This window comes from Siphateles boraxobius, unplaced genomic scaffold, assembly GCF_051911475.1.
Source record: "Siphateles boraxobius isolate OS27281-9 unplaced genomic scaffold, OSU_SipBor_1 25, whole genome shotgun sequence".
Taxonomy (NCBI): domain Eukaryota; kingdom Metazoa; phylum Chordata; class Actinopteri; order Cypriniformes; family Leuciscidae; genus Siphateles; species Siphateles boraxobius.
Genome location: NW_027508866.1, coordinates 2,428,896 through 2,489,843, shown reverse-complemented (window position 1 = coordinate 2,489,843; position 60,948 = coordinate 2,428,896). Strand labels below are relative to the sequence as shown.

The following is a 60,948-nucleotide window of genomic DNA, read 5'->3' as shown; positions in this document are numbered from 1 at the left end:
AGTCAAGTCTGTTCCTTGAAACAAGACGATTCATCTTTTACAAATAACACAGCAGCTTATGACATGTCAAAAAAGCTTGTTTCATCTGAGATATGACTCAAAACAAGATATTTTTAAGACAGTTTCACTTAACAAGATATTCAAGATGCACTGTCTAAAAACAAGCTCCTCTAGCTCACTTAAATCTTGGTCTTTAGGTGATTTTGTCTTATATTAAGTGTGATGAGATATTTTGACTAGAAATTAGAAAAATATACTTGGCAAGATTTTGAGTTTTTGCAGTGTAGTACTTGACGTCACGTTCTGCAGCATCAGAGGCTGATGCTTTGGCAAAATTGAACTTTTTTTGCAGGTCTGTAGATGCTGTAGTGGGATTCAAAGCATTTTAAATCGCTGTTAACTGAATTAACGTGGCTCTTTTGCAGAAACGCTAAGCACGGGTATACTTGTTGTTCTGTGGAGTTTCTTTGAACAACTTTTCATTGACTTTTTGCAGCATCGGCTTAGAGCAAGCGCAACAAGCACGCCCTGGTAACAGCCTCCCTAGGTGGGAGGCTGATGCCTTTTAGTTCAAAGTCAAGCCTACGGCATAGCCTATATGCGGCTGTTTACATTTAGAGCCCGCCATTTCTGTTCCATGTGTTTTTCTCCAATTACACAGCCATTTTGGTTATATGGACAAAACAAACGTATCAATGATGTTTTTCGATGACTAGATTAATTTAAAGTTCATGACTCTTTCCCACCTGTTTTGTGTGCAGTCTGCCTCTCTGCTTTCGTACGCAAAGCCTTCGTCGTAGGTCCAGTGCAAAAGCAAGAAGTGGCCTTTTCCCCTTAGGCCACTGGGCCTCTTGCGCACAGTGCTTTGTGTAATTTCAGCCTGAAAGGGCACATGCACGGGCAGGCAAGAATGATTCACTGACAGTCTGACGCACACAAAAACCCACCACAGCTATGCGAAGTTTGTCCGTTCTATGCTAACTCAGATCTTGCGGTCATTATTGCTTTGAACAAACCATCCTTGAATTTGTCGAACATCCAACTTAAATATAGCCCATTAAAGACGACCCAGGTGGGACTTGAACTCACAATCTCCAGCTCCGGAGGCTGATGCCTTATCCATTAGGCCACTGGGCCTTGTCTGGAGTACTTTTTCCTTTGATCAGTAATTTGGCTTCAAGGGGTTTCTAACGCTCAAACAACTACACTTTCGTATCTCGACGCCAGGTCGTGTTCCGTCTTTGAGATGGGCTTCACTGAATTTGTGGCGCCCTCCCGAAAGACTTAATGTAAAAGAGGCTCGTTGGTCTAGGGGTATGAATCTCGCTTTGGGTGCGAGAGGTCCCGGGTTCAAATCCCGGACGAGCCCGGGGATTTCAGACCAAGCAGCGAGAGCAACAAGGTTGGATCCTTCCTTTTGCAGCACTGAGCCAAACTCAAAACTGTCATGTTTTTGAAACCCTTACTACTGCTTGTGTTCATCTGTACTACAACATAGCCAAGATTCAGCCAGATGACAAGCGCTTATTTCCTTGCACAGAACGAACTCAGAATCGCTGCCTGCCAGGGAGTGTGGCTCCCTAACGACAAACGCTTTCTATTAAAACTAGTGCCTTCCCATTCTGTAAGAGGCCAGCATTCAGTGACTCTACAAGTGTACGCAAGTAGCCTAATCTATTGTCAGTCAGGCTCGTTGGTCTAGGGGTATGATTCTCGCTTCGGGTGCTAGAGATCCCGGCTTCAAATCCCGGACGAGCCCTCTCACCTTTAGTATGAGTTCAAGGGTTCTCTGACTCTGTATGCAATTGCATGTGATACCACAGGATTTTTTTTTTCTTTTTTTAAGCTGGGTGATAAAACAAATTGTGCTCTTCTTGGTGTATGAAAGGCATTGTTTTCCCTTAGAAGTTGACAGATAAGAAAGCTTATTCTGACGGAGAAGAAAGCTCATTCAGAAGCTCAAGCCCGCTTGAATGAGTCAGTCAGAAACTAGACTTGCTGAAGTTCTCTCTGGAGCTGAGACTCAGTGAGTTGCCCAAAAATCACCCGAAGGGCAATCTGATTATGGAGGAGTTAGCCATGTTGTCCACCCCACCTCTCAGCCCCCGCCAAAGCATTTACTTTTCTTTATCAACAACTTCATAGTCTGGCCATTTACTGCAACCCACATAGTACTTGACGTCACGTTCTGCAGCATCAGAGGCTGATGCTTTGGCAAAATTGAACTTTTTTCGCAGGTCTGTAGATGCTGTAGTGGGATTCAAAGCATTTTAAATCGCTCTTAACTGAATTACCGTGGCTCTTTTGCAGAAACGCTAAGCACGGGTATACTTGTTGTTCTGTGGAGTTTCTTTGAACAACTTTTCATTGACTTTTTGCAGCATCGGCTTAGAGCAAGCGCAACAAGCACGCCCTAGTAACAGCCTCTCTAGGTGGGAGGCTGATGCCTTTTAGTTCAAAGTCAAGCCTACGGCATAGCCTATATGCGGCTGTTTACATTTAGAGCCCGCCATTTCTGTTCCATGTGTTTTTCTCCAATTACACAGCCATTTTGGTTATATGGACAAAACAAACGTATCAATGATGTTTTTCGATGACTAGATTAATTTAAAGTTCATGACTCTTTCCCACCTGTTTTGTGTGTAGTCTGCCTCTCTGCTTTCGTACGCAAAGCCTTCGTCGTAGGTCCAGTGCAAAAGCAAGAAGTGGCCTTTTCCCGGACAAGCGCTTATTTCCTTGCACAGAACGAACTCAGAATCGCTGCCTGCCAGGGAGTGTGGCTCCCTAACGACAAACGCTTTCTATTAAAACTAGTGCCTTCCCATTCTGTAAGAGGCCAGCATTCAGTGACTCTACAAGTGTACGCAAGTAGCCGAATCTATTGTCAGTCAGGCTCGTTGGTCTAGGGGTATGATTCTCGCTTCGGGTGCTAGAGATCCCGGCTTCAAATCCCGGACGAGCCCTCTCACCTTTAGTATGAGTTCAAGGGTTCTCTGACTCTGTATGCAATTGCATGTGATACCACAGGATTTTTTTTTCTTTTTTTAAGCTGGGTGATAAAACAAATTGTGCTCTTCTTGGTGTATGAAAGGCATTGTTTTCCCTTAGAAGTTGACAGAGAAGAAAGCTCATTCTGACGGAGAAGAAAGCTCATTCAGAAGCTCAAGCCCGCTTGAATGAGTCAGTCAGAAACTAGACTTGCTGAAGTTCTCTCTGGAGCTGAGACTCAGTGAGTTGCCCAAAAATCACCCGAAGGGCAATCTGATTATGGAGGAGTTAGCCATGTTGTCCTCCCCACCTCTCAGCCCCCGCCAAAGCATTTACTTTTCTTTATCAACAACTTCATAGTCTGGCCATTTACTGCAACCCACATACACTGGAAAAAAGGCCACTCCAAAAATAAGCAAAAAAAAATTAATACAAGATATTTTTGCTTGTAATAAGCAAAAAAATCTGCCAATGGAACAAGTGAAAATTCTCTTGGTAAGATTTCTTGAAATAAGACATTATATTTAAGCCTTAAAAGATATGAGTGATCTTGAAATTAGCTGGGAAAACTCATTTTTAGCTATATTTTACTAGTATTGTGATGTTTTATGTCTCATAATAAGCTTGTCATGCTCAAAAATAGTATTTTCCCCTCAAAAGTAGCATTTTCTTTTGTCATCCTGTTTGTTTCAAGTGTATTTAACTAATTTTTAGTTCTATAATTGTTACACTGTTCTAGATTTAAGTCACCACCAACTTGAAATAAGATTGGAAATGGGCATTTTGAGACAAAATGCCTTGAAGTTAGTATTCCTGACTCATATTAGGCAGTGCTTTTTTGCCATAATAAGCCATAATTTACCATCCTGTCATCATCTCAAGTGTATTTACCTTATTGTAAGCTCAACAAAAGTAATACTGTTCTAGATTCAAGACATTTTACCTACTAGATTCAAGACATTAACTACTGTTTACTAGACCGAAAAAGTGAAAAATAGACTTGCATTTAACTATTTTTTTTTGTTTTGTTTTTTAAACAGCAAAAAGTCCCAGAGGACTGCATAAAAGGGAAACAGCTTAATTTTTCTCAACATTTTGGCTCACAGTATTTATGGAACTGCATTATGAAAACATAGTAGAACATTTTATAGATTATAAATGTAAGATCCCTTTACCCTACTCCCACACCTAAACATACCCATTTTATAGACAATATTAAAAGGATAAAACATAATGAACATAATGTGTAGGGAAATGGCAGTTTTATTAACAATAAAGCATCTAAATATAGTTTGAGCCACTAATCCTACCCCTACACCTAACCATTTCTTAAAACTATGTAACTAATGTTACAATTATTAAGAAAAACAACAGACATAACGTTACACGTTTAATCGCAATAATTTATTTAGTGAGAAAATGTCAAAACCAGTACCAAAAGTCGTTCACAGGACGATGTGTCGCAGTCCTCTCTGGCAGTAGGCTATATAATATATTTGTATGAGGTAACGTTACAGAGCAGAATTTAATTTATTAATCCATGAAAACACTAATCCGGTTTCGGTTCGCTGTTCGCTCTCTGAAGGCGCGCGCGATTCTCCTTTTCAAATGTAGTACACCAATTAAACACGGCATGTCGCTATCTGTGACGAAACATGCGAGAGCCAATGAGCGTCTAATATCAGTGCCGTAAAACGTGTCGTAACGCTTCGGGCGCAATTTTTGAATTTGAATTCACCACGAGCGGGGATTTGGCGTTTACGGTCTCTGCTGAGAGAAATTATGAAGATCACTGGATGAAGGGCTGAATTTGGATCTGTTTCTTGCAAACAACACATGGATTCTAAAGATTTGGATTACACCAAGCTAATAAAATTAATGTCTTTTGTGAATTTATGTTGTGTTTTAGTGTATTATGGGTCTATAGGAGAAAAACGCCTTTTGTGTTTCACGATATATATGAGTTTTACATGACAAAAGTATGCAAATGTGTATGGTATTACTCGAAATATATAAAACTCATATAAAATTCATATATAAATCATTTAAATTTCTTATATTGAATTATATGCTAGTCAAATTAAAGTCATATAGAATTCATACACATTTTGTGTCATTTGTTTATGTGTTTCGTACAGATTTCATGTTTCGATGATCAACATCTGATTCACTTATATGCAGTTGGCAGATTCTTAAAGGGATACTCCACTTTAAAAAGAAAATTCTTTCATCATATACTCACCCTCATGTTGTTTTAATCCTTAATGAATTTCTTTCTTCTGCTGAACAGAAAGGAAGATATTTAGAAGAATATCAGTAACCAGACAGTTTCTGGTCTCATTGACTTTCATAGTAGGAAAAAAATATACTATGAAAGTGAATGAGACCAGAAACTGTCTGGTTACTGATATTCTTCTAAATATCTTCCTTTCTGTTCAGCAGAAGAAAGAAATTCATTAAGGATTAAAACAACATGAGGGTGAGTATATGATGAAAATTTTCATTTTAAAGTGGAGTATCCCTTTAAATTGTACAGTGCAGATGCCGGTTAGAGGATTACTGTCAGAATATCACTGATCTTTATGAAGACTGTTAATTTTTCTACAGGATTTGAAAGAGCAGTTGAAAAGCAATGATATTGTAAGATCGTGTATTAATTGTGAACTGTCTGGGCCTGTTGTTTGTGAACAAAATAATAACATATTATTGCAAATGAACAAAGCTGAGTCAAATATGTTTCTAGAACAGTGATTAAAATTGGCTGGAATATGTTTTTGTATATATGACATGAACTCTGGTGGTGATGCACTCTAAAAACATTTAATATGATTTACTCATTTTTTTGGTGAAACATTTTTAAACTTAGAATATTGATTAGATTTTTAAGCAGTGAAAGCAATTACTTACACTGTATTAACTGAGTAAATGTTAGTAAAACAAATTAAATAGATCTGAGTAACTGCATTTGGTACATTCACAAATAAACATGAGTAGAAATAATTACGGGGAAACATTTAAAAACAAATATTTATGAGTAATATAAACTGTGTTTATATGGCAGTAATATTAACTTTTTTATTTCCTCTAAACCTTTGTAAAAATATTCCATACAACCACCGGTATAACTACATGACATTGGCCTTTATTGTCGATTAGTAGCCTAACATTACAGCAAAACAGCATATATTTTATACTATTTTTAACACGTATGCAATATTGCCTACATCTAAACTCATGTAAGAAACATTTCGAAGTAAAAATTAAACATTTAGGCCTAAACATTAAAGTAATTCAAGTGTAATCAACCGGTCTGTTATCCAGTATCCAACGGATCAGCGCTGGTTCGCGTGCCGGAGATGGACTCGCCTCTGCGGGGGAACCTCTAACTTTACACCGCCGTCCTGCGTCACTCACAGCCGAAAGATGCTGCGACGCGACTGACTCCTCAACCTGCCAATAAACAAACAGTGCACAGTTCTGAGGACATTTTATCATCCAAATTAGTTATATTCATTATCTTTAAGAATATAGTCGTGTGTTTTATATGCAAGGCCTTACAATCACGCGAAAAGGCAGGCGCGAGTCGACACTCGTTTGAGGTGAGTAACATTGCGTCTCTGTATTAACATTGAGTCTCTGTATGTTCCTTCGCATTAAATAAAATTATTTAAAGCACATTAATGATTATACAGATAAAATAAAACATACACACCTGAATTCCACAGAGGAAATGCACCAATTATGCGAGGCTGAGGAGAGGAGAACTGTTCTGCACTGGAGAGAGTTCAAACAGCGCGCGCGCCGCTCACTCGACTCAACCGTCGAGTTGTCGTGACGTCAGAGGGTGGGGGAGGGGTGCGTTGTTGTAATCATAGATATCTATGGTTGTAATCATAGACAGTAAAATATGAGTAAACTTAATCAATTTCTTATGCTTGTTAAATATTAATAATATTGATTTTATTTAAGTAATATTTGTGGTTCTTGAAACAGATTAGTTTAATTATCCATTCTCAAATATTGTGATGGAAATTTCACAAATATATTAGCTCAGTGTATTTTAAATAAATAATTGGTTAGTCAAATACTAAATTATTTTAGTGAAAAACTTCAAACTTAAATATAACTGTAAATTTCAGACAAAATTTATTGTTGGAGTTTTAGTCAATTATTTCGGTAGGCTATGTTCAACTCAAACTATCAAGTAAATGATATTCAGAGATTTTAGTTAATAAAGTTAATTATTACTGTGATATTTACTAAGCCACTGAATTATTTTTTAGAGTGATACGCATAAGAATCACTTCAACATTTAGGAAAGTTTTATGTTTGTAGGTTAAGAATAGAACTGTTGTATACCATAGTAGTACTGTGATAAAGTTTAGAGAAATTGTCACAAATGAAAATTAAATCTGGTGATGCAGGATTTAAAATGAAAAATATTGATATGTGAAATATCCAACTGTATATTGTAGAACACATTCTAATAAAATATTTTTGTAATTAAAATGTGTGCTTGTGTGTGTAGTTTAAATGTTTAAAACATTATGTGGTTTTTGCAGCGTATATGTCCCTTACAATATTCTGTTGGAACATATAAGAATCACAGGAGTTTTTAGCAAATCTTTTCCATATGGGGAGTAACATTAAACCATTAATAAATGCGACTGAAAATTTAATTGATAAGACAATTTAATGCAATAGAGTCAAACCCACGATTTTAATATGCATAAGTTAAATAGGAATACATACAAATTTGTACGTCGGTAAAGTTGTTTATACGTAAATAAATTACATTTTTTTTGCTGTCAATATATGTCATTGTGAGTTGTTGTGAGTTGGGCATGTTGACCTGCAGTTTTCAATAAAGCAGATTTGTTGTCTCAATTCAAGTCAAGTCTGTTCCTTGAAACAAGACGATTCATCTTTTACAAATAACACAGCAGCTTATGACATGTCAAAAAAGCTTGTTTCATCTGAGATATGACTCAAAACAAGATATTTTTAAGACAGTTTCACTTAACAAGATATTCAAGATGCACTGTCTAAAAACAAGCTCCTCTAGCTCACTTAAATCTTGGTCTTTAGGTGATTTTGTCTTATATTAAGTGTGATGAGATATTTTGACTAGAAATTAGAAAAATATACTTGGCAAGATTTTGAGTTTTTGCAGTGTAGTACTTGACGTCACGTTCTGCAGCATCAGAGGCTGATGCTTTGGCAAAATTGAACTTTTTTTGCAGGTCTGTAGATGCTGTAGTGGGATTCAAAGCATTTTAAATCGCTGTTAACTGAATTAACGTGGCTCTTTTGCAGAAACGCTAAGCACGGGTATACTTGTTGTTCTGTGGAGTTTCTTTGAACAACTTTTCATTGACTTTTTGCAGCATCGGCTTAGAGCAAGCGCAACAAGCACGCCCTGGTAACAGCCTCCCTAGGTGGGAGGCTGATGCCTTTTAGTTCAAAGTCAAGCCTACGGCATAGCCTATATGCGGCTGTTTACATTTAGAGCCCGCCATTTCTGTTCCATGTGTTTTTCTCCAATTACACAGCCATTTTGGTTATATGGACAAAACAAACGTATCAATGATGTTTTTCGATGACTAGATTAATTTAAAGTTCATGACTCTTTCCCACCTGTTTTGTGTGCAGTCTGCCTCTCTGCTTTCGTACGCAAAGCCTTCGTCGTAGGTCCAGTGCAAAAGCAAGAAGTGGCCTTTTCCCCTTAGGCCACTGGGCCTCTTGCGCACAGTGCTTTGTGTAATTTCAGCCTGAAAGGGCACATGCACGGGCAGGCAAGAATGATTCACTGACAGTCTGACGCACACAAAAACCCACCACAGCTATGCGAAGTTTGTCCGTTCTATGCTAACTCAGATCTTGCGGTCATTATTGCTTTGAACAAACCATCCTTGAATTTGTCGAACATCCAACTTAAATATAGCCCATTAAAGACGACCCAGGTGGGACTTGAACTCACAATCTCCAGCTCCGGAGGCTGATGCCTTATCCATTAGGCCACTGGGCCTTGTCTGGAGTACTTTTTCCTTTGATCAGTAATTTGGCTTCAAGGGGTTTCTAACGCTCAAACAACTACACTTTCGTATCTCGACGCCAGGTCGTGTTCCGTCTTTGAGATGGGCTTCACTGAATTTGTGGCGCCCTCCAGAAAGACTTAATGTAAAAGAGGCTCGTTGGTCTAGGGGTATGAATCTCGCTTTGGGTGCGAGAGGTCCCGGGTTCAAATCCCGGACGAGCCCGGGGATTTCAGACCAAGCAGCGAGAGCAACAAGGTTGGATCCTTCCTTTTGCAGCACTGAGCCAAACTCAAAACTGTCATGTTTTTGAAACCCTTACTACTGCTTGTGTTCATCTGTACTACAACATAGCCAAGATTCAGCCAGATGACAAGCGCTTATTTCCTTGCACAGAACGAACTCAGAATCGCTGCCTGCCAGGGAGTGTGGCTCCCTAACGACAAACGCTTTCTATTAAAACTAGTGCCTTCCCATTCTGTAAGAGGCCAGCATTCAGTGACTCTACAAGTGTACGCAAGTAGCCTAATCTATTGTCAGTCAGGCTCGTTGGTCTAGGGGTATGATTCTCGCTTCGGGTGCTAGAGATCCCGGCTTCAAATCCCGGACGAGCCCTCTCACCTTTAGTATGAGTTCAAGGGTTCTCTGACTCTGTATGCAATTGCATGTGATACCACAGGATTTTTTTTTCTTTTTTTAAGCTGGGTGATAAAACAAATTGTGCTCTTCTTGGTGTATGAAAGGCATTGTTTTCCCTTAGAAGTTGACAGATAAGAAAGCTTATTCTGACGGAGAAGAAAGCTCATTCAGAAGCTCAAGCCCGCTTGAATGAGTCAGTCAGAAACTAGACTTGCTGAAGTTCTCTCTGGAGCTGAGACTCAGTGAGTTGCCCAAAAATCACCCGAAGGGCAATCTGATTATGGAGGAGTTAGCCATGTTGTCCACCCCACCTCTCAGCCCCCGCCAAAGCATTTACTTTTCTTTATCAACAACTTCATAGTCTGGCCATTTACTGCAACCCACATAGTACTTGACGTCACGTTCTGCAGCATCAGAGGCTGATGCTTTGGCAAAATTGAACTTTTTTCGCAGGTCTGTAGATGCTGTAGTGGGATTCAAAGCATTTTAAATCGCTCTTAACTGAATTACCGTGGCTCTTTTGCAGAAACGCTAAGCACGGGTATACTTGTTGTTCTGTGGAGTTTCTTTGAACAACTTTTCATTGACTTTTTGCAGCATCGGCTTAGAGCAAGCGCAACAAGCACGCCCTAGTAACAGCCTCTCTAGGTGGGAGGCTGATGCCTTTTAGTTCAAAGTCAAGCCTACGGCATAGCCTATATGCGGCTGTTTACATTTAGAGCCCGCCATTTCTGTTCCATGTGTTTTTCTCCAATTACACAGCCATTTTGGTTATATGGACAAAACAAACGTAACAATGATGTTTTTCGATGACTAGATTAATTTAAAGTTCATGACTCTTTCCCACCTGTTTTGTGTGTAGTCTGCCTCTCTGCTTTCGTACGCAAAGCCTTCGTCGTAGGTCCAGTGCAAAAGCAAGAAGTGGCCTTTTCCCGGACAAGCGCTTATTTCCTTGCACAGAACGAACTCAGAATCGCTGCCTGCCAGGGAGTGTGGCTCCCTAACGACAAACGCTTTCTATTAAAACTAGTGCCTTCCCATTCTGTAAGAGGCCAGCATTCAGTGACTCTACAAGTGTACGCAAGTAGCCGAATCTATTGTCAGTCAGGCTCGTTGGTCTAGGGGTATGATTCTCGCTTCGGGTGCTAGAGATCCCGGCTTCAAATCCCGGACGAGCCCTCTCACCTTTAGTATGAGTTCAAGGGTTCTCTGACTCTGTATGCAATTGCATGTGATACCACAGGATTTTTTTTTCTTTTTTTAAGCTGGGTGATAAAACAAATTGTGCTCTTCTTGGTGTATGAAAGGCATTGTTTTCCCTTAGAAGTTGACAGAGAAGAAAGCTCATTCTGACGGAGAAGAAAGCTCATTCAGAAGCTCAAGCCCGCTTGAATGAGTCAGTCAGAAACTAGACTTGCTGAAGTTCTCTCTGGAGCTGAGACTCAGTGAGTTGCCCAAAAATCACCCGAAGGGCAATCTGATTATGGAGGAGTTAGCCATGTTGTCCTCCCCACCTCTCAGCCCCCGCCAAAGCATTTACTTTTCTTTATCAACAACTTCATAGTCTGGCCATTTACTGCAACCCACATAGTACTTGACGTCACGTTCTGCAGCATCAGAGGCTGATGCTTTGGCAAAATTGAACTTTTTTCGCAGGTCTGTAGATGCTGTAGTGGGATTCAAAGCATTTTAAATCGCTCTTAACTGAATTACCGTGGCTCTTTTGCAGAAACGCTAAGCACGGGTATACTTGTTGTTCTGTGGAGTTTCTTTGAACAACTTTTCTTTGACTTTTTGCAGCATCGGCTTAGAGCAAGCGCAACAAGCACACCCTAGTAACAGCCTCCCTAGGTGGGAGGCTGATGCCTTTTAGTTCAAAGTCAAGCCTACGGCATAGCCTATATGCGGCTGTTTGCATTTAGAGCCCGCCATTTATGTTCAATGTGTTTTTCTCCAATTACACAGCCATTTTGGTTATATGGTCAAAACAAACGTATCAATGATGTTTTTCGATGACTAGATTAATTTAAAGTTCATGACTCTTTCCCACCTGTTTTGTGTGTAGTCTGCCTCTCTGCTTTCGTACGCAAAGCCTTCGTCGTAGGTCCAGTGCAAAAGCAAGAAGTGGCCTTTTCCCCTTAGGCCACTGGGCCTCTTGCGCACAGTGCTTTGTGTAATTTCAGCCTGAAAGGGCACATGCACGGGCAGGCAAGAATGATTCACTGACAGTCTGACGCACACAAAACCCCACCACAGCTATCCGAAGTTTGTCCGTTCTATGCTAACTCAGATCTTGCGGTCATTATTGCTTTGAACAAACCATCCTTGAATTTGTCGAACATCCAACTTAAATATAACCCATTAAAGACGACCCAGGTGGGACTTGAACTCACAATCTCCAGCTCCGGAGGCTGATGCCTTATCCATTAGGCCACTGGGCCTTGTCTGGAGCTCTTTTTCATTTGATCAGTAATTTGGCTTCAAGGGGTTTCTAACGCTCAAACAACTACACTTTCGTATCTCGACGCCAGGTCGTGTTCCGTCTTTGAGATGGGCTTCACTGAATTTGTGGCGCCCTCCCGAAAGACTTAATGTAAAAGAGGCTCGTTGGTCTAGGGGTATGATTCTCGCTTTGGGTGCGAGAGGTCCCGGGTTCAAATCCCGGACGAGCCCGGGGATTTCAGACCAAGCAGCGAGAGCAACAAGGTTGGATCCTTCCTTTTGCAGCACTGAGCCAAACTCAAAACTGTCATGTTTTTGAAACCCTTACTACTGCTTTTGTTCATCTGTACTACAACATAGCCAAGATTCAGCCAGATGACAAGCGCTTATTTCCTTGCACAGAACGAACTCAGAATCGCTGCCTGCCAGGGAGTGTGGCTCCCTAACGACAAACGCTTTCTATTAAAACTAGTGCCTTCCCATTCTGTAAGAGGCCAGCATTCAGTGACTCTACAAGTGTACGCAAGTAGCCGAATCTATTGTCAGTCAGGCTCGTTGGTCTAGGGGTATGATTCTTGCTTCGGGTGCTAGAGATCCCGGCTTCAAATCCCGGACGAGCCCTCTCACCTTTAGTATGAGTTCAAGGGTTCTCTGATTCTGTATGCAATTGCATGTGATACCACAGGATTTTTTTTTCTTTTTTTAAGCTGGGTGATAAAACAAATTGTGCTCTTCTTGGTGTATGAAAGGCATTGTTTTCCCTTAGAAGTTGACAGAGAAGAAAGCTCATTCTGACAGAGAAGAAAGCTCATTCAGAAGCTCAAACCCGCTTGAATGAGTCAGTCAGAAACCAGACTTGCTGAAGTTCTATCTGGAGCTGAGACTCAGTGAGTTGCCCAAAAATCACCCGAAGGGCAATCTGATTATGGAGGAGTTAGCCATGTTGTCCTCCCCACCTCTCAGCCCCCGCCAAAGCATTTACTTTTCTTTATCAACAACTTCATAGTCTGGCCATTTACTGCAACCCACATAGTACTTGACGTCACGTTCTGCAGCATCAGAGGCTGATGCTTTGGCAAAATTGAACTTTTTTCGCAGGTCTGTAGATGCTGTAGTGGGATTCAAAGCATTTTAAATCGCTCTTAACTGAATTACCGTGGCTCTTTTGCAGAAACGCCAAGCACGGGTATACTTGTTGTTCTGTGGAGTTTCTTTGAACAACTTTTCATTGACTTTTTGCAGCATCGGCTTAGAGCAAGCGCAACAAGCACGCCCTAGTAACAGCCTCCCTAGGTGGGAGGCTGATGCCTTTTAGTTCAAAGTCAAGCCTACGGCATAGCCTATATGCGGCTGTTTACATTTAGAGCCCGCCATTTCTGTTCCATGTGTTTTTCTCCAATTACACAGCCATTTTGGTTATATGGACAAAACAAATGTATCAATGATGTTTTTCGATGACTAGATTAATTTAAAGTTCATGACTCTTTCCCACCTGTTTTGTGTGTAGTCTGCCTCTCTGCTTTCGTACACAAAGCCTTCGTTGTAGGACCAGTGCAAAAGCAAGAAGTGGCCTTTCCCCTTAGGCCACTGGGCCTCTTGCGCACAGTGCTTTGTGCAATTTCAGCCTGAAAGGGCACATGCACGGGCAGGCAAGAATGATTCACTGACAGTCTGACGCACACAAAAACCCACCACAGCTATCCGAAGTTTGTCCGTTCTATGCTAACTCAGATCTTGCGGTCATTATTGCTTTGAACAAACCATCCTTGAATTTGTCGAACATCCAACTTAAATATAGCCCATTAAAGACGACCCAGGTGGGACTTGAACTCACAATCTCCAGCTCTGGAGGCTGATGCCTTATCCATTAGGCCACTGGGCCTTGTCTGGAGTTCTTTTTCCTTTGATCAGTAATTTGGCTTCAAGGGGTTTCTAACGCTCAAACAGCTACACTTTCGTATCTCGACGCCAGGTCGTGTTCCGTCTTTGAGATGGGCTTCACTGAATTTGTGGCGCCCTCCTGAAAGACTTAATGTAAAAGAGGCTCGTTGGTCTAGGGGTATGATTCTCGCTTTGGGTGCGAGAGGTCCCGGGTTCAAATCCCGGACGAGCCCGGGGATTTCAGACCAAGCAGCTAGAGCAACAAGGTTGGATCCTTCCTTTTGCAGCACTGAGACAAACTCAAAACTGTCATGTTTTTGAAACCCTTACTACTGCTTGTGTTCATCTGTACTACAACATAGCCAAGATTCAGCCAGATGACAAGCGCTTATTTCCTTGCACAGAACGAACTCAGAATCGCTGCCTGCCAGGGAGTGTGGCTCCCTAACGACAAACGCTTTCTATTAAAACTAGTGCCTTCCCATTCTGTAAGAGGCCAGCATTCAGTGACTTTACAAGTGTACGCAAGTAGCCGAGTCTATTGTCAGTCAGGCTCGTTGGTCTAGGGGTATGATTCTCGCTTCGGGTGCGAGAGGTCCCGGGTTCAAATCCCGGACGAGCCCAGCAGTTTCAGAACAAGCAGCCAGTCAGATGACAAGCGTTTATTTCCTGCACAGAATGTACTCTGAATCGCTGCCGGCCAGAGAGTACGGGTCCCTAACGACAAACGCTCTTATTAAAACTAGTCCCTGCTCATTCTGTTTGAGGCCAGCGTTCGGTGACTGTACAAGTGTACGCAAGTAGCCCCATCCAGCGTCAGGCAGGCTCGTTGGTCTAGTGGTATGATTCTCGCTTCGGGTGCTAGAGATCCCGGCTTCAAATCCCGGACGAGCCCTCTCACCTTTAGTATGAGTTCAAGGGTTCTCTGACTCTGTATGCAATTGCATGTGATACCACAGGATATTTTTTTTCTTTTTTTAAGCTGGGTGATAAAACAAATTGTGCTCTTCTTGGTGTATGAAAGGCATTGTTTTCCCTTAGAAGTTGACAGAGAAGAAAGCTCATTCTGACGGAGAAGAAAGCTCATTCAGAAGCTGAAGCCCGCTTGAATGAGTCAGTCAGAAACTAGACTTGCTGAAGTTCTCTCTGGAGCTGAGACTCAGTGAGTTGCCCAAAAATCACCCGAAGGGCAATCTGATTATGGAGGAGTTAGCCATGTTGTCCTCCCCACCTCTCAGCCCCCGCCAAAGCATTTACTTTTCTTTATCAACAACTTCATAGTCTGGCCATTTACTGCAACCCACATAGTACTTGACGTCACGTTCTGCAGCATCAGAGGCTGATGCTTTGGCAAAATTGAACTTTTTTCGCAGGTCTGTAGATGCTGTAGTGGGATTCAAAGCATTTTAAATCGCTCTTAACTGAATTACCGTGGCTCTTTTGCAGAAACGCTAAGCACAGGTATACTTGTTGTTCTGTGGAGTTTCTTTGAACAACTTTTCATTGACTTTTTGCAGCATCGGCTTAGAGCAAGCGCAACAAGCACGCCCTAGTAACAGCCTCCCTAGGTGGAGGGCTGATGCCTTTTAGTTCAAAGTCAAGCCTACGGCATCATCCTTGAATTTGTCGAACATCCAACTTAAATATAGCCCATTAAAGACGACCCAGGTGGGACTTGAACGCACAATCTCCAGCTCCGGAGGCTGATGCCTTATCCATTAGGCCACTGGGCCTTGTCTGGAGATCTTTTTCCTTTGATCAGTAATTTGGCTTCAAGGGGTTTCTAACGCTCAAACAGCTACACTTTCGTATCTCGACGCCAGGTCGTGTTCCGTCTTTGAGATGGGCTTCACTGAATTTGTGGCGCCCTCCCGAAAGACTTAATGTAAAAGAGGCTCGTTGGTCTAGGGGTATGATTCTCGCTTTGGGTGCGAGAGGTCCCGGGTTCAAATCCCGGACGAGCCCGGGGATTTCAGACCAAGCAGCTAGAGCAACAAGGTTGGATCCTTCCTTTTGCAGCACTGAGCCAAACTCAAAACTGTCATGTTTTTGAAACCCTTACTACTGCTTGTGTTCATCTGTACTACAACATAGCCAAGATTCAGCCAGATGACAAGCGCTTATTTCCTTGCACAGAACGAACTCAGAATCGCTGCCTGCCAGGGAGTGTGGCTCCCTAACGACAAACGCTTTCTATTAAAACTAGTGCCTTCCCAGTCTGTAAGAGGCCAGCATTCAGTGACTCTACAAGTGTACGCAAGTAGCCCCATCCAGCGGCAGGCAGGCTCGTTGGTCTAGTGGTATGATTCTCGCTTCGGGTGCTAGAGATCCCGGCTTCAAATCCCGGACGAGCCCTCTCACCTTTAGTATGAGTTCAAGGGTTCTCTGACTCTGTATGCAATTGCATGTGATACCACAGGATTTTTTTTTTTCTTTTTTTAAGCTGGGTGATAAAACAAATTGTGCTCTTCTTGGTGTATGAAAGGCATTGTTTTCCCTTAGAAGTTGACAGAGAAGAAAGCTCATTCTGACGGAGAAGAAAGCTCATTCAGAAGCTCAAGCCCGCTTGAATGAGTCAGTCAGAAACTAGACTTGCTGAAGTTCTCTCTGGAGCTGAGACTCAGTGAGTTGCCCAAAAATCACCCGAAGGGCAATCTGATTATGGAGGAGTTAGCCATGTTGCCCTCCCCACCTCTCAGCCCCCGCCAAAGCATTTACTTTTCTTTATCAACAACTTCATAGTCTGGCCATTTACTGCAACCCACATAGTACTTGACGTCACTTTCTGCAGCATCAGAGGCTGATGCTTTGGCAAAATTGAACTTTTTTCGCAGGTCTGTAGATGCTGTAGTGGGATTCAAAGCATTTTAAATCGCTCTTAACTGAATTACCGTGGCTCTTTTGCAGAAACGCTAACCACGGGTATACTTGTTGTTCTGTGGAGTTTCTTTGAACAACTTTTCATTGACTTTTTGCAGCATCGGCTTAGAGCAAGCGCAACAAGCACGCCCTAGTAACAGCCTCCCTAGGTGGGAGGCTGATGCCTTTTATTTCAAAGTCAAGCCTACGGCATAGCCTATATGCAGCTGTTTACATTTAGAGCCCGCCATTTCTGTTCCATGTATTTTTCTCCAATTACACAGCCATTTTGGTTATATGGACAAAACAAACGTATCAATGATGTTTTTCGATGACTATATTAATTTAAAGTTCATGACTCTTTCCCACCTGTTTTGTGTGTAGTCTGCCTCTTTGCTTTCGTACGCAAAGCCTTCGTCGTAGGTCCAGTGCAAAAGCAAGAAGTGGCTTTTTCCCGGACAAGCGCTTATTTCCTTGCACAGAACGAACTCAGAATCGCTGCCTGCCAGGGAGTGTGGCTCCCTAACGACAAACGCTTTCTATTAAAACTAGTGCCTTCCCATTCTGTAAGAGGCCAGCATTCAGTGACTCTACAAGTGTACGCAAGTAGCCGAATCTATTGTCAGTCAGGCTCGTTGGTCAAGGGGTATGATTCTCGCTTCGGCTGCTAGAGATCCCGGCTTCAAATCCCGGACGAGCCCTCTCACCTTTAGTATGAGATCAAGGGTTCTCTGACTCTGTATGCAATTGCATGTGATACCACAGGATTTTTTTTTCTTTTTTTAAGCTGGGTGATAAAACAAATTGTGCTCTTCTTGGTGTATGAAAGGCATTGTTTTCCCTTAGAAGTTGACAGAGAAGAAAGCTCATTCTGACGGAGAAGAAAGGTCATTCAGAAGCTCAAGCCCGCTTGAATGAGTCAGTAAAAAACTAGACTTGCTGAAGTTCTCTCTGGAGCTGAGACTCAGTGAGTTGCCCAAAAATCACCCGAAGGGCAATCTGATTATGGAGGAGTTAGCCATGTTGCCCTCCCCACCTCTCAGCCCCCGCCAAAGCATTTACTTTTCTTTATCAACAACTTCATAGTCTGGCCATTTACTGCAACCCACATAGTACTTGACGTCACGTTCTGCAGCATCAGAGGCTGATGCTTTGGCAAAATTGAACTTTTTTCGCAGGTCTGTAGATGCTGTAGTGGGATTCAAAGCATTTTAAATCGCTCTTAACTGAATTACCGTGGCTCTTTTGCAGAAACGCTAAGCACGGGTATACTTGTTGTTCTGTGGAGTTTCTTTGAACAACTTTTCATTGACTTTTTGCAGCATCGGCTTAGAGCAAGCGCAACAAGCACGCCCTAGTAACAGCCTCCCTAGGTGGGAGGCTGATGCCTTTTAGTTCAAAGTCAAGCCTACGGCATAGCCTATATGCAGCTGTTTACATTTAGAGCCCGCCATTTCTGTTCCATGTATTTTTCTCCAATTACACAGCCATTTTGGTTATATGGACAAAACAAACGTATCAATGATGTTTTTCGATGACTAGATTAATTTAAAGTTCATGACTCTTTCCCACCTGTTTTGTATGTAGTCTGCCTCTTTGCTTTCGTACGCAAAGCCTTCGTCGTAGGTCCAGTGCAAAAGCAAGAAGTGGCTTTTTCCCGGACAAGCGCTTATTTCCTTGCACAGAACGAACTCAGAATCGCTGCCTGCCAGGGAGTGTGGCTCCCTAACGACAAACGCTTTCTATTAAAACTAGTGCCTTCCCATTCTGTAAGAGGCCAGCATTCAGTGACTCTACAAGTGTACGCAAGTAGCCGAATCTATTGTCAGTCAGGCTCGTTTGTCTAGGGGTATGATTCTCGCTTCGGCTGCTAGAGATCCCGGCTTCAAATCCCGGACGAGCCCTCTCACCTTTAGTATGAGATCAAGGGTTCTCTGACTCTGTATGCAATTGCATGTGATACCACAGGATTTATTTTTCTTTTTTTAAGCTGGGTGATAAAACAAATTGTGCTCTTCTTGGTGTATGAAAGGCATTGTTTTCCCTTAGAAGTTGACAGAGAAGAAAGCTCATTCTGACGGAGAAGAAAGCTCATTAAGAAGCTCAAGCCCGCTTGAATGAGTCAGTCAAAAACTAGACTTGCTGAAGTTCTCTCTGGAGCTGAGACTCAGTGAGTTGCCCAAAAATCACCCGAAGGGCAATCTGATTATGGAGGAGTTAGCCATGTTGTCCTCCCCACCTCTCAGCCCCCGCCAAAGCATTTACTTTTCTTTATCAACAACTTCATAGTCTGGCCATTTACTGCAACCCACATAGTACTTGACGTCACGTTCTGCAGCATCAGAGGCTGATGCTTTGGCAAAATTGCAAAAGCAAGAAGTGGCCTTTTCCCCTTAGGCCACTGGGCCTCTTGCGCACAGTGCTTTGTGTAATTTAAGCCGGAAAGGGCACATGCACGGGCAGGCAAGAATGATTCACTGACAGTCTGACGCACACAAAACCCCACCACAGCTATCCGAAGTTTGTCCGTTCTATGCTAACTCAGATCTTGCGGTCATTATTGCTTTGAACAAACCATCCTTGAATTTGTCGAACATCCAACTTAAATATAGCCCATTAAAGACGACCCAGGTGGGACTTGAACTCACAATATCCAGCTCCGGAGGCTGATGCCTTATCCATTAGGCCACTGGGCCTTGTCTGGAGATCTTTTTCCTTTGATCAGTAATATGGCTTCAAGGGGTTTCTAACGCTCAAACAGCTACACTTTCGTATCTCGACGCCAGGTCGTGTTCCGTCTTTGAGATGGGCTTCACTGAATTTGTGCCGCCCTCCTGAAAGACTTAATGTAAAAGAGGCTTGTTGGTCTAGGGGTATGATTCTCGCTTTGGGTGCGAGAGGACCTGGGTTCAAATCCCGGACGAGCCCGGGGATTCCAGACCAAGCAGCGAGAGCAACAAGGTTGGATCCTTCCTTTTGCAGCACTGAGCCAAACTCAAAACTGTCATGTTTTTGAAACCCTTTCTACTGCTTGTGTTCATCTGTACTACAACATAGCCAAGATTCAGCCAGATGACAAGCGCTTATTTCCTTGCACAGAACGAACTCAGAATCGCTGCCTGCCAGGGAGTGTGGCTCCCTAACGACAAACGCTTTCTATTAAAACTAGTGCCTTCCCATTCTGTAAGAGGCCAGCATTCAGTGACTCTACAAGTGTACGCAAGTAGCCGAATCTATTGTCAGTCAGGCTCGTTGGTCTAGGGGTATGATTCTCGCTTCGGGTGCTAGAGATCCCGGCTTCAAATCCCGGACGAGCCCTCTCACCTTTAGTATGAGTTCAAGGGTTCTCTGACTCTGTATGCAATTGCATGTGATACCACAGGTTTTTTTTTTTCTTTTTTTAAGCTGGGTGATAAAACAAATTGTGCTCTTCTTGGTGTATGAAAGGCATTGTTTTCCCTTAGAAGTTGACAGAGAAGAAAGCTCATTCTGACGGAGAAGAAAGCTCATTCAGAAGCTCAAGCCCGCTTGAATGAGTCAGTCAGAAACTAGACTTGCTGAAGTTCTCTCTGGAGCTGAGACTCAGTGAGTTGCCCAAAAATCACCCGAAGGGCAATCTGATTATGGAGGAGTTAGCCATGTTGTCCTCCCCACCTCTCAGCCCCCGCCAAAGCATTTACTTTTCTTTATCAACAACTTCATAGTCTGGCCATTTACTGCAACCCACATAGTACTTGACGTCACGTTCTGCAGCATCAGAGGCTGATGCTTTGGCAAAATTGAACTTTTTTCGCAGGTCTGTAGATGCTGTAGTGGGATTCAAAGCATTTTAAATCGCTCTTAACTGAATTACCGTGGCTCTTTTGCAGAAACGCTAAGCACGGGTATACTTGTTGTTCTGTGGAGTTTCTTTGAACAACTTTTCATTGACTTTTTGCAGCATCGGCTTAGAGCAAGCGCAACAAGCACGCCCTAGTAACAGCCTCCCTAGGTGGGAGGCTGATGCCTTTTAGTTCAAAGTCAAGCCTACGGCATAGGCTATATACGGCTGTTTACATTTAGAGCCCGCCATTTCTGTTCCATGTGTTTTTCTCCAATTACACAGCCATTTTGGTTATATGGACAAAACAAACGTATCAATGATGTTTTTCGATGACTAGATTAATTTAAAGTTCATGACTCTTTCCCACCTGTTTTGTGTGTAGTCTGCCTCTCTGCTTTCTTACGCAAAGCCTTCGTCGTAGGTCCAGTGCAAAAGCAAGTAGTGGCCTTTTCCCCTTAGGCCACTGGGCCTCTTGCGCACAGTGCTTTGTGTAATTTCAGCCTGAAAGGGCACATGCACGGGCAGGCAAGAATGATTCACTGACAGTCTGACGCACACAAAAACCCACCACAGCTATCCGAAGTTTGTCCGTTCTATGCTAACTCAGATCTTGCGGTCATTATTGCTTTGAACAAACCATCCTTGAATTTGTCGAACATCCAACTTAAACATAGCCCATTAAAGACGACCCAGGTGGTACTTGAACTCACAATCTCCAGCTCCGGAGGCTGATGCCTTATCCATTAGGCCACTGGGCCTTGTCTGGAGTTCTTTTTCCTTTGATCAGTAATTTGGCTTCAAGGGGTTTCTAACGCTCAAACAGCTACACTTTCGTATCTCGACGCCAGGTCGTGTTCCGTCTTTGAGATGGGCTTCACTGAATTTGTGGCGCCGTCCCGAAAGACTTAATGTAAAAGAGGCTCGTTTGGTCTAGGGGTATGATTCTCGCTTTGGGTGCGAGAAGTCCCGGGTTCAAATCCCGGACGAGCCCGGGGATTTCAGAGCAAGCAGCGAGAGCAACAAGGTTGGATCCTTCCTTTTGCAGCACTGAGCCAAACTCAAAACTGTCATGTTTTTGAAACCCTTACTACTGCTTGTGTTAATCTGTACTACAACATAGCCAAGATTCAGCCAATGACAAGCGCTTATTTCCTTGCACAGAACGAACCCAGAATCGCTGCCTGCCAGGGAGTGTGGCTCCCTAACGACAAACGCTTTCTATTAAAACTAGTGCCTTCCCATTCTGTAAGAGGCCAGCATTCAGTGTGAAGGGTTGGTCAAAATCCCCTTGCCTCTTCAAATACATCTATAATCATATCCTTTTGAATGCTTATATACTTCCTTTATAAAAATCAATAATCAAATATATTCATTATCACATAATAATTTTTATATTCTTTGTGCTTGTGAAATTATATTGTCTTAAATGCATGTGATGTAATTAACCAGTTTCTTTTAGGTGCATTCCAATCTTACTTTGAGATTGCACGCAGTACACGCAGGACACGAAGGCCACGTAACCCACAAGGCCGTTTGTCTCTTTCTCTGGTATCAGTAGAGGGTCCTAAAGGCAGCGTGGACACATATGATTCTTCGCTGGACATATGGTCAAGCTATATTGAGCGTTACTATATCGAACTTTAATTGTTGTATTAAAATGTATTCTTTCCAGTATATTTCCTTCCTTCGGAGTAAATGCCAGTGATTTTCTCCCAAATGAGTGAATGTTTTAGCATTATGTTTTGGTATACTTAACTGATAATAAGGAGCTCAGACTCTCTTCAGCCTTGATGGGAGCTGTTATTTGCTAGTGTCTGTTATGTGTGTGTGTGTGTGCGTATGACATTCTATGTAGGTTCTGGACGTTCGGACCAGACACCCCGGCGCCCTTCTCTAACCTGCGAGGCCACCACAGACCTAAATCTAATGAGTGGACGACAACTATCTTGACTAATGGCGATAGGCACCCCTATCTCCTCACATGTGTTAAATTGTTTAGGCTCTTAATGTTTCTTAGCCAATGAGAATCATTCAACCTGTAAGCAATGACGTAGCTTAGACCTTGGAAATGGTATAACTGCTGTGATCTTTGTAACTGTAAGGGGGGCGGCCTACGAACTCCTGTGCGAGTATTGAAGCTGACTTCTGCTGATGAAACTGCAAACTATCTTCAATAAATATTTTCTCTAATTTTTTATAATTCTGACACTGGGTCTTCATTCATCATATCTGGTTCTGGGTCTTTAACTGTACACCCCTTACAAGTGACTCTACAAGGGTACGCAAGTAGCCGAATCTATTGTCAGTCAGGCTCGTTGGTCTAGGGGTATGATTCTCGCTTCGGGTGCGAGAGGTCCCGGGTTCAAATCCCGGACGAGCCCAGCAGTTTCAGAACAAGCAGCCAGTCAGATGACAAGCATTTATTTCCTGCACAGAACGTACTCTGAATCGCTGCCTGCCAGAGAGTACGGCTCCTTAACGACAAACGCTCTTATTAAAACTAGTCCCTGTTCATTCTGTTTGAGGCCAGCGTTCGGTGACTGTACAAGTGTACGCAAGTAGCCCCATCCAGCGTCAGGCAGGCTCGTTGGTCTAGGGGTATGATTCTCGCTTCGGGTGCTAGAGATCCTGGCTTCAAATCCCGGATTTCAGTTTATAGTCTGGCCATCTACTGCAACCCACATAGTACTTGACGTCACGTTCTGCAGCATCAGAGGCTGATGCTTTGGCAAAATTGAACTATTTCGCAGGTCTGTAGATGCTGTAGTGGGATTCAAAGCATTTTAAATCGCTCTTAACTGAATTACCGTGGCTCTTTTGCAGAAACGCTAAGCACGGGTATACTTGTTGTTCTGTGGAGTTTCTTTGAACAACTTTTCATTGACTTTTTGCAGCATCGGCTTAGAGCAAGCGCAACAAGCACGCCCTAGTAACAGCCTCCCTAGGTGGGAGGCTGATGCCTTTTAGTTCAAAGTCAAGCCTACGGCATAGCCTATATGCGGCTGTTTACATTTAGAGCCCGCCGTTAGGCCACTGGGCCTTGTCTGGAGTTCTTTTTCCTTTGATCAGTAATTTGGCTTCAAGGGGTTTCTAACGCTCAAACAACTACACTTTCGTATCTCGACGCCAGGTCGTGTTCCGTCTTTGAGATGGGCTTCACTGAATTTGTGGCGCCCTCCCGAAAGACTTAATGTAAAAGAGGCTCGTTGGTCTAGGGGTATGAATCTCGCTTTGGGTGCGAGAGGTCCCGGGTTCAGCTACGAGACTTGGCCCACAAAGCTTATGTCAAGCAGAAGACTGTGTCCAAAAACACTGTAAAAAACCACACCATCTTCCCTGTCTCCGAACACTATTCAGAGCTGACTCTAGAGGGCGCCCCACAACACCACAGACCTTTGTACAGAGAGTCAAGACAGTTCCAAGCCAGCAGAGGGCAGTACAACCGCAATGGTTCTCGACCGAAGCACCAGAGCGGACGCTCTGAAAGATTCTGGGACCGGCAACACCCATCCAACAACCCAAGGGGTGGAGCCACCTGGGAAGCCAGCCGGCGACCCAGAAAAAGCCGATCCCCATTGTCCGGAGCATCAAGCCCAGAAAGCCAGCATCGGAACCCCTCTCAACATGCCACTGGTAAGCCCAAGTCTGAGCCCACATCAGATCAAAACAGTGCAGCCACGTCAGAGAGGGCAGAGATCCTGAAGGTGCTGAAAGAGCTTCTTTACAGAAAACTCGCAAGAAAGACAAACCACACATCTTATGTCTGAAACTGAAACTGAAACCAACGCCCGGTCTGTCTACCAACTGACTGAGCCAAGCACCCCGAACACTGCTCCTCAGCCAAAGACCACAGAGCTAACTGTCATATCACAAGGTGACAGCATCACCCAAGCTCCACAGCTGACAGCTGCACACCCTGAATGAGACAGCACACTTCCTCATATCAGGTACCACTATCCCAAGGTACCAGAAAATGCTGTTTTGGCTATCTACACCCGCAGACAGCCACACAAACCCGGTCCTAACCACCCATTGATCGTCACACCTGCCCCAATGACAACATTCCTGGGCAACCTGGTCGAAAAGGGGGTGGGCCGGTAACTCCTCCTGAACATCACGTTGGAAAAGCAAGTGAGCAGGGAACACACAGCATCACATCTTACGGTGATCTCATCTCACCTTTTCAAAAAGACTCCAATTTCAAGCTAAGAGACAAGATCGAACTCTTACACCTCAAACTTGTGAACTGAACGTGCAGTCATACAGCCAAAATGACATCAGGCTTGAACAGTTAGCTCACATTCACCTGACAATTGATTGTATGAGTCTGATCCACCCAATGCACACCTAAAAAATGAACACTCAGCCATCAGTGTCTCACTATTCAATGCTCGCATTAAGACACACCAGACCTTCCTTCTGCCAGCAAGCGCACCCGTTTTCCTTTAAACACGTACCCATCAACCATGGTTACGGCCAAAGGTGTCTGCGCTTTGAACCTGAACTGGAACCACCGGTGTCTGACCCATTACTTCCTGGTCCTTCCGGACCCGCCCCATGATGTCTACATTGAAGTAGACATCCTGACTCACCTCAAGGCTCATGTGGACATCATTAATGAGGTAGTGTGGGCCCCATTGACTTTACAGCCCCCTGTTGTTCCAACCAACACTGAGAACCTCCTGTCAGGTCAGACCATTCCAGAGGTTGGCACCCTAATCAACGAACAGGACACTTCGATACCAGCTTACACCAAAGGGGTCGCCGTCCAGCTCAACATGCATTGTGGTCAAACCCTAAACCACACGCTGGGCTTCTTTCAACCTTCACCCGAATGTGTTGAACTTGGACTCACGCTGGAAGCCACACCCCTTACTGAAGTGTCATCGCGTGTAGTCTACATCCTTTTCAACAACTGCGTGGCGATGGACACCACCATTCCAAAAGTCTATCGGGTGGGATGGCTAGTGAGCCATGACTTCCATGACTTTGAACTCACACTACCAATCATTGGGCCCATCCCATCTTCAATGATACCCGAAGGGAGCACAAACCACACAGTGTTCACAGCACCCTTCAAACTCATCTCCGTCACTTCGGTCATGCCAATGGACAAAGACCAGGTATGCAGAACAGCACTGACAGAGGACCAACACCTTGCAGTATACACAGTCTCCAGACAGCTTGCTTGCAGGACTGACGACACTGCTGCACCTCTGCCTGCCAACACGACAGACGACACACCAACATAGGAGCCGTTCCCAGGATTTGAGTCTCAAGTTCAGCAAATTCTAAAAGACGCTGACGCAATTAAAAATGATGCAGATCTACAAAGACTCAGACAAGTCCTTTACAAGTTCAAAGCATCCTTTGCCAAAGACTCTTTAGATTGTGGTCTCACCGAACTCCACACTGTGCGCATCCCAACGCACCCTAATGCTCCTCCCACTTTTGTCAGGCAGTACAAGATCCCCATCGCTTCACACGAACCGGTGCGAGAGATCATCGTATCCAGGCTTGAAAAAGGTGTCATCCGTCCATGCAACAGCACCCATTCTGCCCCCATCTGGCCCGTCCTCAAACCAAACGGCAAGTGGCGACCCACCAATGACTGCAGGAAACTGAATCAACAGGTGCCACTGTCCCGATGGCCCATGACCCAGCTGGAGCAAGGAATACCCAGAATCAGAGGAGCCACAATCTTCTCAACACTTGATGTGGCCTCTGGATTCTGGACCATACCTGTGCATCCTGAAGACCAGCACTAGCTAGCATTCACGTTCGCAACCGATAAGTCACTTTCACCAGGTACCCGTTAGGCTATGCCAACTCACCTACTGAGTTCAACATCTTCCTGAACAAAGCATGCCCAGATGCCAGAATGAGAGGTAACCTTATCTACGTTGATGATGCTCTCATGAAAAGCACAACAGTGGCTGACCACCTGAAAGAGATAGACTGTTTTGAACCAATTATCCACTGCCGGCGCCAAGAACGCCCTCCACAAAGGACAGTGGTGTCGAACCAAAGTCAACTATGTGGCCCCACTCATCGGATCACAAGGCATCGAACCGCAGTCCAGCCGTATTCAAGCTGTTCAAAACATCAAGCCACCCACCAACATCTCAAGCTACAAGCTTTCTATGGGTGCGCAATTACTCACGGCAGCTCAGCAAAAGCTACTCAGACATTGCGAAACCTCTAACTGCCCTTCTGAAAACTGACTGCCCATTTGTATGGACAGAAATTAAAGACAATACCTTGAATGAGCTAAAACGACACTTATGCACAGCTACATGTCTGGCTTACTCTGACCCACAAAAAGAGTTCTATCTAGAAGCTGGGTTCTCCAACCACTGTCTCAGTGCTGGCCTGTACCAAAGGCATGATCAAGACAAAGGAGTCGTTACATATGCCAGCAAGACACTTCTCTCACCAGAAACTAAATTCTCAGACTGTGAAAAAGCTCTGCTCTGCACTGTATGGGCCATCCAGAGATTCTCCAACTACATTGGAGCCCATTGGAGCCAGTGCATCCGAGATGGCGTGGTCACCAATTCATGCATAACCACATGGTTAATGGCCCTCCAGGGGTGCAATGTTGAGGCACGTTATGCTCAAAATCACAAGTCTGCGCTAGGCCACGGCCTGGCAGCCTGCCAAAACTGCTCTGATAACACACCAGCTGCGACGGTGGATGTAGAAAAACCCCAACAACAACAACTGACCTGTCACAGGTACTTTAAAGAGAATGCGTGTCAAGGTATGCCCACAGCCTACATCGATGGATGTTCCTACCACCATGAGGGCACCCGTCAATCAGGTGCGGGCATGCTGTAGGTAAATGACATACCGTGGGCCCGACATACAAGTTGGGCCCGCAGTCATCACAATATGCTGAGGTAGCAGCCATCCTCATAACGCTGCACATCGACGCATAACATCAAAGAACTCCTTATGGGCACAGACTTTAACTATGCCAGACTCAGTTTCCCATACCAACTTCCAGACCGGAAACAAAATGGCTGTAAGACTTCAAACCACATGCCTGTCGCACACCAACACCGGTTCCAGGCTTGCGATTACATCACAAGAAAAAACAACATGATTGTCTACTGGAAAAAGGTGAAAGGACACTCAAGGCAACCGGGCCTTGACAAAGACTTGAATGACCAAACCCATACCCTCACCAAGCCTGGCGCACTAAACGACTAGCTGTGGTCACTTCAAACCTGCCCACCCACCCTGAAGTTTGAAGTGATTACACACAGCATAAGAACTTTACAACCTAAACTGTCTACCTCACAGCAGTTTATGCTAGCTCCGCTGTTTACAAACACAAACATAACGAACATGCGGGCTTCTGACACAATAAAGACTTTGCTTCACCACCTCTCAGACCCCTCCAACCAACCCTTGACTGCCGTCTACACTCACTGACAACCAGTTACTCAGAACACGGCATGACACCAAGCACATGCTGCGTGCACAGAGCTACATTCTATTTGTGCACCGTCTGACACCACAACGCAAAGACGTGTAATGCAACGGCGCAAAGGGGGGTTAAGGCCAATGTACGTCCATGACGCATCATGCGCTGCAAACCACAGCACCAGAGCCACTGACAATACACAGAGGCAAGCGACATGCCAGCAGTAAGATGTGGCAAAACATGGGCCTAGGCAAGCTAAACCTATTTGCCACCCATGAAATAAAGAGACTGCCTTGTCCAACCAAAGACAACCCTCGCTGGCTTTTTCCTCCCCTTTCTTTCTCTCTCTCTCTGTTGTCTGTAACAGGTTGCTGCTGTGGTTCGCCATGCCGTGCTGTCAGCCATCCAGAGGACAGCTGCCACCGAGAGAACAACTGAGACTCCTGATCACCGACTGCAGGACCTACACCCATCAAGCGCATGTTCGACTCATCCAGCCCCACAAGGCCTACAGAGCACACTACCCCAGCACCGTAGCCCAATACGGCTGGGCAAGTGCCCGATGGACAGAGGACTCCCTCTCTCACGCCAAGGCCAAGGTCGAACACATGTCCAACCAACTTGGGAAAGTGACTGTTACACAATCAGGACTCTTAAGCACCAACTAACACTCAAAACGGTTCCTGGGAGCGTTGCTCGGACCCCTAGCTGCCGCCAGAACTCTGTTCGACACTGGTATGCCAAGTGTCCACACAGCAAACATAGCCACTGTGAAACAGCATGTGGTTGAAATTCAGACTGAACATTCACAGCTAAAAGAGCAACTCACCACGCAGAGTGCATCTTTGCAAACCATCGGCAAGACATTGAGAGGAACGTGGTCATTCTCAACACTCACAGCATCCTGCTGAATCAGACCAGGAACTGCATGAAACCGCTGTTTACTGTCTTCCAGAATGACTTTGCCCAAACTCAGCTGGTTACAGCCCTGATAACAGACATGCTTTGGGAGGTTAACTCCTCAAAAGACAGCCCAGCCACGGGTAGAATCCCACCGTAGTTGAAACCCTTAAGCCTTGTGCTAACTATGCTGGTCTCCGCATATGATCTGGCATTGTACCATCTTCCGAGCAAAGAGTACCAGACAGCACTGGAACTCCCATCCTTCAAGAACTACAACTTCACCTTAGATCCAGAACTGGAACTCTGGATCGAGGAAAGGGGGTCCCAATTCATTGACATTGCTCCGGTCAACACAGCCATCCAAGCACTGTCTCGACTTCCCGTTCTGAACACTTCATCTGCGGTCCTAGGACCTCAGCCGACATTGTGCTGTGCATCTCTACAGGTAATCAGCCACACTCTGACACTATGAGTGGCATTCATTCTGTACAGAAGACTCCACCAGATGCGACACAGCCGAACTCACGAAAGCCGTGCCTGAAGGTCTCAGACGGAATCCCCGGAAAGGGGTGCCAAGTCAGAGACCACGCCAAACCTCATCGAGCTGAATCCTCAGCTTTAAGATCCACCTGCCATCCTACCATCAGGTTCCACCTGCTACCCTACTACCATGGTCCACCTGCTACATGACCATCAGGATTCACCTGCCAGTCGGCCATTGTGATGATTGTCGTCCGATGATGTTCACACAGGGACTTCATCCGACGAAAAGGGGGAATATGTAGCGACTGACCGAATCCTGTTTTCCTTTCACTACTGAACAAATATGAACACATATATGTTTAATTCACAAAACCTTGAATCATGTGAAATGGTGCCCCAATGTCTGCCAGCAGGTCATTGATTAACTCCATTTATGACGCATTGCGCAATCAAGAAACAGGTCCCCGTTGTTCTCAAACCCTCACGTGGTGCACACCAGGGATGGACAATATACCCTAAGGATACACACACACACACACCACACATACCCGCACACAAACGTCCTTTGTGTGCAACTTAGGATAGGAATGTCCTTAATGTATATAACACAGAATTGTATCTAACCTTCCTGTATGCATGCATATCTAATTAGTTTTGTCCTATTCTATAGATGTAATCGGAGACTGGTCTGTAACTTCAAATCTTAAGTGTATTTCTAAAGAAAGATTACCTAACAGTATCATCTTCTGTAACTCTCCCTCTTGCTAGGTCATAAAACTTTATGACCCCCAAAAGGAATTCCAAGGGAATCACAGCTCCCACTTGAATTCTGATAAAGAAAGAGGAATAGACTCTGCAATCTTATATTTTCTATAAGTATAACCACTTAAGAAATGTATAAACATGAATTTGATCTTTCCTAGGTCATAGTAGCTGGTATTATGGCTTTATAGTCATGTGAGTGAACATTAAATGTGTGTAATTCTGCATATGAATGTAACTTTATGTTTCTTCTACTCTTTCCGGCCATTCTTGGTACCTGTTTGACCGTCTTGTTTTGACTAAACAAGTCATACATAGGATATTACAGTAAAATGTATTGTTCTGTGTGTACAATCTTTCTGGCTAGAAATGACAAAATGTTATACCATCTTAAATTATCCTGACAAGACAAAGAAGAACTTTTCCCGCTGGAGATGCTCTAAGATGATTGGTTCAAATACGCGAAGCAGGCGTGAACCCCTCCTCTCTATAAGAGACTGACAAGTTTCTAAGAGAGCACTTTCCCTGTGAGAGGTTTCCGGTCCCATGGCTCCTTAGGGAGCTTTACACTGCGTTTCTTTTCTTTTCCTTTCTTTACTAAGTTTTATTTTCATTCTTCGCCTCTCCCTCCCGATGAACCCACATAGTACTTGACGTCACGTTCTGCAGCATGAGAGGCTGATGCTTTGGCAAAATTGAACTTTTTTTCGCAGGTCTGTAGATGCTGTAGTGGGATTCAAAGCATTTTAAATCGCTCTTAACTGAATTACCGTGGCTCTTTTGCAGAAACGCTAAGCACGGGTATACTTGTTGTTCTGTGGAGTTTCTTTGAACAACTTTTCATTGACTTTTTGCAGCATCGGCTTAGAGCAAGCGCAACAAGCACGCCTTAGTAACAGCCTTCCTTGGTGGGAGGCTGATGCCTTTTAGTTCAAAGTCAAGCCTACGGCATAGCCTATATGCGGCTGTTTACATTTAGAGCCCGCCATTTCTGTTCCATGTGTTTTTCTCCAATTACACAGCCATTTTGGTTATATGGACAAAACAAACGTATCAATGATGTTTTTCGATGACTAGATTAATTTAAAGTTCATGACTCTTTCCCACCTGTTTTGTGTGTAGTCTGCCTCTCTGCTTTCGTACGCAAAGCCTTCGTCGTAGGTCCAGTGCAAAAGCAAGAAGTGGCCTTTTCCCCTTAGGCCACTGGGCCTCTTGCGCACAGTGCTTTGTGTAATTTCAGCCTGAAAGGGCACATGCACGGGCAGGCAAGAATGATTCACTGACAGTCTGACGCACACAAAACCCCACCACAGCTATCCGAAGTTTGTCCGTTCTATGCTAACTCAGATCTTGCGGTCATTATTGCTTTGAACAAACCATCCTTGAATTTGTCGAACATCCAACTTAAATATAGCCCATTAAAGATGACCCAGATGGGACTTGAACTCACAATCTCCAGCTCCGGAGGCTGATGCCTTATCCATTAGGCCACTGGGCCTTGTCTGGAGTTTTTTTTCCTTTGATCAGTAATTTGGCTTCAAGGGGTTTCTAACGCTTAAACAGCTACACTTTCGTATCTCGACGCCAGGTCGTGTTCCGTCTTTGAGATTTGCTTCACTGAATTTGTGGCGCCCTCCCGAAAGACTTAATGTAAAAGAGGCTCGTTGGTCTAGGGGTATGATTCTCGCTTTGGGTGCGAGAGGTCCCGGGTTCAAATCCCGGATGAGCCTGGGGATTTCAGACCAAGCAGCGAGAGCAACAAGGTTGGATCCTTCCTTTTGCAGCACTAAGCCAAACTCAAAATTGTCATGTTTTTGAAACCCTTACTACTGCTTGTGTTCATCTGTACTACAACATAGCCAAGATTCAGCCAGATGACAAGCGCTTATTTCATTGCACAGAACGAACTCAGAATCGCTGCCTGCCAGGGAGTGTGGCTCCCTAACGACAAACGCTTTCTATTAAAACTAGTGCCTTCCCATTCTGTAAGAGGCCAGCATTCAGTGACTCTACAAGTGTACGCAAGTAGCCGAATCTACGAAAGCAGAGAGGAAGACTACACACAAAACAGGTGGGAAAGAGTCATGAACTTTAAATTAATCTAGTCATCGAAAAACATCATTGATACGTTTGTTTTGTCCTAGGGTCCCGAGTTCAAATCCCGGACGAGCCCAGCAGTTTCAGAACAAGCAGCCAGTCAGATGACAAGCGTTTATTTCCTGCACAGAACGTACTCTGAATCGCTGCCTGCCAGAGAGTACGGCTCCCTAACGACAAACGCTCTTATTAAAACTAGTCCCTGCTCATTCTGTTTGAGGCCAGCGTTCGGTGACTGTACAAGTGTACGCAAGTAGCCCCATCCAGCGTCAGGCAGGCTCGTTGGTCTAGTGGTATGATTCTCGCTTCGGGTGCTAGAGAGCCCGGCTTCAAATCCCGGACGAGCCCTCTCACCTTGAGTATGAGTTCAAGGGTTCTCTGACTCTGTATGCAATTGCATGTGATACCACAGGATTTTTTTTTTCTTTTTTTAAGCTGGGTGATAAAACAAATTGTGCTCTTCTTGGTGTATGAAAGGCATTGTTTTCCCTTAGAAGTTGACAGAGAAGAAAGCACATTCTGACGGAGAAGAAAGCTCATTCAGAAGCTCAAGCCCGCTTGAATGAGTCAGTCAGAAACTAGACTTGCTGAAGTTCTCTCTGGAGCTGAGACTCAGTGAGTTGCCCAAAAATCACCCGAAGGGCAATCTGATTATGGAGGAGTTAGCCATGTTGTCCTCCCCACCTCTCAGCCCCCGCCAAAGCATTTATTTTTCTTTATCAACAACTTCATAGTCTGGCCATTTACTGCAACCCACATAGTACTTGACGTCACGTTCTGCAGCATCAGAGGCTGATGCTTTGGCAAAATTGAACTTTTTTCGCAGGTCTGTAGATGCTGTAGTGGGATTCAAAGCATTTTAAATCGCTCTTAACTGAATTACCGTGGCTCTTTTGCAGAAACGCTAAGCACGGGTATACTTGTTGTTCTGTGGAGTTTCTTTGAACAACTTTTCATTGACTTTTTGCAGCATCGGCTTAGAGCAAGCGCAACAAGCACGCCCTAGTAACAGCCTCCCTAGGTGGGAGGCTGATGCCTTTTAGTTCAAAGTCAAGCCTACGGCATAGCCTATATGCAGCTGTTTACATTTAGAGCCCGCCATTTCTGTTCCATGTATTTTTCTCCAATTACACAGCCATTTTGGTTATGTGGACAAAACAAACGTATCAATGATGTTTTTCGAAGACTAGATTAATTTAAAGTTCACGACTCTTTCCCACCTGTTTTGTGTGTAGTCTGCCTCTCTGTTTTCGTACGCAAAGCCTTCGTCGTAGGTCCAGTGCAAAAGCAAGAAGTGGCCTTTTCCCCTTAGGCCACTGGGCCTCTTGCGCACAGTGCTTTGTGTAATTTCAGCCTGAAAGGGCACATGCACGGGCAGGCAAGAATGATTCACTGACAGTCTGACGCACACAAAACCCCACCACAGCTATCCGAAGTTTGTCCGTTCTATGCTAACTCAGATCTTGCGGTCATTATTGCTTTGAACAAACCATCCTTGAATTTGTCAAACATCCATCTTAAATATAGCCCATTAAAGATGACCCAGGTGGGACTTGAACTCACAATCTCCAGCTCCGGAGGCTGATGCCTTATCCATTAGGCCACTGGGCCTTGTCTGGAGTTCTTTTTCCTTTGATCAGTAATTTGGCTTCAAGGGGTTTCTAACGCTCAAACAACTACACTTTCGTATCTCGACGCCAGGTCGTGTTCCGTCTTTGAGATGGGCTTCATTAAATTTGTGGCGCCCTCCCGAAAGACTTAATGTAAAAGAGGCTCGTTGGTCTAGGGGTATGATTCTTGCTTTGGGTCCGAGAGGTCCCGGGTTCAAATCCCGGACGAGCCTGGGGATTTCAGACCAAGCAGCGAGAGCAACCAGGTTGGATCCTTCCTTTTGCAGCACTGAGCCAAACTCAAAACTGTCATGTTTTTGAAACCCTTACTACTGCTTGTGTTCATCTGTACTACAACATAGCCAAGATTCAGCCAGATGAGAAGCGCTTATTTCCTTGCACAGAACGAACTCAGAATCGCTGCCTGCCAGGGAGTGTGGCTCCCTAACGACAAACGCTTTCTATTAAAACTAGTGCCTTCCCATTCTGTAAGAGGCCAGCATTCAGTGACTCTACAAGTGTACGCAAGTAGCCGAATCTATTGTCAGTCAGGCTAGTTGGTCTAGGGGTATGATTCTCGCTTCGGGTGCTAGAGATCCCGGCTTCAAATCCCGGACGAGCCCAGCAGTTTTAGAACAAGCAGCCAGTCAGATGACAAGCGTTTATTTCCTGCACAGAATGTACTCTGAATCGCTGCCTGCCAGAGAGTACGGCTCCCTAACGACAAACGCTCTTATTAAAACTAGTCCCTGCTCATTCTGTTTGAGGCCAGCGTTCGGTGACTGTACAAGTGTACGCAAGTAGCCCCATCCAGCGTCAGGCAGGCTCGTTGGTCTAGTGGTATGATTCTCGCTTCGGGTGCTAGAGATCCCGGCTTCAAATCCCGGACGAGCCCTCTCACCTTTGGTATGAGTTCAAGGGTTCTCTGACTCTGTATGCAATTGCATGTTATACCACAGGATTATTTTTTTCTTTTTTTAAGCTGGGTGATAAAACAAATTGTGCTCTTCTTGGTGTATGAAAGGCATTGTTTTCCCTTAGAAGTTGACAGAGAAAAAAGCTCATTCTGACAGAGAAGAAAGCTCATTCAGAAGCTCAAGGCCGCTTGAATGAGTCAGTCAGAAACTAGACTTGCTGAAGTTCTCTCTGGAGCTGAGACTCAGTGAGTTGCCCAAAAATCACCCGAAGGGCAATCTGATTATGGAGGAGTTAGCCATGTTGTCCTCCCCACCTCTCAGCCCCCGCCAAAGCATTTACTTTTCTTTATCAACAACTTCATAGTCTGGCCATTTACTGCAACCCACATAGTACTTGACGTCACGTTCTGCAGCATCAGAGGCTGATTTTAAACCAAGAAATTATGGATTTGATCAACTGGTCTCTCAACGCAATTGACACCATCTTCTCGACGAGAAGCTTGGGTTCGGGGGAACCTGACTGCCCTGCCGGGACGTTCGCAGCTGGCTACACGATGGACGCGTGGGAGAGGTGGCGGGTCGTGTGTCTGGCGGCTCTTTCCGTGGAGGACATTGAAGATATCTACCTATTCGGCACCATGATAACAGGTCTTCTGCTGATTGGATTAGGCATTGCCCTGGTTTACCGAGGAACTAAGCAGACGGTGACAGCTGTCAAAAGCCCCGCAAGGCTGCCCGTGATGATTGAAGCGGTGGGCAGAGCTGTCTGCACTCAGACTGGGTCTATGAACCACAATATGGATAACATCATGGAGAAGCTCACAGCTTTGCAAAGGCAAATGGATCGTTTCAGATACCAAAACGGACCAGGAGAATAGCCTGCATAAATTGAATGCGGCTACTCGCCCGAAGACCAAACAATCCCAATCTTATCTGTTTCGGCACCCCCCTACCAGCACTGGCCTTGGCCAAGGCCGCTGCTGGAACAACAGTTCTCCCGGAAGAGCACTGAAGTGAGCCGCTCTTGTTCAAACTTTGACTTTTAGTTCAAAGTCAAGCCTACGGCATAGCCTATATGCGGCTGTTTACATTTAGAGCCCGCCATTTCTGTTCCATGTGTTTTTCTCCAATTACACAGCCATTTTGGTTATATGGACAAAACAAACGTATCGATGATGTTTTTCGATGACTAGATTAATTTAAAGTTCATGACTCTTTCCCACCTGTTTTGTGTGTAGTCTGCCTCTCTGCTTTCGTACGCAAAGCCTTCGTCGTAGGTCCAGTGCAAAAGCAAGAAGTGGCCTTTTCCCCTTAGGCCACTGGGCCTCTTGCGCACAGTGCTTTGTGTAATTTCAGCCTGAAAGGGCACATGCACGGGCAGGCAAGAATGATTCAATGACAGTCTGACGCACACAAAACCCCACCACAGCTATCCGAAGTTTGTCCGTTCTATGCTAACTCAGATCTTGCGGTCATTATTGCTTTGAACAAACCATCCTTGAATTTGTCGAACATCCAACTTAAATATAGCCCATTAAAGACGACCCAGGTGGGACTTGAACTCACAATCTCCAGCTCCGGAGGCTGATGCCTTATCCATTAGGCCACTGGGCCTTGTCTGGAGTTCTTTTTCCTTTGATCAGTAATTTGGCTTCAAGGGGTTTCTAACGCTCAAACAGCTACACTTTCGTATCTTGACGCCAGGTCGTGTTCCGTCTTTGAGATGGGCTTCACTGAATTTGTGGCGCCCTCCCGAAAGACTTAATGTAAAAGAGCTTCGTTGGTCTAGGGGTATGATTCTCGCTTTGGGTGCGAGAGGTCCCGGGTTCAAATCCCGGACGAGCCCGGGGATTTCAGACCAAGCAGCTAGAGCAACAAGGTTGGATCCTTCCTTTTGCAGCACTGAGCCAAACTCAAAACTGTCATGTTTTTGAAACCCTTACTACTGCTTGTGTTAATCTGTACTACAACATAGCCAAGATTCAGCCAGATGACAAGCGCTTATTTCCTTGCACAGAACGAACTCAGAATCGCTGCCTGCCAGGGAGTGTGGCTCCCTAACGACAAACGCTTTCTATTAAAACTAGTGCCTTCCCATTCTGTAAGAGGCCAGCATTCAGTGACTCTACAAGTGTACGCAAGTAGCCGTATCTATTGTCAGTCAGGCTCGTTGGTCTAGGGGTATGATTCTCGCTTCGGGTGTGAGAGGTCCTGGGTTCAAATCCCGGACGAGCCCAGCAGTTTGAGAACAAGCAGCCAGTCAGATGACAAGCGTTTATTTCCTGCACAGAATGTACTCTGAATCGCTGCCTGCCAGAGAGTACGGCTCCCTAACGACAAACGCTCTTATTAAAACTAGTCCCTGCTCATTCTGTTTGAGGCCAGCGTTCGGTGACTGTACAAGTGTACGCAAGTAGCCCCATCCAGCGTCAGGCAGGCTCGTTGGTCTAGTGGTATGATTCACGCTTCGGTTGCTAGAGATCCCGGCTTCAAATCCCTGACAAGCCCTTACACCTTTAGTATGAGTTCAAGGGTTCTCTGACTCTGTATGCAATTGCATGTGATACCACAGGTTTTTTTTTTTCTTTTTTTAAGCTGGGTGATAAAACAAATTGTGCTCTTCTTGGTGTATGAAAGGCATTGTTTTTCCTTAGAAGTTGACAGAGAAGAAAGCTCATTCTGATGGAGAAGAAAGCTCATTCAGAAGCTCAAGCCTGCTTGAATGAGTCAGTCAGAAACTAGACTTGCTGAAGTTCTCTCTGGAGCTGAGACTCAGTGAGTTGCCCAAAAATCACCCGAAGGGCAATCTGATTATGGAGGAGTTAGCCATGTTGTCCTCCCCACCTCTCAGCCCCCGCCAAAGCATTTACTTTTCTTTATAAACAACTTCATAGTCTGGCCATTTACTGCAACCCACATAGTACTTGACGTCACGTTCTGCAGCATCAGAGGCTGATGCTTTGGCAAAATTGAACTTTTTTCGCAGGTCTGTAGATGCTGTAGTGGGATTCAAAGCATTTTAAATCGCTCTTAACTGAATTACCGTGGCTCTCTTGCAGAAACGCTAAGAACGGGTATACTTGTTGTTCTGTGGAGTTTCTTTGAACAACTTTTCATTGACTTTTTGCAGCATCGGCTTAGAGCAAGCGCAACAAGCACGCCCTAGTAACAGCCTCCCTAGGTGGGAGGCTGATACCTTTTAGTTCAAAGTCGAGCCTACGGCATAGCCTATATGCGGCTGTTTACATTTAGAGCCCGCCATTTCTGTTCCATGTGTTTTTCTCCAATTACACAGCCATTTTGGTTATATGGACAAAACAAATGTATCAATGATGTTTTTCGATGACTAGATTAATTTAAAGTTCATGACTCTTTCCCACCTGTTTTGTGTGTAGTCTGCCTCTCTGCTTTCGTACGCAAAGCCTTCGTCGTAGGTCCAGTGCAAAAGCAAGAAGTGGCCTTTTCCCCTTAGGCCACTGGGCCTCTTGCGCACAGTGCTTTGTGTAATTTCAGCCTGAAAGGGCACATGCACGGGCAGGCAAGAATGATTCACTGACAGTCTGACGCACACAAAACCCCACCACAGCTATCCGAAGTTTGTCCGTTCTATGCTAACTCAGATCTTGCGGTCATTATTGCTTTGAACAAACCATCCTTGAATTTGTCGAACATCCAACTTAAATATAGCCCATTAAAGACGACCCAGGTGGGACTTGAACTCACAATCTCCAGCTCCGGAGGCTGATGCCTTATCCATTAGGGCACTGGGGTTTCTAACGCTCAAACAACTACACTTTCGTATCTCGACGCCAGGTCGTGTTCCGTCTTTGAGATGGGCTTCACTGAATTTGTCGCGCCCTCCCGAAAGACTTAATGTAAAAGAGGCTCGTTGGTCTAGGTGTATGATTCTCGCTTTGGGTGCGTGAGGTCCCGGGTTCAAATCCCGGACGAGCCCGGGGATTTCAGACCAAGCAGCGAGAGCAACAAGGTTGGATCCTTCCTTTTGCAGCACTGAGCCAAACTCAAAACTGTCATGTTTTTGAAACCCTTACTACTGCTTGTGTTCATCTGTACTACAACATAGCCAAGATTCAGCCAGATGACAAGCGCTTATTTCCTTGCACAGAACGAACTCAGAATCGCTGCCCGCCAGGGAGTGTGGCTCCTTAACGACAAACGCTTTCTATTAAAACTAGTGCCTTCCCATTCTGTAAGAGGCCTGCATTCAGTGACTCTACAAGTGTACGCAAGTAGCCGAAGCTATTGTCATTTAGGCTCGTTGGTCTAGGGGTATGATTCTCGCTTTGGGTGCGAGAGGTCCCGGGTTCAAATCCCGTACGAGCCCAGCAGTTTCAGAACAAGCAGCCAGTCAGATGACAAGCGTTTATTTCCTGCACAGAACATACTCTGAAACGCTGCCTGCCAGAGAGTACGGCTCCCTAACGACAAACGCTCTTATTAAAACTAGTCCCTGCTCATTCTGTTTGAGGCCAGCGTTCGGTGACTGTACAAGTGTACGCAAGTAGCCCCATCCAGCGTCAGGCAGGCTCGATGGTCTAGGGGTATGATTCTCTCTTCGGGTGCGAGAGATCCTGGGTTCAAATCCCGGATGAGCCCTCTCACCTTTAGTATGAGTTCAAGGGTTCTCTGACTCTGTATGCATTTGCATGTGATACCACAGGATTTTCTTTTTCTTAGCTTCTGACTGGACTCATTCAAGCGGGCTTGAGCTTCTGAATGAGCTTTCTTCTCCGTCAGAATGAGCTTTCTTCTCTGTCAACTTCTAAGGGAAAACAATGCCTTTCATACACCAAGAAGAGCACAATTTGTTTTATCACCCAGCTTAAAAAAAGAAAAAAAAAGCCTGTGGTATCACATGCAATTGCATACAGAGTCAGAGAACCCTTGAACTCATACTAAAGGTGAGGGGGCTCGTCCGGGATTTGAACCCGGGATCTCAAAAACATGACAGTTTTGAGTTTGGCTCAGTGCTGCAAAAGGAAGGATCCAACCTTGTTGCTCTCACTGCTTGGTCTGAAATCCCCGGGCTTGTCCGGGATTTGAACCCGGAACCTCTCGCACCCAAAGCGAGAATCATACCCCAGACCAACGAGCCTCTTTTACAGTAAGTCTTTCGGGAGGGCGCCACAAATTCAGTGAAGCCCATCTCAAAAAGAAAAAAAAGGAAAAAGGAAAGGAAAAAGGAAAAGGAAAAAAAACTCCAGACAAGGCCCAGTGGCCTAATGGATTAGGCATCAGCCACCGGAGCTGGAGATTGTGGGTTCAAGTCCCACCTGGGGTGTCTTTAATGGACTTTGTTTAAGTTGGATGTTCGACAAATTCAAGGATGGTTTGTTCAAAGCAATAATGACCGCAAGATCTGAGTTAGCATAGAACGGACAAACTTCGGATAGCTGTGGTGGGGTTTTGTGTGCGTCAGACTGTCAGTGAATCATTCTTGCCTGCCCGTGCATGTGTCCTTTCAGGCTGAAATTACACAAAGCACTGTGCGCTAAGGGGAAAAGGCCACTTCTTGGTTTTGCACTGGACCTACGACGAAGGCTTTGCGCACGAAAGCAGAGAGGCAGACTACACACAAAACAGGTGGGAAAGAGTCATGAACTTTAAATTAATCTAGTCATCGAAAAACATCATTGATACGTTTGTTTTGTCCATATAACCAAAATGGCTGTGTAATTGGAGAAAAACACATGGAACAGAAATGGCTGGCTCTAAATGTAAACAGCCGCATATAGGCTATGCCATAGGCTTGACTTTGAACTAAAAGGCATCAGCCTCCCACTGTTGTAAACCTTTTTCTTCTTTAAGGGGTCATGACATGGTTTTTTGTTTTGTTTTATTATGTTCCCTTAGGTGCAATTATAGTATTACTATAGTTTTTTGTACAAAAAAACTTTAAAAATATAGTGATTTATGACTTTTTCCCACCCTGTTTCTCACCTCTGATACAAACAGTCTGTTTTGGAGGTGTTTCCCCTTTAAGAGTTCAGTGTTAACGCCCACTGTTATGATTGGCTAATGTCAGTGCTGCTTATGCATAAATTATTAACGTTTATCATTTTGTATCACACGTAGACTACACAATGCTCCACCACGTGAAACTTCAGTCTTCCGATCTTTTACCATCGTGTCAATTCTCAATTGATTTTGATTCAAATGCGCGAGAGAGAGAGAGAGAGAGAGAGAGAGAGAGAGAGAGAGAGAGAGAGAGAGACTCAATATTCAAAGACTCAAACAGGAACAGCACATCTGCGTAGCATCGCAGTCATCTTGTAAACAGACCCACTCGCTGCACGACAACGCATGCGATGATGCGAAATGAGGCGTAGTTGTCTTGCGCTGGAGGCGGTCATATGCAAAAGACTGGTACGTCACTTCGTACTGTGACGTCACTTCATACCATGTATCTAGAACGAGCTGTATTTAGAGCTTGATTAAATAAATGCTTCGTTTATAATGGGGAGGACGTCTTAAGCTATGAAACTTGCAGGAAGTTTTAATAGTACATAGATCTCTTATATACCAAAAGATCAAGGCAAATTTGGTTTCTCATGTCATGACCCCTTTAAGTGTAGGAGACTTAGAAGCGAAAAACCAGGAGACGTTGGGATATCTTTCAATGCAGAAGTTACTCTTTATTGAAGACTTTGCTGTTGCGATGCTGTAGTCACCAAGTCTAAAATCTTACCCAAGTCTGACTAAAAGAAACGTTCCCTTGCAATTTATAAACATTTTAGGGGCAGGGCTTAACAGTATGATGAACAAAGCATGTAGATGAAGTAATACAGGTTTAGGAGCCTGCCCTATACTGAGAGTGTTACCAATTCCAATCCAATCAGCATAACTATTCAAACAGTGAAACTACCAAAGTTTCAGTAATCTGCTTACAATAGAGAGAAACAGGAATATCAGGCTGGAATAGAGCCAGATACAGAAAAACAGGATTTGCCGGACTCTCTTGCTGGAAAACTGTTTCACAGCAAATATCATCATCATCATAACCTTAAATGCTGAATTCAGTATATGAAACTGTCTCAGTTTATATAATATTGTATTGGAACCTAAATGAAAACATTTTAATAAATTTGTAACACTACATTTCCCCCTTTGAGAGTTCTAATAACTCTCACATTATATACAAATTTAAACACTTAAAAGTTCATTCTTGTAACTTGTGATTGTTACAGGCACATAACGCATGTTCTATGTTTGCTTTTCTGCAATTGCATGCTGACACAGAAACAAAGATGCAATTTTGGGTCCGTGGCGACCCTGCGGGTAATAGTCTTTTCTGTTAGGAACTGTGATTTTTTCGTGAGAGGCGTGATTCATATATTGTATGAAACACTTGATACTGTGGACGCATAGATAGTACGCCAGTAGAACAAACAACAACATAATTGCTATTTCCTTTATCCACAGCCAGGGTTTACCAATCAAGTTTCCGAACCATGAAGAATTATCTTCAGTCATCTGGTGTAATTTTGCTGAAAGATCAAGAATGTCTTGTTGGATTTTGTTCAAGTTCTCTGTTGGATCCATTAACCCGGTGCAGCACTCAGGTCCGATGATGGTGGAGGCTCCTCCTTGCGTTGCTAAAATGTAATCCAAGGACACTCTGTTCTGTAAGATCATTATCTTGTGCAAAGCGAGAGTGTCCGTGATGTTACCAAGGGCCAAAGCCGTATCATTAGCCAATTTCTGTACAGAATTCGATAAGCTTCTGACTTGATCAAGGGCTTGCATGACACCATAAGATGGTATTAATGCTCCAAGAGTTCTTGACCACCATGTTTGTGCACAAGTGAGTCCTGGAATGCAGCCATCTGCGTGTGGCATGCAAACGTTCTTCCCAGCAAACAAGGCATTTCTTGACATATTCACCAGCTCTAAGAATATGTTGTTTCTGGAGTCCACACTTTGTGCAATATCCATTATGCTTAGTAGTACGACAATCTTGATCATGTTGATGGATTACTGAAGGTAAAGGTAAAGTCTCTGCGTTGTGTATTTTTTTTTCTTTCGTGATAGTTGGTTCGGCAGTGGGTCTAGTCGTTTTCTTTAGGTTTTCTTGTGGCTTCATACGCAGATGATGAGGTCGGTGCATATGGGTCCCGGACAGTCATCAAGTGGTGTCTGCACAGAATAAGAAAGAAAACAAAAGACAGGAGAGCAGTTTTTGTTCAAACACTAGGATTGTGAACTTTTTCGAGTCTGCTAGACCAAGGTTTTCTTTCCCTGACACAATACTGCAGCTGTTGTAATCAACATCACTTGATGTGGTCCATGCCACTTAGGTTCTAATGGCTTTTTCCTGAATGACTTTATCATGACCCATTGACCTGGGATGATTGTGTGTCCACCTTCCGGTGGAGTCTGCCAACATGACTCAACTCTCTCTCTGGCACTCTGTACCGCCATTGTTAGGTTTTCACAGTAAGCAATCAGGGCATCTGAGGCAATGTGTACATCAGCATTTCTAAGATCAATCACACCTGGCATCTGCATGGGGCGTCCAGTAATAATCTCATGAGGGCTCAGTCCTACTGTTCTGTTAGGTGATGCTCTCATACTACACAGTACTGCTGGCAGTGCTTCGACCCATTGTACCCCTTCCTGATGCATTTTGCTTAGTCTGGTTTTGATTGTTCTGTTCGATCGTTCAACCTGTCCTGATGCTTGTGGCCTGTATGGGCAGTGAAGATTCCACTTAATCTTCAAAATTCTAGACACTTCCTTGACTACTTGTCCTGTGAAGTGTGTACCTTGATCTGAGTCAATGCAATCTGGTAATCCCCATCTGGGAATGAAATCAGTGACAAGACATTTAGCAGTATGTGCAGCTGTAGCACGCCCTGTTGGATAAGCTTCTACCCATCTTGAGAACTTATCTATTACTAGCAAAACATCAGTTTTTCCCTTACAACGAGGCAATGATATGTAATCAACTTGCAGGTGACGAAATGGTCCTGATGGGGCTGGGGTATGTGCTGCTGGTGTAGTGGCTGCTGGTACATCATTATTTTTCTGACATGTAACACACCTCTTGGCTGTTTCTGTGGCTACATTTCTGAATTTTGGATTCCACCACTGATTTGAGAACCTGTGATTCATCGTTGCTGGACCACTGTGACCCAAATTGTGTATTTGTTGAGCCAAATATGGCAACAGTGATTCGGGAGCGACATACTTTCCCCCTTTCACTTTGATCACTGCTAATTTCTTTGGAAGTTTCATGGAAAACATTAGATCTTTCACTAATTCAGCATGCTTAATGGGGGATCCAGCAGAAGTTAGAAACTGTCTGGTTTGCCAAATGACACCAAAATCATGAATTACCCCAAAAGCATATCTGGAATCTGTGTAGATATTAGCAACTGATCCTGAAGCTAGCGTGCATGCTCTTGTTAGGGCTACTAGTTCTGCAGCTTGAGCTGAAAAATGATCTGGAAGATGTCCTGAAGCTAACACTTCCTTGGTGGACGTTACTGCATAACCTGCTCGTCTGTTACCTTCAATTACTTGAGCTGAACCGTCAACAAACAACTCAAATTCTGAATTCTCTATGGGAGTTTCTTTTACTTCACTCGTAGGTGTATATGTAAGCGTAACACAATCGTGAGTCATTTCTCCTTCATCCTCTAACAAATTCTCAGTCATTGCAGACATCATACATGAGGATGGGTTTGTGACTGGTGCACACTGTAAAACAATGTTCGGAGCTGTGAGAGTTGCTAACCAATTTCCCCAACGGGAGGAGGTTACAGAAGTGACTTTTGCTTGATTCATTAGTGCGGACACTGCATGAGGGCATTTTACATTAACAGTCTGACCTAACACCATTACTGTTGAAGCCTGAAGAGCTAGATGAACTGCCTGCACTGCTCTAAGACATGGGCCCATACCTTGAGCGACTATGTCAAGTTTACCAGAATAGTAATGAATTGGGCGTAAACTGCCCCCATGATCTTGCATTAGACATGCAGTCATAAAGCCTAAGTGTTCATGGACATAAAGCACAAAGGGTCTATCAGATTGGGCAATTCCTAATGCTGGTGCTTTACATAGTGCTCTCTTCAAATCATTGAATGCTTTGAGGTGAAGTTCTTCCATACACACAGTATCTGAATCTTTACCATGGTCTTTCAACAAGTCATAGAGAGGCTGTGCAATCAAGGCATATTCTTCAATCCACGGTCTACAGTAACCTGCTGTTCCTAAAAATGAGCGGAGTGTTTTAATGGTAGTAGGCGGAGGTATGGTTTTGACTGAAGCTGCTCGATCCTGTGTAATGGATCTATTTCCTGCACCAATTGTTTGACCCAGAAATGTGACTTGCTTTTTAGCAATTTGAGCTTTTTGAAAGCTACATTTGTGTCCTTTTTATGCAAATAGTCCAACAATGATGCCAATTCAGTTTGATGTACCTCGTGATCTGTTGAGGCAATCCAAATATCATCGACATATTGGATCATAGTGGACTGTTTTACCGGACATTCTGGGTCACACAAATCACGTCTGACAGCCTGATGGTATATGGTTGGGGAGTTTTGAAATCCCTGTGGCAAACGTGTCCACTGGTATTGTTCATAGTCAACTGTGAAAGCTAACCATGGCTGACTGTCAGAGTGCAATGGTACAGAAAAGAATCCATTAGACATATCAATTACTGAAAAAATCTTACACTCTAATGGTAGGCCATTACAAATTGTGGAAGGATCTGCCACCAGGGGGGTGATTTTATCAAAATGTTTATTGGCTACTCTGTAGTCTATGGTGAGTCTCCATGTCCCATTGGATTTCTTGATGGGCCATATGGGTGAATTACATGGACTGTTGGTTTTAACTAGCACTCCTTGCGTCAGCAATTTTTCTACAATAGACTTGATCCCCTGTATAGCTTCCTTATTGATCGGATATTGTTTGGTGACCGGAGGTGGAGTCCCCGTCAATTTTATTGGTTCTACACCTGTCAACAAACCACAATCATCCTTGTCTTTAGCCCAAATTGGATGGTTCTGTAAGAAACCATACTCTGGAGGGATTACATTATTGGTAGAAACTTGTGCTGAGGAAATTTTAATGCTAGCAAATTCTGAGGACATGTCTAACGTTAGATGTACTTGTCTCAGGAGATCCATGCCTAAAATTGCACCTGTATTTAATGGAGCACATAGCAATTTTGTAGTCAGAGTTTTTGGGCCAAATTTTACCTCTATGGGCGGAGTTTCATACAAAACAGAATCTTCACCTACTACGCCAGTTAAAGAAAGTTTGGTTTCCTTGTACGGAATGTCTAAACCTTTAGCCAATTTTGTAGGAATTATTGTAATTTCTGCACCTGTATCAAGCAAAAAGTCAATCTCTTTCTCTTGTATGCTACCTTTCACAAAAATTTTTGTGTCATTATGATGGATTACAGGTGAAAGGTAGCTACTCACAGCTCCAACAATTAGTTTTGTTCCTGGCCTTTTTGTGCTCTTAGAAGAGCCTGAACGAGCTGTCCTAAAGTTTCAGTGGACACTTGCGGAACTACTTCAGGGTTGCATGCAGGCTGAGAAGGAGCAGAATTATGCATAGCATTTCTTTTTGTATCTTGCAACTTCTTCCTACACTCTTTCTCCCAATGTCCTAATTTTCCACAATAGTGGCATGTGCCTTCTTTTTTAGACCACCGACTTTCTTGTTTTGCTGTGCTAAATGTAGCTGCTGCTGCTACTCTCACTTTGGCTTTAACATCAGCATCTCTTTCCCATGCCGCCAAACTGTCTAAGTTACTTCTGAGAGTTCTGTTAGACCAAGCTATATCTAGAAATGTCAAAGCTCTTCTGTATTCGGCCACAAGGCCATCTGACCAGATACGAATCAGTGGTCCTTTGTCATCGAGCACACTTTCAGAATCATCCACTATTCCACTGTAAGTTACGGCTGACTGACAAAACCTCTCAGTATATTCGCACACATTTTCATCTTTCTTTTGTACACAGCTAGTAATTCTAGACCAATCTATTTTGGGCCCTAAGATATTCTTTAGGATTTTCAAAACACCTTCTCTCATATCACTTCTACTGGCATGTTGTAGTTCAGAAGTCTCAGCAGATTCAAAACTGTTGAATTCAGTTTCAGTTAAAATTTGTGACATTAACTGTGTGACCTCTGTTAACGACATGTCATATAGACGCATTTTGCTGATTAATGTTCTTCTAAATTCCGAAAACTGTTTACGTGCTGAAGGTAGGCTCTGGGACAGTCGCTCTATGTCTTTAGGTCCAAGTGCTTTTGCAACAGTTTGGATTTGGACAACAGAAGAGTTGGGAGGAACACTTTCAGTTCCCTCAATTCCCTGCGATCTCCTTCTAGCACCACACACATTGACTGAATTTACAGGCACATCAGTTACTGGGCAGAGAGCCGCATCTGTTTCAAAGAACGCTTGTAAGTCAGGGTAAATGTTATCCGGCTGACTAACTTCTTCATCAAATTTTTCTATCGGTTTGTTGCGGTTCAATTTCTCGGTCAAAGAAGAAATTCTAGCATGTAGCTCTTTGTTCTCTTTCTCTAGCTCTGAGTTATGCTGAGACTGTTGTGTAGCTAGTGCTAACCCAAATTCTCTATGGCAGCATAATATGCCTTTCACATTTTTTTGGGGGGATACTTGCTCCAAGCACCTTTTTACACTCATCTACCGACCAAGTCTTGTCTGGATGAATCTCATATTTCTGTGTTAGTTCTTGTCTAACTTTTCCTTGTGACTATTAGGTTCATTTGTTCTCCTAACAGTGTTTTGAATTCACTATCTGACCACAAAGGAGTAGCAAGACCACCTTTTTCAGTTGTGGGAACCAGCCTAGCATTCCTTCTAACCATTTTGTAATGTTTCTTTGTTATCACACAATCAAACACTAAAAACTTCTCTGATCAAACAGAGGGTACACTCAAAAACTGATCAACTATCGTTAACCTTCCTTCAAATTACTAGCACTTTTACGCTAATCTTTCCTGCTTACAAGAACAGAAGATAAACAATTCTTCTCTGTTGAAAAACAGAGGATAAAACCAACTTCCCTGACTATACAGAGGATGAACACTTCCCTGGCAAAGCAGAGGATAAAACAAAATATTAGCACGTAATGCTAACCTTCTATGTGAACAGAGGATGAACAACAACAAAAATAAAAATAAATAAAATAACTAGCACGTAATGCTAATCCTTCTCTGTGAACAGAGGATCACCAAATAAAAAACAAAAAAAACTAAATAACTAGCACGTAATGCTAATCCTTCTCTGTGAACAGAGGATCACCCAATATTAACACGTAATGCTAAATTCTTCCCTGCCTGACAACAGAGGATCACTTTCATCTCTAACAGAAAACTTTAGAGGATAAATCTAGTTAACCAAACTCTACAGCTGTTTGTTAACTCTTCTTCTGACGGCGCAGAGGAATGACAAATTTGTACTGGTCTTCAGTGGTTCTTTGAATAGAGTGGAAAACTCACCAAATCGTTGGTTGTGCGGAAAGATTCCGTCTGGAAACTCAGTCAGAAAAAGTTCTTTCTTTGTTGAGATACTATTGTACTGGAACCTAAATGAAAACATATTAATAAATTTGTAACACTACACCACCTAGGGAGGCTGTTACTAGGGCGTGCTTGTTGCGCTAGCTCTAAGCCGATGCTGCAAAAAGTCAATGAAAAGTTGTTCAAAGAAACTCCACAGAACAACAAGTATACCTGTGCTTAGCGTTTCTGCAAAAGAGCCACAGGAATTCAGTTAAGAGCGATTTAAAATGCTTTGAATCCCACTACAGCATCTACAGACCAGCGAAAAAAGTTCAATTTTGCCAAAGCATCAGCCTCTGATGCTGCAGAACGTGAAGTCAAGTACTATGTGGGTTGCAGTAAATGGCCAGACTAAGAAGTGGTTGATAAAGAAAAGTAAATGGCCAGACTATGAAGTGGTTGAAAATATGATGCTTTGGCGGGGGCTGAGAGGTGGGGGGACAACATGGCTAAGTCCTCCATAATCAGATTGCCCTTCGGGTGATTTTTGGGCAACTCACTGAGTCTCTGCTCCAGAGAGAACTTCAGCAAGTCTAGCTTCTGACTGGACTCATTCAAGCGGGCTTGAGCTTCTGAATGAGCTTTCTTCTCCGTCAGAATGAGCTTTCTTCTCCGTCAACTTCTTAGGGAAAACAATGCCTTTCATACACCAAGAAGAGCACAATTTGTTTAATCACCCAGCTTAAAGCAGCACTATGTAGTTTTTCAACCTTCATAATATATTTCCAAGACCCTTGAGATGGTACATTGACTTACAATAGGTTGAATGGCACGTCTGCCATAGCCTGACAGTGTCTGTATCGCTTTTGCTGGCACTATGTAACTTCGGGTTTCGGGTAGTAACCCGAGCACAAAAAAACCTACAAAATTCGACTGCTTTACGGCATACGTCACTTCCCCCGCTTCCTCAGATTCTGGCGTGAGCGCCCAACTACCGTTTGATACCCGTCTGTATGTTGTTGTCATGGCCGAAGCAACAACTAAAAGGAAGAAGGCAAAGGTTTTGTCAGAGGAGACTAAAAAAAGAAAAAGGGAGAGAGACAAATTAAAAGGCCGGACGAGGATCAATATTGGAGGGAGAGCAAGACAGTTTGAAGACGGTGAGAGTGCGGCTGCGACCGGCTCTCTCTCTCTCTCTCTCTCTATCCTCATTCTTTCAGTAACATTTTGTAACCCTGTCACAAGCGCAGCAGTCAGTCATCTATAAAGTGTTTGTAAATTTATAAATAAATCAGGGAGTCAGGGAGCTGACTACCGCGCGAAATGTAAAAGGCTGAATAACATGGCCTGGCCATGTAAGGGAATCTATCTGGTCCTCCATTTATCTTCATGAATCAAGTAATGCTAGTAGATTAGCGAATTATCAATCTGGTAGCTAGTAACGTTAAACACTAACATGCTAGTTTATGATGGTTATAATAAATAATCTTTCAGGATAACTATCCTAATGTCTGCAGGCTGATAGTCATGTTTGTTTATTTATTTTTCTGATGAAAGGCTATTGGTCTTGCCTCAGTCTATAATGCAAATCGATTTTCAAATTTGCAGATTCATCTATGGTAGCTTGATATTATAATATTGACGATATATGGCTATTACCTACCACACAAACATTGGATTGAATTAGCATATTCGTTATGTAAAACAGTAGCCAATTATATTCATATGACATGCTGAAATATATGCCAATGTACCTGGGATGAAGACATTTCACACGCAATGCTGTCAGTCTGCCCAAGACTTGAGAACTCGCGAGAACTCAAGATGGTATCGACTTGTCAACAAATGCACGTGTATCCCCTGGTGTAACCATGACAGATTTTACGACCGTAGTAGAAGACAATACTGTTTCCCAACTGTAGGGGGGCCCGAGAGCAAAAACCGCAAAAACAACATAGTGTTGCTTTAAAAAAAGAAAAAAGAAAAAAAAATGAAGATTTCCTGTGGTATCACATGCAATTGCATACAAACTCAGAGAACCCTTGAACTCATACTAAAGGTGAGAGGGCTAATCCAGGATTTGAACCCAGGACCTCTCGCACCCAAAGCGAGAATCATACCCCTAGACCAACGAGCCTGACTGACAATAGATTCGGCTACTTGCGTACACTTTTAGAGTCACTGAATGCTGGCCTCGTACAGAATGGGAAGGCACTAGTTTTAATAGAAAGCGTTTGTCGTTAGGGAGCCACACTCCCTGGCAGGCAGCGATTCTGAGTACGTTCTGTGCAAGGAAACAAGCGCTTGTCATCTGGCTGAATCTTGGCTATGTTGTAGTACAGATGAACACAAGCAGTAGTAAGGGTTTCAAAAACTTGACAGTTTTGAGTTTGGCTCAGTGCTGCAAAAGGAAGATTCCAACCATGTTGCTCTCGCTGCTTGGTCTGAAATCCCCGGGCTTGTCCAGGATTTGAACCCAGGACCTCTCGCACCCAAAGCGAGAATCATACCCCTAGACCAACGAGCCTCTTCTACATTAAGTCTTCCGGGAGGGCGCCAGAAATTTAGTGAAGCCCATCTCAAAGACGGAACACGACCTGGCGTCAAGATACGAAAGTGTAGTTGTTTGAGCGTTAGAAACTGTTTGAAGGCATATTACTGATCAAAGGGAAAAAAAAGCCAGACAAGGCCCAGTGGCCTAATGGATAGTGCATCAGCCTCTGGAGCTGGAGGTTGTGGGTTCAAGTCCCACCTGGGTCGTCTTTAATGGGCTATGTTTAAGTTGGATGTTCGACAAATTCAAGGATGGTTTGTTCATAGCAATAAAGACCGCAAGATCAGACTGCCAGTGAATCATTCTTGCCTGCCCGTGCATGTGCCCTTTCAGGCTGAAATTACACAAAGCATTGTTCGGCATGAGTTTTAGGGCATTAAAAAGTTCATGTTCTTTTATGGGAGATTCATGAGTATTTATTTGAAGTTTACTGAGTTGAGGCAGGTTGATACTGTTGAGAAATGAATTTATGTCTTTCTGATTTGGGACTTATTCTGAGAAATATAATTTACTGCAAAAATTAGGACAAATTGGACAATATTAATGTGAAACAAATAAGACAACAGTTCATTTCTGTTAATGACATACATATATAGACAAGTGTTTGGCTTTGACATTGACTATTGCATTGCACTATGAATGAAGTACAGTTAAGTCTCTGTCAAGTCAAGTCCAGTCACTTTTATTTATATAGCGCTTTTTACAATACAGATTGTTTCACAGCAGCTTTACAGAGATAACAGGAAAATAATGTTTTAATAACATTGCTAAATATAAAGTTAAATGTCACCAACAAAGCAAGCCAAAAGCAAATGGTGACAAAGGCGAAGAAAGGCGAAGGAAGGCAAAAAAGGCGACAGTGGCCAGGAACCAAAACTCCATCAGGTGACAGATTGGAGAAAAAAAACCTTGGGAGAAACCAGGCTCAGTCGGGGGCCAGTTCTCCTCTGGCCAATGAACGAACAGTGTAGGATTAGGATTCAGGCAGCATTACAGGTCAGAAGTCAGATTGGTTCGGAACATTATATTATGCAGTTCATCTGGTTGAATATTGGAGTCATTACCCACGTATGGAGACTAGTTTGTTGAGGATCAGTGCCGATGGCTGTCGTGTCGATGAGGCTTTCACAGGGGAGAGTCTAGTTGACAAGTTCTGCTGACACTTCAGGGATGCATTGTGGTCATTTCTAGGCACAGGTCCACCATCTGATCTGGATACGGCCCGGGTCCGGCTGATTACAGTTAACCTCGGAATAAACAGAAAGACTAAAATTAGCGTAGATGCCATTCTTTTTATGATGTAGCGAGTACATCAGGTGTTATAGGAAGTGTTCCGGTACCGGCTGACCTAATTTATGCAGCCTAATAATAATTTAACTGATTTGTAGTGTTCTACAAACAGTATTCTAGGTTATTACGTGAGGACGTTTTTTGTCCAATAATTAGAATCTCTGTTTTTTTAGAATTAAGTAGTAGGAAATTACTAGTCATCCAGTTTTTTATATCATCTATGCATTCCGTTAATTTAGTGAATTGGTAAGTTTCGACAGGTCATGAAGAAATATAGAGCTGAGTATCTTCAGCATAACAGTGAAAACTAATGCCATGCTTCCTAATGATATCTCCTTAGGGTAGCATGTACAGTAGTAATCTAGTACTGAGCCTTGTGGTAGGCCATACTGAACTTTTGATTGATAAGACATCTCTTCATTTACTGCTACAAACTGATAATGGTCAGATAAGTATGATTTAAACCTTGCTAATACAATTCCACTAATACCAACATAATTTTCGAGTCTATGTAAAAGAATGTTGTGGTCAATAGTATCAAATGCAGCACTAAGATCGAGTAGCACTAATAGAGAGATACAACCACGATCGGATGACAAGAGCAAATAATTTGTGACTCTAATGAGAGCTGTCTCAATGCTATGGTACGGTCTTAATCCTGACTGAAAATCCTTGCAGATACCATTTCTTTCTAGAAAGGAACATAGGTGTGAGGATACTGCCTTTTTTTGTATCTTTGACAGAAAAGGTAGATTCGAGATCGGCCTGTAATTGACTAATTCTGTAGGATCAAGTTGCGTTTTTTTTAACAAGCGGTTTAATCATAGCCAGCTTAAAAGTTTTTGGTACGTATCCTAATGACAAAGATGAATTAATGATATTATGCAGAGGATCTATGACCTCTGGAAGCATCTCTTTCAATAACTTAATCGGTATAGGGTCTAGCATATATGTTGTCGATTTAGATGATTTAACGAGTTTGGGAAATTCTTCCTCTCCTATAGCAATGAATGAATAAAATTTGTCCTCAAGGAGAGTACAATGCACTGCCTGATGCGATGCTGTTGTAGACGGTTGCATAGTTATAATGTTCTCCCTGATATTATCAATCTTGTAAGTAAAGTAGTTCATAAAGTCATTACTGCTGTGCTGCTTGGAAACGTCTGGGATTTAAGCTTTATTTTGAGTTAATTTAGCCACTGTTTCAAATAAATACCTTGGGTTTTGTTTATTTTCTTCTAATAGGGTTGAAAAATAAGCAAAACTAGCAGTTTTTAAGGCCTCTCTGTATGCAATCGTGTTCTCTTTCCATGAAATGCAAAAAAAAAAAACTCTAGTTTTGTTTTCTTCCAGTTGCGCCCCATTTCTGGCTGCTCTCTTAAGGGCCTGAGTCTGCTCGTTGTACCACGGCGTTGGACTATTTTCTTTAAACTTCTTTAATGGCAAAGGAGCAACTGTGTCTAAAGTGCTGGAAAAGAGAGAGTCAAAAATTTCTGTCGCAATATCGAGTTCTTCTAAGCTATCTGGGATGCAGAGGAGATGAAACTGATCAGGAATATTATTAATAAAGCAATAGGGGTGTTCACAAAATTCACGTTTCGGTTCGATACGATGCAGTGGTGTCATGGTTCGGTACGTTTTCGATACAGCAAAAAGAAAGAAATGGCAGAGAAATTTCCTATTTATTAATCTTACTTATCTTGAAACTTTTAGTTTTATAAATGGGGGTAATCTTTGAAGGATGAACAGATAATGTTTTGGTCATCACATTAAAAATAAATATGATTTAAATATGATTACATTTAAATATGATAATATTTGAGTTTTGAAGTGCTGGAAAAAGATGTGTGATGTACTTGAAAGCATTTTACTATTTCTGCCAAACTTCCATGGTTACAAGTTAGTGTTACTACATTAAATTACTACGTTACTATTAATTACTACTACGTTAATAACAGAAATTGTAATTCTTCCCACTAGATCTCGCAGCGATGTTATTACTTCAGTGGCGAATTCAAATGTTTTGTTTGCTGGTGCTCTTAGCACTGTGTAGTGACAGTGTCACTTGATCCAGATCGGCTCGCGCTGCACTGACATTAATGGTCCAAACTGATAAACGGTCTGTGAAGCACAAAATAATGAGTAGCACAGTTTCGTTCTGCTTTCATTACGTTTGTCATTTGATGTTGCGCAATATTGTAGTGGTCGCGCTAGCGCGGATTTTGGTCGGCAGAAAAAATGGTCCAACGAATCGTTCGGTTTATAATGCGTACCGAACCGAAAGCCTCGTACCAAACGATTCAATACGAATAAATGTACCGTTACACCACTATAAAGCAATCTTTAGGGCAGAAGTGATAGGTCTAACATATTTGTAACAACGAGTCGACTTTGCAGCCTTGGCTAAATGAAGTATACACGAGACTAGATAATGATCTGAGATGTTGTCTAATTCCAATAGAGTTCAGAAGGCCTTTAAATGCCAATCCCAATGTATCTTTCTCGTTATCTACATGTATATTAAAATCACCAACAATTAGGACTTTATCTGCAGTCAGAACTAACTCTGACAGAAAATCAGCAAATTCTTTGATAAAGTCTGTATGGTGCCCTGGTGGGCTATATACAATAGCCAGCACAAATCTCAAACGTGATTTATAATTTTCACTAGATAGTGTTACATTAAGCACCAACACTTCAAAAGAATTATATTTAAACCAAGACTTCTCAATAGTTCTGAAGAGGTTACTATAAATTACTGCAACACCTTCCCCTTTGCCTTTCGGACAGGCCTCATGTTTATGACAGTAATCTTGGGGGGGGGGGGGGGGGGGGCCTCAACACAGATGTGTTATATAACACAGATATATAATCTGTATTCATATCATTAACAATAAGTGCTTTTGAAGTAAGGGATCGAATATTCAGCAACCCGAGCTTTATCATTTGTTCATCTGTATCATATCTGTTTTTTTATTTGTTGAACATCAATAAAAATTTTACCCTTAAATGGGTTTAGGAGTTTTTTGTATGTCCTAATTCGGGGAACAGACACAGTCTCTATATGATGATATCAAGGTGAAGGTCTCTATGTGATGGGATTTCTCTGACCTCAGTGACCTGAGACAGCTAGCAGACGGTCGGTTTAGCCAGTTTGTCTGCTTCCTGACCTGAGCCCCAATTCACGTTTGAGCTCTATGACTATGTGCTATATTAATAGAGAGAAGAGCAGCAACATCCCAGGAGGGATGAATACCATCTCTTTTCAACAGGTCAGGTCTGCCCCAAAAACTTTTCCAATTGTCAATTAATTCTATATTATTTTGCGGACACCACTAAGACAGCCAGCCATTGAGTGAAGACAGTCAACTAAGTATCTCATCACTCCGGCGAACAGGAAGGGGGCCAGAGCAAATTACAATGACTGACATCATACTTACGAGGTCACACACCTCTTTAACTTTAATTTTAGAGATCTCTGACTGGCGGAGTCGAACATCATTAGTGCCGACTTGAATAATAATCTTAGAGAATTTACGATTAGCATTAGCCAGCACTTTTAAATTTGCTTTGATGTCAGGTGCTCTGGCTCTGTGCCCCCCGGCAAACATGTGACTATGGTGGCTGGTGTCTCTATTTTTACGTTCCGTGTAATAGAATCGCCAATAACTAGGGCACATTCAACAGGATTCTCAGTGGGTGTTTCACTGAGTGGGGAGAACCTGTTTAATGTTTAATGACTGTCTCCCTGCATTCATCACAAGTAAATCCTATATTGCTGACAGAGAAAGCTATACTATATATGTGACATGAAGTGCAAGTGAGAATAACAGGAGAAGACATTACTCACCATGTTTGTTGACTGATCCTATACTTTACCACAGTTATTTGATGGATTCGTAGAAGGCGCCAGCGTGCGAGAGAAAAAACAAATAAATAAAGATGGCAGGCACGGATGGAGCGAGAGAAAAATAAACAGGCACGGATGGTGCGTTAACATGCTAGCGAAAATACTAGCGTGTTGTGCAGGCTAGCGAAATTACTAGCGTGTTGTGCTAGTGATAACGATTTAGATAGAAGCTATCGATGTCATAATGTGTGGTGATGAGTAAGATGTAATTAGCAATATAAACAAAACGGAATGATAGTAAATAAAGATTCAAAACAGAAAGCAATACGGAGCTTACAGACGCAAACCACTCAGCAGCAGGGCAGACAGGAGCCTAACCTCTGTTTAACTGCCTTCTTGTCATTATTAGTTACCTGTAATGAAGTGGTTTTCAATCTTTCTGTAAATAACTTTGCAGAGATCTTTGATGCCAGAAATAATTAGACTTTATTTTCGAACGCCGTTCCGTTCCATAGAACAGCGCTCTAACGCTCTGGCCCTCCGGCCTTCCAGCGCGCTCCTGAGTATTTTTTGGGTTCAGACTTTATACATACATTTTCTCCCATAGAAGGTAACACACCCTATAGATAGTTTTGGGTAAAGGTCTTTTACCATGTGACTTCTCAGAATAGAATTTTCTGCAGCAAACAACATTCCATTCAAGGTCTTTCACATACACAGAGGAAATCCAAAGTCACAGACAGAAGAAATAATTGTGTCCAAATATATAGCAAAATTACTTGTTTTCTAAATAATAAAATCTTCAACAGTAACAGTACATAATTTATTAATTAACATATTGCTAAGGTCAATATAGACTAACAACCTTAAAGGGCACCTATTATGCAAAATTCACTTTTACATGGTGTTTGAACATAAATGTTTGTTGGCAGTGTGTGAGCAAAACCACCCTAGAAGGATAAAAATCCACCCAGTGTTTTTTTACAATCTCAATAAATCCTAAGCACTGTCTCAGAACGAGCAGTTCTAAGATTCGGCTCAGTGTGACGTAGAATTGCAAGCCCCACCGACGTGGTTTGATTGACACTGTGGTTTTGGCATAGACCCCGCCCTCGTGATCTGTACACCATCCTCCATTGTTTCAACACAGCCGGTGTTCCGACGATTTGTGCTGCCTTGTCGAAAATGTCTCCTAAGAAACATGAGTGTTCTGTTGTGGGATGTAATAATGTACATAGTAGTTTTCACTTACTTCCAACATCATAGCCACTGAAAACGCAGTGGATGGATTTTATTTACGAAGGAAAGGCGCCACTTAAACTTCCAAAATACTTTTATGTTTGCGCGAATCATTTTCTGACTGACTGTTTTGTGAACGAGGGTTAATTCAAAGCAGGTCTTGCTTCAAAGTTAATCCTCAAGTGTGGATCGTTGCCTACTGTTCGCAATCCAACGTCACCTCCAGTAGAAGTAAGTGTATTTTATGATTTTTGAGCAAATAGTCAGTTCAGTCAATGTCAGCCAATTCAACAACAAATGCGTCTAAAGTTGTTGTCGTCGTCGTAGGATGTCTGTGTATATAATTTAAACCTTGTTTGTATAGTGTGTAACGACACGTTTATAAGCGTCAGACAGTTTTATGTCACGTATTATTTTTCGCAACAATTACAAATGTAAATAAATTAATACCTGTTCTATCTCCCTGCAGCATATATTTTCTTGTTCTGTAGCCATCTTCTCACAAGTAATGTAAACATGACGCAACAGGTCCCTGTCCCTCGCATAAATGTAATTTCGTTTGTACGTAGCAAACGTTATCACAGTATTTGTGTTTGTAGTTTCATAAAATTGTGCCAACGTTATCAAAGTTTGTGTGTGTCTGTGTGTGTGTTGCACATCCATAATTGCAAAGGGGACACGATTACAACTCTATAAGTACATGTAATGTAACAAATGTATCAAATAACCATTCCGAGACGTCCTGGTCAATTCTCATTTGTGTTTCTTCTGCCGGAGTCTCTTCATCATCTGGGTCTGATTCCGGTTCAAACATGTACGGCTGAATGCCATACAAAACAGCGGGTCTCTCATTCTCAGCCATTCTGCTTCTACCGACTGTTTATTGCCATAGGTATGCAAGTTAGCCCCTCATCCAAAGGCAGGGCGGGGATATGCAGCTCATTTACATTTAAGGTGGTACACACCAAAACAGCTCTTTTTAAAACAGGCCCCAAAAATGACATTTTCAAATGGTTATAATAAATTAACTGTGGGGTATTTTGTGCAGAAACTTCACAAATACATTCTGGGGACACCCGAGACCAATATTACATCTTGTAAAAAGGGGCATAATAAGTGCCCTTTAAAGCATTATCCTATTAATTTCATGAATCCTCAGCTTCTGGGTCCCCACCAATTTAAAAAACAAACATATGCCCTTACACAAGTCACATCATCTTCTGTAGAGATTAACTGGGTCAGTGTGCTTTGTATAGCTGCACGAGATAGAGAAACTACTAACACCAAAAATTTGACTGGTTTATAGACCAATTCAAAATCCTAATGCTGTAATGTCATCATGAGATGCTGGATATGCAGGGACATACCATTTAGGTTTTGCTTGATTATGGTGATCAATGGCTTGTGATCTGTTTCAACCACAAAAGTAGGCAAGCCATAAACATAATTATGGAATTTGACATCCAAATACCAAACCTGAACATTCTTTTTTTATTTGTACGTACCGTCGTACCGCATCTGTCGTGGTCCTAGAAGCAAGTTGTTGGACTGGAAATAGATGCAAAGAAAATAGCAGTGTTGCGCACAAACAATTTAAGTTTTGACCACGTTTGTTTTTGCAAATGAGGACGACAAAGAAAAGTTTGATGTAATTCCCCAGAAGTTTGGTAAACACTGTTCGCCTAAAAAGAACGAGACATTCGGTATGTTTTCCATTCCCGAGTTCAGCAACAAGGTGAAACGCTTGACCGAAATCCCAAACAAGTAAAGTAATTTTGCTTACCTACAAGAGTCTATGATTCGTGATCTAATGCTTCTCAAATTAAGAGGCTTCCTTCAGGTCAGCAATTATCTAATGCATGTTGATGTGGAAAGATTTGGAATGAATTTTCCGATAAAATGAATTCTTCCCATGATCCGTAGCACTCCTTGCTTGCTTGTAGGTCTTGGCATTTCAAGGATAGGTTTGAACTTTAGCTTTCTCAGCTCAACACCATGATCTGACAGTCTGTCTCCAAGAAAAAACATTTCTCTGACTCCAAACAGACATTTACTCTTGTTGAGTTTAAGTCCATTGCTTTGAATTCTGTGCATCACATTTCTCAATCTTACATTGTGTTGCTCTATTGTGGCACCCCAGATGATGATGTCATCTATATACACACGGACACCTTGAAGGACAATCCCCATAGCACGATGGAAGATCTCAGCAGCTGAAACAATTCCAAAAGGTAATCTCAAAAAAAAATATCATCCATAGGGTGTATTAAAAGGTGCAGTATTTGTGCTCTGTCCCCATAGCTTGAATTACCAAAATCCTTAGACGCATCAAGTTTAGAAAAATGCTTTGCACCTGCCATTTCACTCTTTTAGGAATTTAATAGTAGTCACGTTTTATGTTTTCATTCAAGAACTCTGATCTCACCATTCTTCTTCTTTACGCAGACCATTGAATTGACCGAGTGTCAATTCAACTGACATTGTCAGTCAGTCGGCTTTTCCATCTTAAAGATCACACCCAATGCTGTCATCCTGTCCAACTTCTTATTTAGATGCTCATGGAGGAGCGCCTGAAAAACACCAAATTGTAAAGGTATCTAAGAACTACTGCAATATTAAATCAACAGATTGATTGTTTGTCAACACTGTAACATTCTGTACTCTTTTGACCAGCACAGATGCTTGATCTCCAAGTACAGAATCATGGCCTTCTGGTACAATGATAAACATCAAATATGAATTCCATTTCTCACTTCCACTTTAAGTCTGCACACCCCTTTAGTATGAATCGTGTGTCCATTGTATGCTTTTAGTTGTACACTCTTTTTCTGGATGTGTGGTTATTCCTTCATTGAGTGTATATCACTCAAAAGGTTCAAATTCACTTTTACTCCAGTATCTAATTTCATTGGAATCCCTGACCCATCAATTTCATTTGGCACAATCCAATGCTGGTCACAGCATTCACAGATTTCTCACTTTGCATTAAAAAGGACTGATCTGCATTCGCTGTATTATCACATGGCATATTTCCACATGTTATTACACCAACAAAAAAAATGTTTCATTCAAGTCAGTCTCTTCCAATAAAAGCATACTTCTTTTGTTTTTGTCTTTTTCCTTTTTAGAACCACTGTTTGGCAAAGTGATTTGCATTTTGTGCATTGTTTTCCATAAGCAGGGCATTTCCTAGTCTAGACTTGGAAATTAAGCTTTGTCCCTGAATCACAGCACCAGTCATTTTGCCAAGAGGTCTCTTTTTATTATTATATGTCAAGACAAAGGAGAAGAAGGTTACTGGAGCCCTGTTTTTAATTCCAGATTTTTCTGTTCCTCTGGAAACAAACCAAAGGTTGTGCTTTTATATGCTGGCCAAAATAACCTTTTCCTTACAAGGTAGAAAAACATGTTGCTTATGTTTAAAATAGAATCTACTCATCCAATTCAACGTTATTTATAACGCAAAAAAAAGGAATTACAAAAATGAATAACCAAGAAAAAACTAACTCAGATGAGTAGTTACAGCAACACTCATACCTGTTAGCTGGTATGAGTCAAAAGCTAATGTAAAAATTATATGTTTTTAACTGTTTCTTAAATTCTTTCAGAGATGATGATTG

The 60,948-nt window shown here is 43.0% G+C and overlaps 1 long non-coding RNA gene and 24 other non-coding genes across 27 annotated transcripts; 15 read left to right on the top strand and 10 right to left on the bottom strand.

Moving 5' to 3' along the window:
• Positions 1-1,064: 1,064 nt before the first annotated feature.
• Positions 1,065-1,137, bottom strand: trnar-ccg (transfer RNA arginine (anticodon CCG)). Its single transcript has one exon. It is a non-coding gene; the product is annotated as a tRNA-Arg (tRNA).
• Positions 1,138-1,297: 160 nt separating this feature from the next.
• On the top strand, positions 1,298-1,369 carry trnap-ugg (transfer RNA proline (anticodon UGG)). The gene has a single exon. It is a non-coding gene; the product is annotated as a tRNA-Pro (tRNA).
• Positions 1,370-8,943: 7,574 nt separating this feature from the next.
• trnar-ccg (transfer RNA arginine (anticodon CCG)) lies at positions 8,944-9,016 on the bottom strand. The gene has a single exon. It is a non-coding gene; the product is annotated as a tRNA-Arg (tRNA).
• A 160-nt stretch (positions 9,017-9,176) lies between these two features.
• trnap-ugg (transfer RNA proline (anticodon UGG)) lies at positions 9,177-9,248 on the top strand. Its single transcript has one exon. It is a non-coding gene; the product is annotated as a tRNA-Pro (tRNA).
• A 2,782-nt stretch (positions 9,249-12,030) lies between these two features.
• On the bottom strand, positions 12,031-12,103 carry trnar-ccg (transfer RNA arginine (anticodon CCG)). Its single transcript has one exon. It is a non-coding gene; the product is annotated as a tRNA-Arg (tRNA).
• A 160-nt stretch (positions 12,104-12,263) lies between these two features.
• trnap-ugg (transfer RNA proline (anticodon UGG)) lies at positions 12,264-12,335 on the top strand. The gene has a single exon. It is a non-coding gene; the product is annotated as a tRNA-Pro (tRNA).
• Positions 12,336-13,913: 1,578 nt separating this feature from the next.
• Positions 13,914-13,986, bottom strand: trnaw-cca (transfer RNA tryptophan (anticodon CCA)). Its single transcript has one exon. It is a non-coding gene; the product is annotated as a tRNA-Trp (tRNA).
• Positions 13,987-14,146: 160 nt separating this feature from the next.
• On the top strand, positions 14,147-14,218 carry trnap-ugg (transfer RNA proline (anticodon UGG)). Its single transcript has one exon. It is a non-coding gene; the product is annotated as a tRNA-Pro (tRNA).
• Positions 14,219-14,536: 318 nt separating this feature from the next.
• On the top strand, positions 14,537-14,608 carry trnap-cgg (transfer RNA proline (anticodon CGG)). The gene has a single exon. It is a non-coding gene; the product is annotated as a tRNA-Pro (tRNA).
• A 1,037-nt stretch (positions 14,609-15,645) lies between these two features.
• Positions 15,646-15,718, bottom strand: trnar-ccg (transfer RNA arginine (anticodon CCG)). Its single transcript has one exon. It is a non-coding gene; the product is annotated as a tRNA-Arg (tRNA).
• A 160-nt stretch (positions 15,719-15,878) lies between these two features.
• On the top strand, positions 15,879-15,950 carry trnap-ugg (transfer RNA proline (anticodon UGG)). The gene has a single exon. It is a non-coding gene; the product is annotated as a tRNA-Pro (tRNA).
• Positions 15,951-19,467: 3,517 nt separating this feature from the next.
• On the bottom strand, positions 19,468-19,540 carry trnar-ccg (transfer RNA arginine (anticodon CCG)). The gene has a single exon. It is a non-coding gene; the product is annotated as a tRNA-Arg (tRNA).
• A 160-nt stretch (positions 19,541-19,700) lies between these two features.
• Positions 19,701-19,772, top strand: trnap-ugg (transfer RNA proline (anticodon UGG)). Its single transcript has one exon. It is a non-coding gene; the product is annotated as a tRNA-Pro (tRNA).
• A 1,813-nt stretch (positions 19,773-21,585) lies between these two features.
• On the top strand, positions 21,586-21,658 carry trnap-ugg (transfer RNA proline (anticodon UGG)). The gene has a single exon. It is a non-coding gene; the product is annotated as a tRNA-Pro (tRNA).
• A 1,318-nt stretch (positions 21,659-22,976) lies between these two features.
• Positions 22,977-23,048, top strand: trnap-cgg (transfer RNA proline (anticodon CGG)). Its single transcript has one exon. It is a non-coding gene; the product is annotated as a tRNA-Pro (tRNA).
• An 8,624-nt stretch (positions 23,049-31,672) lies between these two features.
• Positions 31,673-31,745, bottom strand: trnar-ccg (transfer RNA arginine (anticodon CCG)). Its single transcript has one exon. It is a non-coding gene; the product is annotated as a tRNA-Arg (tRNA).
• Positions 31,746-31,905: 160 nt separating this feature from the next.
• On the top strand, positions 31,906-31,977 carry trnap-ugg (transfer RNA proline (anticodon UGG)). The gene has a single exon. It is a non-coding gene; the product is annotated as a tRNA-Pro (tRNA).
• Positions 31,978-33,882: 1,905 nt separating this feature from the next.
• Positions 33,883-33,955, bottom strand: trnar-ccg (transfer RNA arginine (anticodon CCG)). Its single transcript has one exon. It is a non-coding gene; the product is annotated as a tRNA-Arg (tRNA).
• Positions 33,956-34,115: 160 nt separating this feature from the next.
• Positions 34,116-34,187, top strand: trnap-ugg (transfer RNA proline (anticodon UGG)). Its single transcript has one exon. It is a non-coding gene; the product is annotated as a tRNA-Pro (tRNA).
• A 2,225-nt stretch (positions 34,188-36,412) lies between these two features.
• Positions 36,413-36,485, bottom strand: trnar-ccg (transfer RNA arginine (anticodon CCG)). Its single transcript has one exon. It is a non-coding gene; the product is annotated as a tRNA-Arg (tRNA).
• Positions 36,486-36,644: 159 nt separating this feature from the next.
• Positions 36,645-36,717, top strand: trnap-ugg (transfer RNA proline (anticodon UGG)). The gene has a single exon. It is a non-coding gene; the product is annotated as a tRNA-Pro (tRNA).
• A 318-nt stretch (positions 36,718-37,035) lies between these two features.
• On the top strand, positions 37,036-37,107 carry trnap-cgg (transfer RNA proline (anticodon CGG)). Its single transcript has one exon. It is a non-coding gene; the product is annotated as a tRNA-Pro (tRNA).
• A 2,037-nt stretch (positions 37,108-39,144) lies between these two features.
• Positions 39,145-39,216, top strand: trnap-ugg (transfer RNA proline (anticodon UGG)). Its single transcript has one exon. It is a non-coding gene; the product is annotated as a tRNA-Pro (tRNA).
• Positions 39,217-51,082: 11,866 nt separating this feature from the next.
• On the top strand, positions 51,083-51,155 carry trnaq-cug (transfer RNA glutamine (anticodon CUG)). Its single transcript has one exon. It is a non-coding gene; the product is annotated as a tRNA-Gln (tRNA).
• Positions 51,156-56,556: 5,401 nt separating this feature from the next.
• Positions 56,557-60,309, bottom strand: LOC143749479 (uncharacterized). Of its 3 annotated transcripts, none has more exons than XR_013206997.1 (3): positions 59,754-59,792; positions 59,441-59,541; positions 58,540-59,340 (listed from the first exon to the last, which is right to left on the bottom strand). It is a non-coding gene; the product is annotated as an uncharacterized LOC143749479 (long non-coding RNA). The 3 variants fall into 3 exon arrangements; XR_013206995.1 differs by having other exon boundaries at positions 58,541-59,336; XR_013206996.1 differs by having other exon boundaries at positions 56,557-59,541; positions 59,754-60,309.
• Positions 60,310-60,948: the final 639 nt, after the last annotated feature.